The sequence below is a fragment of the Glycine max genome, chromosome 8, assembly GCF_000004515.6.
Source record: "Glycine max cultivar Williams 82 chromosome 8, Glycine_max_v4.0, whole genome shotgun sequence".
NCBI lineage: Eukaryota > Viridiplantae > Streptophyta > Magnoliopsida > Fabales > Fabaceae > Glycine > Glycine max.
In genome coordinates, this window is record NC_038244.2 from 40731936 (window position 1) to 40803490 (window position 71555).

Here is a 71555-nt window from a genome sequence, read left to right on the forward strand (position 1 = left end):
TAGTTCATAGGTAAAGTGTGTATGATTCATGGGGTGTGATAACATGTTATTTTGAGATTATAACATTGTGATTGAAATCGAGTGTATGTGATAAATTGAGTATGCACATGATTGAGATGTTGTGTGTATTGAGTTGTAAACTATAGATTGTACAATCACACGACTATAAGACCCTTTAAGGGTGACGAGTTAATGCTAAGTCCCTTTAAAGGTGACGAGTTAATGCTAAGTCCCTTTAAGGGCGATGAGTTAATGCTAAGACCCTTTAAGGGCGACGAGTTAATGTTAAGACCCTTAAAGGGCGACGAGTTAAAAATATTTGAGAACAATTGAGGAGTCGTGTGTTTTGTACAGTTCATAGATAGAGTCTGCATGCTAAAATGTTTTCTGGGCTGGACCTAAATCAGGAGGGAGAGGCCCTGACGGACTCTTCGGAGTGTAGGCCTTGGGGGTCACCCGGTTTGAGTGCTCCTTTAAGCCTATGTTGATCCCATGTGGTTGGAGCATTCTCGCAAAACACTATGACCTTGACTGGTCTCCCTACGATATTACCTAGTGAGAGTGACTTGACTTGGTAGTGTGTGGTTTGTCTTATCATGTACTCTTAGGAGCCCGACGAGGTTTTTCACTAACATGGTACCACATTGCATATAGGCTTGAGTCTTAGCATAACTGTTACATATGTTTGCTAATTGTTTATTATGAAATTGATGTGTTATTATGTCTTGATCGGAGTGTGTGATTTTTGTGTATTGTCATTGATGATTGAAAGGTATGATTGATGATTAAAAAGTGAAATTTGAATGACAAAGTGGTGAATTAATGTGAGCTATGCTAAGTAAATTGTATTTGGCTACTATATGTTGTCTTGTTTCTCTTCATTAGTTAGGAATGTGATAACTCACTCCTTGTGTGTTATTTGTGTTTGGATCCTGTGATGATCTTGAACTTTGTGTTCGGGGGAGCAGATGACTAGGTAAATTGTTGAAGAAACCTTGTGCTGAAAGACGTTGGGACACAATGCTCTGATAGGATGTGACATTGGGGCATAAGTTTATATTAATTGCATGATGTTAGTCTATTTCATTTTACCTCACTGATTTAATAAAACATTTTGTAAATCTTGACGACCTTGTTTCGAGCCGAATATATTTTTAATAAGTTTTATTTGGTAATTGTGAACATTTTGTTTACCAATATATTTTTATATATTTTATTTATTTATATATATATATATATCGGGGTAGAGTGTGTCACACGAATATTATAGGGTCTTATTATCTACAAGAACATGATCCTCAATTAATTCATATGGATCTTAAATGTAATAATATAATGGCTATCTTGGACAAGTAAAAATTGGTGATTTTTATTTTATTTCTTATTCCCTGTCAATTTAGAACACTTATGTGGTATCCTATGTCTTCTTTAGTTGCTAGAATAAAAATCGTAAGCTTCAATAGAACCATAGAATTTCATGTGTAAACAAGTCATTAGTATTTTTATGTGCTTTTATGATGTTATGCAGTATTCTATGATTTATTCTTGGTAGGAAAACACTAAAATGTGATGGATAAAAATGGTTAACTACATGTCAAAATATTCTTAATAAATTTAAGTCATTCAAATTATGATAGACTTAGCCACCTAATTCATAGAATGAATACAATTTTTCAACAATGTGCTTAAATTTAAAACAATACTAAGAGTTAACATGTGGATTATACACTTATCAAATCATTTAGGATCATTATTTTTTGTACTTTTTAATGAAAGTTTAAATGTAAAATGAAATCCAATCCAATGTAACAACTTAAGTTATTAATGTAATCTTAACTTTGCACATAACCAGTAAATGTCGTTATACCCGTGTGGTAGAGGTTGAATTATTCTTAGAATACATGACACACGCTTTCCTCATATAAGTTCAATCCTTCATGCATCAGACAAACAAATCCTTGTTCACGTTCAATAGAAAGGATTAATCGTTTTTTACTATAGACTTATCCACCTTATTTATAGCACGGATACAAATTTTCATCATATGGTGTGCCTTAAATGTAAAACAATTATAAGAGTTACCAAGTATATTATACACTTATCAAGTCATTTAGGATAACAATTTTTTGTAGTTTCTAGTGAAACTTTGGCTATAAAACAAAATTCAATCGAATGTAACCACTTGAGTTACTAAATTAACATTAACTTTGCACATAACTAACTAGTGAAAGTTTGGATGAAAAACAAAACAAAATCAAATGTAACCACTTAAGTTACTAAACCAATCTTAACTTTCAGCATAAATAACTAGTGAATGTTTGGATGTAAACCAAACAGTCGAATGTAAGCACTTAAGTTACTAAAGTAATCTTAATTTTTGGAATAACTAATAAGTGAAAGTTTGGATGTAAAACAAAATCCAATTGAATGTAACCACTTGAGTTACCAAAGTAACATTAACATTGAGCATAACTAACCACTGAAAGTTTGGATGTAAAACGAAATTAAAAAAGTGATATTAACTTTTGACATAACTAACCAATGAAAGTTTGGATGTAAAACGAAAGTCAATTGAATATAACCATTTAAGTTACTAAAGTAACCTTAACTTTTGGAATAACTAATAGTAAGATTTAACATATGCATTATACACTTATCAAATCATTTAGGATCAACATGTTTTGTAGTTTATAATGAAAGTTTTGCTTTAAAATGAAATCCAATTGAATGTAACCACTTAAGTTACTAATGTAACCTTAACTTTGCACATACCTAACCAATAAATATAACTTATATTATTCCTTTAGTATAGGTAGAATTAATCCCTTAGAGACATGACAAAGATTTATTTTGATGACAGTTATTTTGATGTTACTCTAATTTACCCATTCTATGCACACGACTATTCTCAAAATAACATTTAATTAATAAAAAATATATAATATAACACATTATTAAAGAATTTATTCTAAAATAAATAATGCTCATTATTTGTATCTTCAAAATAACATTCAATTAACTCAAAATAACATTTTAATCGAGATTCTTAATTCTATCATCAATCTCATCATCTTGAGACAGTAGGTCTTCATCTTTAGCAACTAATTTAATAGTATTAATTGATATACCAATCTGATGTTCACCATCAGCAATCTTCATTTCCCAAGTTTCATGTACAGGACATAAGTTTGCTTTAAGATTTGCAACCATGCTTTCAAGCTTTTCAACCCAGCTTATTTGAGCAAGAACCTTTCTTTCTTGAAATTAAAGATAAGCAAGAATATCAAGTTGAAGACCATCTTCACAGAGTCATACCAAACATCACCACTTCATATCATTCTAATTAAAAAACATAAAAAATGGGTGATAGCCTTCATATAACAATAATTGTACCTTTGATCTTTGCCTTATTACTGTTATGATTCATTCTTTTATTAGCAGTGAAAGTGTTAAATTCTTTCATCAACATTGAAGGTGTCCCATATGTAAATTTGATTTTTGGAAGCTTCACCAATATTAGCCTTCACTTTCAGAAGCTACATATAATTGCAATTTAATATAAAAAAATTCAAAAGGCCATAAGTTTATAAGCACTAATAGGTAAAAAGAACACATTGCTAGAATATATCATTGACTAGCATTTTTATTTACTATGTTAATATATCATCGCCCAATATTTTGATTTGTTATTTCTCCTCTTTGTTGGCCACCAATTACATTAATTCAATTAGATTTGACTAGCCTAAATATTTGTTTTCTTCAAAAGCCAAAACCACAAACAAACTTAAACAAGCTAGAATACAACGGAATTAAAAAATGAAATAGATGCAGCTAAAATTCAATATTGTACTAATAAACAGTACTAAATAAAAATTGCAAGTTAACAAAATAATATCATGACATCAGTAACCATTCTTAATAAGAGAATTTACCATGATATACACTTCAAATGCATTAGCAATAGATAGTCCAGTGGACCGCTAGGATTAATAGAGTTAACAACTTTCAAATATTGTGAAACATCTATTTATAATATATAAAAGCTGAGCTATTCCATATTACGTTGCCACATCAACAAAAATGATAAATTAAGTATGCTTAGTAGTGCCTATGCTTTTGGGCCTTCATCCTTCTCCACTTGAGCCTTATTAAGTATGCCTGCTACCATATGTTGGAGGGTATCCACTGACTGTTTGGTCCTACTCCTGGTCATAGGTCCCTATATTTGGGAAGTTTTAGGATTCTCATCATTCCTTCCTTCTCGGAAAGCATTTTCCCTCAAATGTTCAGAATCATCACCTGCAACAAATGGAGTCAAGTTAGCAACATTAAATGAAGAACTTACTCCATACTCACCTGCTCATGCAATCTTTTCATATACTCAACTTTAGCCAGTGCATCCTTATACTTAAAATAAGAAATGTTAGGCAATGGTAACAAATCAAGAGGAGTCAAGGGGTTAAAACCATACACTACTTCGAATGAAGAGTGTTGTGTAGTGCTATGTACAACCCTATCATATTTAAATTCAACATAAGGCATACATTCTTCTTAACTCTTTATATTCTTTTTAATCACGTCTCTAAGAAGAAAAGACAAAGTTCGGTTTACTACCTCAATTTAGCCATCGGTTTGAGGATGACATGTGGTGGAAAAGAGAAGCTTTGTTCCAACTTTACCCCATAGTGTTCTCCAAAAGTGACTAAGGAACTCGATGTCTCGATCTGAAATGATGCTTCTTGGTAGTTCGTGGAGACGCACTACTTCCTTAAAAAATAAATCAGCAACATCAGTCTCTTGGGGATTTCTTTTGTAAGCTGGCCTGTTAGGCAATGAAGCTCCTGGAAGGAGGTCAATTTGATGTTCTATGCCTCTTGAAGGTGGCAGTCCATGAGAAATCTCCTTGGGAAAGACATCTTTAAATTCATGCAATGAGGGTTCAACACTAGGAGAAACAAAAATAGTTAACTCATTAGAAATATCAGTAGAAATTTTAATGTCTTTGCAATGCAGTAGATAGAGTAACTCACGATCAAGTAACACTTTCCTCACTTCACTCGCCTTTGCTAAATAATTAAATTTTCTCTCATGTGTATCACTTTTTCTCTCATGTGTATCACTCTTTCTCTCAGGTGTATCACTCTTTCTATCGGGTTTATCACTCTTCTTTTTCCTATTCTTCTTTGGTGCCTCACTCTTTTCTTTCTCTTGTTCTCTCTTTTCTCTTATTCTGATTTGGTCATCACACACTTCTCTAGGGGATAAAGGTTTAAGAATAATTTTCTGGTCATGGTGATGGAAAGAAATCTTATTTCTAAAGACATCATGCACTGCTTTGATGTCCTACTGTTATGGTCTCCCTAACAGTATATGAGTCGCCTCCATTGGAACCACGTCACACAACACTCTATCATTGTATCTTCCAATGGTGAAACACACCTCAACCTACTGAGTCACTTTTACCTCTTCAATTTCACTAAGCCATTGAAGTCTGTATGGCCTAGGATGGGGCTTAGTATCCAAATTCGGTTTGGACACTAACCTGGAACTTGCAACATTGGTACAACTTCCTCCATCAACAATTAAAAAGCAAAGCTTACCATTAATTGTGCATCTGGTGTGGAAAATATTTTCTCTTTGGGTGTCGTCCAGTGGCTGCATCTGACTTCTCAAGAGCCTTCTCACCATTAGCATATCACCCTGCATAACTCCCTTCTCAAGCTTTTCTTTTTCCACCTCTTTTTCTTCACTGATTTCATAGTCACTGGTGATTTCTCCATCTGCCTTCATGATCACGGTCTTCCTGGTTGGACAGTCAGAAGCAATATGTCCTCTGCCTAAGCATTTGAAGCATTTTATGTTTCTGGTACCGGTGTTGGATAATGAGGCAGAATTATGCTTGATTTCAGCACTAGACACTGCTAACTTTCCATGTGGACTTGATGAGTTGTCTCCCTACTTCTTGGATTTGTTGGTCCAATTCTGGTTGAAATTGTTGGATGAGTTCCTTCTTGCTACAATTTTCCTCTTCAGTTGTTGTTCAACTCGAACTACCTTATGTAGTAAATCATCCAATTCCACATACTCCAGTAATTCAACAACATCTTTAATGTCAGGATTTAGGCCACTCAAAAAATAAGTCATTTTGTCCTCAGTTTCCTCTTCAATGTTGGTCATCACTAGTGTTATCTCCATCTCCTTGTAGTACTCCTCCACAGTCAAACCTCCCTACGACAGCCTCTGGAGTTTTTGTCGCATGGTTCTGCTGTAGCTAGTTGGAACATACCTCTTTCTTATAACCCTTCTCATCTCAGTCCATGTATCTATCTCTCGCCCTTCCTCTATCATCCCCTCTCTTTGATTTTTATTCCACCAAACAAGGGCATAGTCTGAAAGATGCTGCTAACTTCACCTTCTACTCTTTAGTATAATCATTGCAAGAGAATACATGCTCAATCTTCATCTCCCATTAAAGGTAGGCATCTGGGTCACTCCTGCCTTTGAAAGAGGGTACATTGAGTTTTACTCTCTCAATTTTGTTCTGCCCCTCCACTCTGCTTTGCTTGGGTCCAACATTGCCCACTCTGTTCCCACCATAATGTCTTCCAGTATTCTGATTCAGTTGGTTCTCTAGACCCTCAATTCGTCCATAGAGCTCTTCATTGTTATGGTTCAGGAATCATTGCATTTGTGTAGTCATTACGTCCAATAACAAACCTTGAGATCCATCCAATTGATGATAATCACCACCACCATCACCAGTTCCTACCATAATTAACAGAGAAGAAAATATGCAGTAATTTTCAACAAAGGTTTCAGTATCTCACCACACTCTACTCACGTGTTTCTCTCTTTGATGGTAGTACACTTATGTTTGATGCTCTCAATATAGGCTTTTGTGTGATGCTTTTTTCACTCTTGCGTTTTACCATTCACTCCCTTTTAAGTTCCTCGATGAATCAAATTAGATGCACAAGGTAATATAATAGGAAAAATAGTTTAATTATCACAAACTCAGTAACAGAATTGGATAACAAATTGGATAACACATTTGGATAACTAATTGGATAATAGATTTGATAACAAATTTGATAATAGATTGGATAATAGATTGGATAACAAATTTGATAACAGATTTGGATAACATATTCGATAATAGATATGATAACAGATTTGGAGAACAAATAGAAGAAACAAAGAAACTACTTAATCACAGAGAAAAGAGAACATAATTAACGAAGATGACATGTAAACTTCAAATGGTCATAACTTCTGCTACGGTTGTCTGTTTGAGGCTCAATATATGTCAAAACGCTCAGAATTCAGAGGAGAATCCTTAAGGAAGGGGATTTGGTCTACGATTTTTGCCAAAGATGCCTCTAACTGCCTCAAATCCGCGTTCAAAGATCAAACACCCACTTTCTTTCTTTCTTTCTTTTTTCAAACTTTCTGCAACTTTTTTTTTTATAATGTCTTCTTTTCAAATTCATCTAGGATAATTTAGGCAATTCATTCAATAGGAAATTAGGCAATTTGTTCAACTGGAAAATAGGAAAATAGATTCAAGAGCCTACTAAACCCTAAACCCCTAAATTCTTCCCGTAAGCCAAATTGTCCCCAAACAGAATTTGTAACAAAATTTGAAATAGAATTCAAATAGAATTTTTTTTACACAGAATCTGAAAGCAAGAAGAACAAGAACAAGAGCAAGAACGAGAACAAGAACGCAACAAGACACAAACAAGAACACAAATAACAGAACAAGAACATAATATGAACCTAAGATAAATTATAAAGAAAAAGAATTGGATAGGATAGAACCTGTATCAAGAGCCAAAGCTCTGATACCAAATGATGTGATCCTTACTAGGAGTGGATCGTTTGATACAGGTTACAGAGTTTTGAATGACGCCACTTCCAGAGAGGGAAGACAAGTCATGGTAGACGTCACAAGGATTACCTTGACAAGTCCGAGATTAGTTTAGCGAGGAACCCAAAGAAAAGTTCTCACAAATTTTTAATCAAATGCCAAAGTCCTTCTATTGAAAACGAAATCCATACATATAGTGTATCTGAATGAAAAAATAGAAATAGACATGGGTCTTCAAATTAGTTTGGGCTAAAAAATTACAACGAAAAAATTATAAATAAAAAATAGAACATATTTGGCATGGGCCTTCAAATTAGCCTAGGCCTTTAGCAACAATTAATATGCTTAGTTGGAGGGTATCTACTAACTGTTTGGTCCTACTCCTAGTCATAGGTCCCTGTATTTGGGCAGTTTTAGGATTTTCATCAAATACAAAAACTCTATTTAAATGAATAATTTTCAGAGTTTTATTTGCATAATTTTATATGTTTTAACATTATGATTGATTATTTTCCTTTCATTATATATATTTCACATTATGTGTTTTAACATTATGTGCTTTATTATGTCAATTTCACTTTATTCTTATATTACTCTTATAATATTTATGCATAAACTTACTTTTACCTTCTCGTTACTCAACTTTAGTTGAGTAGTCATACTCCAATTTTGAAATATTTTCTTATAAATATATGAATAAATATAAATTATCTTAATTTATACATAATTTTTTTTAACTCCTTTAACCGTCAATGATATAAAATATCATTAATATTTATAATTTTAATTTTTATTTATCAAACAAATTATTTATTTAAAATTTTTTTAATTATTTATAAACCTGTGCATCGCACGAGTCTATGTCTAGTTAAGAATTATGTCCATAACCTTCATGTTAACGATATATGGCGCATCATGTGACATAATTAAGACAATAAAGATAAAATTATGCATTATAATAATCACAGACCGTATACAAATTGTTAATCATGTACAAAACAATCTTAACCATTCTGGTTAACATAGTTAACCGAATGACAGTACTAGTCTACAAAATAATATCATAACAACAATAATCATTCATAATAAGAGAATGGGCCATGTTATATACTTCAAACATATTAGCCATATATACTATAGTTAAGCATTGAGATTAATTCCAGATAACAACTTTTAAATATTGTGAAACATTAAGCATTATGCTCATAACCTTCATATTAATGCTATAGGGTGCATGTATGACTTAAAAAGAAGTATAATTATATTTAGGAACTTGTTTGTCATACCAAAACAGAAATAACACAAACACATGAAGTAAAATTTGCAATTTCAACATGCATGGAATGAACCTAAACTATTTTTGGATTCTACAAAATAATAATTCTCAAATCCTAACTCAAGCATGGCAAAGACATTGATGGGGAATCACACTCAAACATATGGCTAAACTTTTGGATTCCTTCTCAATACAATATTATTGTTAGCTGGTTAACATTGTTGGTGAAAATGGTTAAATTTTTTTACTAATTGGTTAATATGTTTATTTGATATGCGACCTTATACCATTTGAAAGAACAAATCTTATGAGAATCAAAAGGAACAACCCACAATGGCTAAAGTTCTCATATGAAATCATAACACAAATTCATATGACAAACCCTATATCAAATTAGAGAAGAAATGCAAATATGAGAGATAGACAAACCTAACCTGAGAGAGATGAACCTTAACCAACGATAGACACAAATTAAATGTGTGAGAATCGCAACTCCCATGCTATAGAGAAACATATCAATGTGCGTGTGTGACTGAGATGAACTTCAATACAAACGTCCATGCAAGAGAGGGAGTCACTTACTAGCTATGCCATCGAGGACATTCAATGGTGATGAATGAAAACCTCCGACAACGATGGTGATGTCAGAGAACATCGACGATGGCTTCGGAGAAACATGAAAGATAATGTTGTTTTAATGTTTTAATATGTGAGAAATGGTATTTCTAATTTTTTTAAAAAAAAAACATTTTTTTTAATTTTTAAAAATGAATTGATTGATTAAAAAATGCTACATAGACAAGTGGCTCATGGGTGCACATTAATGTACAGTGATTCGTTTATCATACTTTTTTTTTTTTAAGATAAACTTTTAAATTTAAGAGACTAAAAATAAATTATTTCAAATTTAAAGGATTAGAAACATATTTAACCTTTATAATTTCATGCTAATAATTATTTTTCTTTCATAAACATAAATGAAATCAAAGGAAAAATGAAAGAAATACTTTTTTTAAAATGATACGGTCTAACTTGATGGATAAGAAGCAAATAACAAAAATAAACTTAACGTCAGGTCTAATTAAAAAAATTACAAAAAATTAAAATTGCAGATTATTATCACTTATATGTTGTACAACTTACTCATTTTTATTTATTATGGGACTTAACTCACACTTACACTCCAACAAATTATTTTGATTATTTGGTGTAGTCATTAACCTTTTCCAAACCAATGTGAAACTAATCAAAATGAAAATTAATAAAAATTGACTTAGAAATAAATTATCATCGATTTTTTTAACAAAAACAATTTGTCAGATATGTTGAGATTTATTTTTTAAGACCGCTAATATTCTTGGTAGAAAATCTTTGAAGAGTTAACTGAAGACAATTTTGAACGAGTTAGATAATTGTTCAGGCAGTGCAATAATGAAATCTAGCCTTCGATTACTCCCTGTAAAATGGAATAATTTTGCGTTGATATCATACCTGTTTTCATAGGAATTGTAAAGCTCGGCAGAGGGAATAATCTCTTTTTTTTTTTTTCTGTCTTCTTCTCTGCTACCAGGTAAAAGACCAAGTTGGTTGGAACTTCTACACAAATTGACAATTGGGCAACAAATTAAGCACTCTTTATTGACGACATTTACTAGGCCTTTTCATTTAACAACTTTCATTATTGACAAATTTTGTTCTGCACATTATATATAACACTGACAACAGAATCACTTATACATATCCCAAAAAACAAAAGCTGCAATAAAGACATTTTTAACTCGTTTTTCAGTACATGCCAAACCCATTTGTCCTATTTCTTTCTGAAAAATGTTTTGATTCGCCGGAAGTTATAATGTCATTGTATTCTCTAGATTTGTCATTTCTTAGGATGAGTTAATGCAAGCTCTTTTATTTACTTTTGGGATGAATTACATTAATGTAAGGTTTATATAGGGATCTTGTAATGTATATATGGCTCAAACATCCTTTTCAAATTTTTAGGTCTATTTTTTCTTTTCCTTAAAAATTTAAGTTTCTTTAATGAGATAACATTTGACCTAGTGGTGGCAAAACAAGCTGAGCTTTAACAAGCCGATCCATAAAAGTCTGGATTCAATTTGGACCTCTAAAACATAGTCCAAGCCCTATAAAAACCTGATTTTCCGAGCTTTTGGCGGGTTTTGTAAGTTAAGCTTGCATTGGGTCATGATCGGATTTAGCAAAAATTGCTCACGTTTAATTCGGATTCAAAATTTTAAGTTGAAGTCCTACATTTTAGTTTGGGCCAACCAACCTAGCTAGCTAAACCCATTTTGCCACCTCTTATTTGACCAAACTATTTTAGACGTGGTAACAAATAGTAAGTCGGCATGGCAATGTATGATTTATTACCTCATGATTTATATATAAATAGATAAACTAAAATGGTTACGTTTTATGTGAATGTTTTTTCTTATTTTTCAATAGAATCTTCTCCATCTGAGTATCCTCAGCATAGTCTCGTTTGGTGTCAATTCTTTAACACAAGTGAACATAACGAATATAATAAACTCTTGTAGACTTTGATAAAATCAATGTATTGTTTTGGGATTGTTATCAACTAATTAGACATCGTCTTACATTGAACCAGATAATTTTGTTTATACCTCAATAAGAGTAAGCTCATTGCTAGCTAGCTACATGTTATTGGTTTCGTGGGTTGTGAGCAAATTAAATTTGTTTTATGGTAATGTTATCATCGACAATTTTTGTCTTTGTTCCAAAATCCATTTTAAACAACAAAATGACAAGTTAAGCATGAAACAAGTTTCTTTTGTAGTATATATAGATAAGTCACAGGTTTAACCATTCCAGGTAAATTACATTGTTGTCTGCTGAAATAAAAAACAGAAGAGTGAAATGGAGCTTGCACCTGTGAAGTCTGAACTAAGTCCAAGGAGCCATAGGTTGCTCATGATAGATGGTAGTGAGGTTATTGGCACTAAGTGTGTCAAAAGGCGGCGAAGAGATTCATCTACGGCCGTGTTAGGTGGCAATGGACAACAAGGTGAACAGTTAGAAGAACAGAAGCAACTTGGTGGCCAATCAACTGCCACCACTGTGAAGAGAAGCTCAAGGTTCAGGGGTGTTAGCAGGCATGTCATCCTCATAAACATAACAACATCTTAGGCCTTATTTGTTTACTGTTTTTAAAAAACAGTTTTTTTGTTTTCTAAAATTTATTTCTCTCTTAAGCACATTTGAAAGTCTTTGTCTGGTGAGCATATTTCTGTTTCCTAAAAGTTTGTCCCAAGAGTAGTTGAGCAAAACATTTGAAAAAAAAAAAACAGAAGAGGATGAGAAAACATTTCTCAACTATTTTCTATTTTTTGGTCTTTAAAATACTTGTTTTGAAAACAGTTTTCAAAACTTAGTAGATTTTGGGTGAGATATTGATTGTTAAGTAGAGTGGAATTGTTTTAAAAAGTAGTTTTTAAAACAAAAAATCTGAGAAAAAAAGCAAACAAGCTCTTATTCTCAGTTTTTTAATTTTTTTTAATTTTTTTTTTTTTACTTTTTTCAGTGTTTTTAGTGATTGCTTTCTGATTTCAAGCTAACTATATTCTTTCTGTGGAGCAGACACAGGTGGACTGGAAGGTTTGAAGCACATCTATGGGATAAAGGGACCTGGAATCCCACTCAGAAGAAGAAAGGAAAGCAAGGTAGATGTGGAACACTTTGTTAACTTTACTTTCATTTATTTCTTGTTTTTGATTGCTCACACCTTCTCATTGCATTGTGGTTCTGTTTGTGTATGTAACTTTGTTGCTTTGTTGATGTGGAGCAGTATATTTGGGTAAGTTCTTCTTCTATTTGAATCCACCAGTGTTTTATCTGAATTAAATGATAGAGAAATTGAACTTTTGGGGCAAATTTATGCTTTAATCAGGAGCTTATAATGATGAAGAAGCTGCAGCTAGAGCTTATGATTTGGCTGCACTCAAGTACTGGGGAATATCAACTTTCACAAATTTTCCTGTATGTCTATCATATATAAACAGAATAAGTTATATTGTTGAAGAGTATCTCAGTGAGATCCATTTGTGGCATACTGATATTTTTGCAGGTATCTGATTATGAGAAAGAAATTGAGATAATGAAAACTGTAACCAAAGAAGAATATCTTGCTTCATTGAGAAGGTAATCCCATTTTTTTTAATAAATACTGCCATCAAGGCTTTCTGATTTTTTCTTTTCAAGTTTTATATCCTTTTTTGTGTTTTTATTGTAGGAGGAGCAGTGGTTTTTCCAGAGGTGTATCGAAGTATAGAGGAGTAGCAAGGTGAAACATTTTCTAAATTTTGCACTCAAACCTTATCTTTTGTTTTCAAGAAACAAATACACGGTGCTAAGATTTTAAGTCTGAAAACTAAATACAGGCATCATCACAATGGAAGATGGGAAGCAAGGATTGGGAGAGTGTTCGGTAACAAGTACCTCTACCTTGGGACTTACAGTGAGTATTCACACTCCTAACTTAATTCCCTTGTTTCTTATGAAAAACACAACTCAAACAACATTGGTTATTTCACTCTACATACATGTCTAAAATAAGATGAATTTTGGTAAACAAAGGGTCAAAAGATTAGAACTTAGGTAGTAGGCTAACTAGTAAGACTCATTATCCATAACAAGGTAGTTAATAAACGGTTGGCGACCACAATTTTGTTCAGAATGTTAAGGTTTTTGGGCTCTATGTGACCACAATTATGGCTGTATTGGTTGCAATTGTACGTAATTTCTGGTAATATCAAAGATTGTGACAAAACTGCATCCAAGACTGCAATTTAAAACCGTGGTCAATGTCTTCCTCTAAAGGTACACAAGAAGAAGCAGCTCGCGCATATGACATTGCAGCAATTGAATACAGAGGCATAAATGCAGTGACAAACTTTGACTTGAGCACCTACATAAGATGGCTAAGACCGGGAACACATCCTACTGCTTCTCATGATCAAAAGCCTAGCACTGATGCTCAACCTTTTGCAACCTCTAACTCCATGCAAGCAAGAGGGAACATTGAGGTATCCAACTCCAACAAGAATTCATTCCCCTCAGGTAAATTGGACAGTACCAAGAAGCGAGACTTTTCCAAGTACATGAACCCTTTGAGTCCATGCAACAAGCCATCTTCCCCAACAGCATTAGGACTTCTCCTAAAATCCTCAGTGTTTAGAGAACTGATGCAGAGAAATCTGAACTCTTCTAGTGAAGAAGCTGAAGAAGTTGAATTGAAATATCCACATGAGGGCAATGATGGAGTTGGAGGGATTTATGATAATGAAAACACCAATAACTCTTACTTTTGCTCTTCTAATATCAGCAGATTACCTAACTTGGAGTCATCAGAAGAGAGTCCATTGCCTATGTATCATGGAACTGTGCAATCACTATGGAATAGTGCTTTCAACATGTCTAACTGATTGCTTTTGTTATTTTATTTTATTTTTCTGTTAAGAAAACTTGAGAGAAACTCTCTCCCTCCTTAGCATACTAGTGGATGTCAAATAATTGCCAAGATGTGCATATTGTCACTTCGACCTTGACTGTTCATAAATCAACAATGTCAAATAAACATTGCTGTATTGACTTCAATTTTGAAGCAAAATGTGTAAAACTTTTTCTTTAGAAATAAAATATTGTTAACTAATGACTTTAGAGCTATGGTTAAGGAATATTAAACACGTTCTAATAAATAATGACCTCTTTTGAATGATAAACCCCTCACTCCTTTTTAACTATCCTATCTTGATTGAAAAATTGATGTCCTTAGAATAATGTTGGACATTTTAGTGTAATTGATCTCTTTATTATGTTAAAATAAGAGTGCACGCTTGTTTTAATGTAATAACGAGATGTTCGGTTTAGGCAAATTTTGGAAGTTACATGGAAGTTACTAAAACTTTCATCAACGGTTGGAAGTTACATGGAAGTTACTAAAACTTCCATCAACGGCAGTTTTTAAAAAGAAATAACTTCCATCAACCGCCAAAAACCACCTGTTCTTTGATCATAAATAATCATTCTGGTTCAGAAAGCATAACGTGTGACAAAACATACAAGACCAAAACAAAACTCTTGAATTATAATCTTCTGATTTTATCCGATTGAACAATTTTGGTTGAACCCCGAAATTTGATTCAATCTGAAAGTGTTATACACGACTTCAGATTTATCCAGTATTATCTCGATTTTCAAATTAACCAACAAAAGATTGAATCAAATTTTTTGAGATGACGAACGATAGTTCGAAGATGACAAGCAAGTTTGCGAAGTTGGACAAGTTTGAAGGGCAGAATTTCAGAAGATGGCAGAAGAAGATGCACTTTCTCTTGACAATATTGAAAGTGGTGTATCTGCTGAGTACACCGATGTCGGTGTTTATGGAAGACGAAACTTTGGATCAAACAAGGAAGCGTTCGAAATGGGAGAACGACGATTACATTTTTCGTTGACACATTCTGAACGGTATGTCTGACTCTCTCTTTGATATTTATCAAAATGTTGAGTCTGCTAAGGAATTATGGGACTCTCTTGAATCCAAGTATATGGCAGAAGATGCCTCAAGTAACAAATTCTTAGTTAGTAATTTCTTTAATTACAAAATGATTTATTCGAGGCCTGTTATGGAACAATATAATGAACTGCTGCGGATTTTGGGTCAGTTTACTCAACATGATTTGAAAATGGATGAATCCATTGCAGTTTCATCTATAATTGATAAACTGCCTTCTTCTTGGAAAGACTTCAAGCATACCTTGAAACATAAGAAGGAAGAGTTGACTCTGGTTCAACTCGGTAGTCATTTCATGATTGAGGAGTCGTTGAGGGCTCAGGAAATTGACAAAGTCAATGATAAAAATGTAGCAGGTTCCTCTTTCGTTAATATGGTAGAGGAAAGTGGAACAGTTAAGCAAAATTATAATGCTAAAGGTAACAAACGCAAATTTCAAGGAAATAAGAACTAAGGTCCAAACAAACAGACAAAATTGTCATGTTGGAAGTGTGGGAAACCTGGTCATTTAAAGAGGGATTGCTGGGTGTTCAAAGGAAAGAACAACGCTGGTCCAAGTGGGTCTAATGATCCTGAAAAGCAACAAGGTCAGATTGTAGTGAATAATTTTAATTTGAATACGAATTCAAATTATGTATCACTAATATCTGATGCATACTATGTGCAGGATGATGACGTTGCTTGGTGGTTTGATTCGGGAGCAACAAGCCATCTGTGCAAAGATTGTCGTTGGTTCAAGGAATTTAGACCAATCGATGATGGCTCTATTGTGAAGATGGGCAATGTTGCAACTGAACCAATCCTAGGATTAGGTTGTGTGAATTTAGTTTTTACTTCCGGAAAAAGTTTGTATTTGGATAATGTCTTATTTGTACCTAGTATTCTTAAGAACTTATTGTCTGGTATGGTTTTAAATAATTGTGGTTTCAAGCAAGTACTTGAAAGTGACAAGTACATCTTGTCAAGACATGGTTCGTTTGTTGGATTTGGTTATCGTTGTAATGGAATGTTTAAATTAAACATTGATGTTCCTTTTGTTCATGAATCTGTTTGTATGGCCTCGTGTAGTTCTATAACTAATATGACAAAATCAGAAATTTGGCATGCTAGATTAGGACATGTTCATTACAAAAGATTAAAAGATATGTCAAAAATAAGTATGATTACTCCTTTTGATATGAACATTGAAAAATGCAAAACTTGCATGTTGACCAAGATCACTAGGAAACCTTTTAAGGATGTTAAAAGTGAGACTAAAGTCTTAGACCTTATTCATAGTGATTTGTGTGATTTGCATGCTACTCCATCATTAGGTCATAAAAAATATCTTGTTACTTTTATTGATGATGCATCAAGGTATTGTTATGTATATTTATTAAATACAAAAGATGAAGCTCTTGATAAATTTAAAATTTATAAGAAAGAGGTAGAACTTCATCAAAATGGGCTAATCAAAACTCTTCGTACGGATAAGGGAGGTGAGTATTATGATCCGGTTTATTTTCAATCTATTGGAATAATACATCAAACTACCGCTCCCTATACACCACAACAGAATGGTGTAGCCGAAAGGAAGAATAGAACCTTGAAAGAAATGGTGAATTCCATGTTATCCTATTCGGGTTTAAGTGAAGGATTTTGGGGTGAGGCTATGTTGACAGCCTGTTACTTGTTGAACCGAATTCCTAACAAAAGGAATAAGGTTACCCCATATGAACTTTGGCTAAGGCATATAGTCAAGTGTATAATGGGAAGTCTAGACACTTGGGTGTTAGACACAACATGTTTCGGGAGTTAATCATGCATTGTGTGATATCAGTGGAGTTTGTGAGAACTCAGCATAATTTGACCGATCATTTAAGCAAAAGGTTAAGTAGAGATCTCGTGAAAAGGTCGGCTGTGGGATTAGGATTAAAGTCCATCTGAAATCTCTTATGTTAAGATACCCAATTCCCATCTAATATGACATTAGGTGCTGAATTCAATGTGGAAAGCTTAACATGTAGAGATTGGAACACATCATCGAAAGTATCCCAAAAGGTATGTGTTCGGTTCTGCAAGTTAAGGAGGTTGAAATATAACTTCTCAATGGTTTTTTTGAAAAATTGCATTTGCAGGTGCAAGAAAGAAAAGAACTACCTATATAAGCATGAAGTTTAGCCGCTTCAAGAAGCTGGGACTTGGCTTTGATATGCTTATGAAGGATAGGGACACAGGCTAGTAAACTAGTGTCGAGCAAGAGTAATGTTATAAACTATTGTGCAGATTATCTTCATGTATTCATTATGAATAGAAAGGGTTCAATCCTTAGTGACACCCTGATATTCGAATATTTGAAACGTGTAATTTGCTAAGATGAAATTCAATCGTCACGATATTTCATCTATGCAGTAGTTTGTGGTATGTTATGACTTTTGTGATTTGATCGGTAATTACACTAAAATGGGGGAGGTTTGTTGGACATTTTAGTGTAATTGATCTCTTTATTATGTTAAAATAAGAGTGCACGCTTGTTTTAATGTAATAACGAGATGTTCGGTTTAGGCAAATTTTGGAAGTTACATGGAAGTTACTAAAACTTCCATCAACGGCAGTTTTTAAAAAGAAATGACTTCCATCAACCGCCAAAAACCACCTGTTCTTTGATCATAAATAATCATTCTGGTTCAGAAAGCATAACGTGTGACAAAACATACAAGACCAAAACAAAACTCTTGAATTATAATCTTCTGATTTTATCTGATTGAACAATTTTGGTTGAACCCCGAAATTTGATTCAATCTGAAAGTGTTATACACGACTTCAGATTTATCCAGTATTATCTCGATTTTCAAATTAACCAACAAATAATGAGTTAGATTGTGCCATCACTGCTTGTACTACAAGTAATTAAGAAACTAGTTTATTTTGACTTTAGCACGATACTCTTGCCAAACACCAAAGACTTGAATATTTAGCCCTTCACGATTTCCTTGCAATCAAATATCTATAAAATTTACCGTGGTGTATGTAAGAGGAATACACACACAACTTGCCCAGTGTTAAATAAACAACTTGCAAAGTGTTTGCTGCATTGAACTAATGACAATATATAAGATGGGGTATTATGAATGTGAATACTTGAAATGACAATATCGTGAAGACAACAATATAACATTGCAAAATCTCCATCCAAGGTAATATAAAAAGAGGCGACAGTGGAAATTTCCTTACATCTAAGGTATTCTTGGTATTTTCTTGCATTCCCAGTTTTTTTAAAATTTCTCTTTTCTTTTAGAAAAAAAGATGTGCCAAAATAGAATTTTAAGAAAAAAGAACTTTTTTAACAAAGAAAACATCGAAGAGCTTTTGAAAAGGTTAAATTTAGAACTTTTGATTTCTACTTCTCTTTTTCCTTTTTTATTTTAAATCTCAAGATCCAACAAAACATTTTTCAAGAAATTTAACCTTAAAAATAACATTTAAGGTTTAAAAATAAAAATTATCGAACAACTTTAAATTTAAATTTTCTATTTTTAATTTTAGCTTCAATTAGGTTGTAAAGTCTAAAAAAGTTAGGTCAAGTAGCTTAATCTTGGATGGATGGATGATCCAACAACCACCCCTAAACCTAGCTGAATTTTGTCAAAGTTGTGACCAATTGGCATTACTCAATAGGTCCAGTTGCAGATAGTTAAAGAGCAAACATAATATATAAAGCTCTTCTAGCTTCAATTACTATCCATGATAAGATTTAGGTTGAAAATTTTATGTTTGACATGAGTAGGATTATTAATCTTGAGGATTCTCAGTAACAACTGTCCTACTTGGACATGTCCTAATATTATGCCCCTCCTTCTTACACAACCTACATTTGTATGGTCTTCGAGAGGCCGCGTTCCTTCTTTTACTAGGAACAGCAAAAGGAACAGCTTGAGGGCAGGTCCTGCGGTTATGGCCGAATTGGTGACATATTTTGCACTGATGGTGTTTTATTGTTCTTCCATTGCTAAGGCTTATCTTTAACTTTCTACATGTTCTTCTGTTGTGGCCTTTCCCCCCGCAGAGCCTACACGTGAATCGCCGATCAACCAAGCTATCATTGAGTTCTGGACAGTAGTGTCTCCTATGCCCTTCACGTCCACAGTTTTGGCAGTAGAATTTCACACCTGCATTTGAGGGGGAACAAAAAGCAAATGAGTATGAAGTTCAACCATGTCTACCAGCAACGAAGTCACAGGTGCAAGGCTATGAAAATGACCCTTCATGGCCATGCTCCTTTTCTGACGGTTTACTGGATCACTAAAGTAAGCTTTCATAATTTTGGAAGTATGCTTTCTTGCTGCAACAGTTCCCTTGGCTTTCTGCATCCATTAGAGCAAATATTTTTTGTGCAGAATTTTCCGTGTGTCAAAATTCAAATGCTTCAAGTACTTGTACAATTTACTTACTGCGTGCCTATACTCAAGTAAATCATAAAACATGCAAGCAAAGAAGGTAAATGCTCGCTCGGGCTTTAAAAGATGTTTTATTCCCTACCCTAATTAAAATAGTAGAATTATAGCAATCAAAAACCATTTGAGAGCTTAATTTAGCCAGGACAAAAGAAATTTAATATTGATAATACTCAGTTCACTTCCTTATAGAGTAAAAGCTCATTTTTTGCCCTTCAAAGATATACGCAACATGACATTAGCCTTCCATTTATTCGTGACATTAAATTCGTACTTCAAATGATTAATGCCAACAGTGGTCTTTCAAGGACCAATCTGATGGCAAAAATGTGACATTTACCGACGTTTGATACTGCACATATCTTTGGAGGCCAATTTGATATATTTATAAATGGAAGATTAATATGATGCCACACATATCTTCGGATGATAAAAAATGAGTGTTTACTCCTTTACTACATATATCACAGAAAAAATAAAAACAGAAAAATTCTTTTTGAAGCCATATTTTATTTTGTGGATATTCCTCAAAACCGGTGAATCCTAAATGTCAAGGCATGAAATATTATTAACTTGTAAACAAGAATGCAACAAAAATTACTATGAAGGATGCAATCATTTTGTAAAATAAGAGAAATGATGATATCAATGAAATACAAATCCTGGCATTTTAAACCTTGATAGCAGCCACACGCTGTGCCTGAAGCTTGGGATCCTGGTGGATAATCTTCATTCTGTTGCTAAATAGACCAGTTTTGGCATTGAGACTCTGCAATCATTCAACTAAACAAAGACATTTAAATTTGCAACCTAAACAACATCTATAAATTCTTTTTCTCAGTTTATCATATTAATACAGCAGTAAACACAAGGAGAAAACAGTGCATGGAATCTAAATCACTAGTTCACTATATAATTATAATTTATAACTGCCCTCTATCATAAATATACTTGTGCATATATGTCCATGTAATTCTCAAGTCTTTTACCCAGAAATAGGTTAATGCTTCTGCAAGATAAGATGTGTTCTTATCAATTGTATGAGACACCAAAAATTGACATTCAATTCTTTGCATAGATGTATTCTATCTGTGTGTGTGTGCGTGGAGTGTGCATGTATGTCTATATCAAATATCAAACAATGAAGGTAACAAGCTAATGGGCTCAACATCTGTGACTCATGTAAAATGTATGCATTATAACAATTTGTATCCAAAACATGCTTATTAAGTAAGGTTAAGCAACCAACTAACTTTTAATGAACGACTGATCTTTAATCCAACTTCTGGAGGTGGAGACTGGTAAACACGCTTGGATTTTTTCTTCACATCTAGCTTTATGTCTAATTTGTCAACTTCATCATCTTCCTTCACTTTAAGTGGGGAGCTGAAAAAGTAAAATCCATAAAGAAGCATTATGTATGACCATAAAAACAAAAACATTTTGCATAATTAAAAAATTTAGAAGCAAATTAAACAAAATTTAGAAGCAAAACAAGCAACACATTAAACTTTTATGTTTACCGAGTATGTAAAAAAAATATACCACCATCATGTTGGAATTTTATGACATCACAATGCTAAGAAGTTCACAATACAGTATTACAAGAATAAAAGCAAAAAAAATAACAACCAGAAGCTCCCTACCCAGGTGCATGCACCTCCACTGCAACAAAATGATAGTGACAAATATAAAAACCACAAGTGTTGGTTTGAATACCATAACTAAAACCGATATATTATTACCTAAATCCATATGCTCAACCAATTTCCTTCTGAAAGAACATATACAACATTGATTATAGAAAGAATGTTTGACAACTTATACTTATAGATCATGATTGTCTATTATCATAAAAATGCCGCACCAAATTTCAAAATCCAATATAACTAGTGCAGGGATGCAGAATAGCAATGCCAGATTATAGCAGTTCAGCAGTATATTTTGATATAATCTCCTATTTCTGAGATTTAAAAAAATCACACTTGGGAAAAAGAAAGAAAATCATAATAGTTTTTATTTTTAATATAGAAACAACCAGATGAGCAGATTAAGTTCATATTCAAGAAATAAGGAATGATAATTGATTTCTTTTGATAAATCTAAAATGAATATTACACACCAGTATTTGGCCTTTTATGAACCAGTTTTGCAAACAATGTGGTTTGGAAGAGGGGAAAAACTAAAGCTAAGTACCATGGACATTGACATGGAGGAGGATATTTTGACTAAAAAATTCAAGGTGTCATATTAAGATGCGAAATGTCATGTCAAACAAGTATATGGCATGTGTTGATAGTTGATACAACTATTAAATTTGTCCAACAAAGAGACTGTTCCTCTTTTGAAGTGTCTATGCTAGTGATTACTAAAGTTGGAGAATGTACAAGTGTGTATTTACATTAACATGCACAGGACCATGTAAAGTGTATATCAACATTGCAAGGAGCTAACAAAAGATAAGATCGGTAAAGAAAGGCAAAATTTTATGTCTCAGAAGTTACATAGAACGGGCCCTCTCCCATGGTTGTTCATCAATTGATTCCTCCCATATAACACGATCTCCAGAGCACTGGTGGCAAGTCAGTATACCCTGTTTACATGAAGATCAAATGGGAAAAAAGGTAATTAAAGTAACTACTGTGCGCATTGCACTGATGATGTTCAATATCTTAGTGTTTCACAATTGCTATGAATATTAGGAAAATAACAAGCAAGAATCTGTAAATAACAATATATAAAGTCATAAACCAATAGGATGCAAATTTAACTAGTAACTTTTGTGTCTAATACATGAATACATGGCATCAAGCTATGTTGAAGTATGAGGATTTGTATAAATGTAAGTTTCTAAGCATATTGGTCATTTTAGGTAAAATCTAATTTTCCCCTTGTGAGTGTACAAAGAAGAGAAATAAAATCTCATTTGCCCCATCCTCAAGTGAACTTCAAAATTTCAGAATTTTTCATTCAAATCAGAAATGACTTAATTCCAAGCTGTCTTAGATGGAAATACAATATGTATGCCAGCACATTCATAGAAACTCGATGATCCTTGCTTTTCAGAGGCAATTTAGGTATTTATGGAATAAATTATCCAAGTAATTAAACTCTCCTAAGAGCAAGAAGAGATTCTGCTTTACTTAGTAGCAAACTACAATTCCAAAAAGAAAGTACCTTTCCATAACATTTTGGACAGTCTGGCCTTGATCTTTCTATTCCACACTCTGTACCTGTACAAGGGGTATAACCCCTTCCCCGGCAACTTGGACAAGGTAGCTCTCTGATATACTGTCCATTTGGACCAAACCAGGACCTTGGTTCTGGTGTATGAGAATTAGCCGTGCTGAAATTATAGAAAAAATTGTTAAAAGTCACTCCGCCAAAGGACTTTTTCATAAAATATCAAATATGGAGATAACCATACCAACATTCAAATCATAATATGTATTTTGTACGATTGAAACGATGAGTATTATCGTACGAAAATAACCAATACAGTTTGCAATTAACCACACAATATAGCATAATTTTTTTATCTGAGAATATCTAAACCCAGGAAAAAAGAGAGAATGATTTTGCAAGGTGAATGAGAATTGGATAGATGTAACAAATTGAAATAGCAGCACTGGCAGCAACTTCCAGCTGTACAAGAATATTTTTTTTTCTTTTCTTTTTGGTGAAATGTACAAGAATATTGCTGATGTGGTCCTGTATAATCTAATTCAATCATGGTAAGAACTTCAATACCCTTGTTTATGCTTAAAGCTAGATATTGTTTATTCAAAATCCTAGACCCGAAAGTAATAAAAGTTTTTCTATGCTGAGTGAACTGAACAAAAGATGCAGCTAAACCTTAATAGAAATCATATTTTCACCACAAAGCAACTACAAACACAAAGAACCCAAAGTCCACACTCCTAAATAAAAAAGAGGAATGCCAGCCAAGCTAGCAACAGTTGAATAAAAAATACAATTCAATGATGTAAAAAATGTGTTAGAGAATACATTGCTAGAATTTTTTAAACTAAATAATTAAATTTTTATGACAAAGTAAGAGAAAATTAAATAAAATAAAAGGAAAAGGTTGAGACCTTGGCTTGAGTTCCTCCAGACCAAACAGTTCCTCTGAAGGATTGTAACCCAACTGTCACAAAAACATAATCACATTATCCAGATATAATTTTTTTTTAAAAAAAAAAAGAACTCCAAGTTATGGTTTTGTTTGTGTTTTTTAAGTTTTAAAAAACATGAAGAACAGAAAAAAATGTAAGAGAAAAGAAAAAAAAAAAGTGTGTGCCTGGTTTGGTTTTGGGGTGGAAAAGGAGTCATCACTGAGTGATGAACAGAGGAAGGTTGGTGATGTGCCAGCGTTTGTGTTGTTGTTGTTGTTGGCATGAAGCAGAAGAAGGAAGAGACGCGTGTTGGGTGGGGTTTTCGTGCGTGGATATTTCAGAACGCGAAATGGAGAGCGGAACACGTGAACCTGGTTGGAAAACATGAACAAAGAAAGAAAGAAAAAGATTTTGTTGTTCGGTGGAGCTTGTTCAAACTTCAAACTGTATTGTGTGTTTTTTCCGAGATGGTGATTATTTTCTGTTCTTCGTGTGTTTGTGTTGATGTGTTTGAAACGTGCGGCTACCAAGACAAGGTAGTGAGGTGGATGGATAAGTCGAAGAAAAATGCTTGAGCGTCCGAAAGAAAGAGTTCGAATGATGTTACGACTAAATTAAAATTTGACATATGTTAATATTAAAAAATTGATTTTCGGGTAAATACTTATTAGGGTTTATGAAAGTGTGAGAAATTGGTTATGAAAAAACAAGAATTTAAATTTAGTCGTACACAAAATAAAACAAATTGATCATGCTGTTAAATCTGAATGTGACGGTAAGATATTATTATTTTTGTTCATGATGTCAAAGTGACGAAGATAAAGATGGAGATTATGTTTCTTGTTTTATGTCTAACTATGTGGATGAAGACTCACTTGATTTTTGTGTATGCTCGCATGTCTTTGGTGTTATGAGCTGTGATTTGTTAAGTGGTGATAAGGATTATTTGTTTGCACATGAAATGTTTAACATGCAGTTTTTTCGTTGTCACCTTGGCGGCATAACTTTGTGTTTATGATTGTCTAATGTGTTGTCTACCTTGTAAATGATATTTATGTGGTTAGTTAAACTTGTTTAGTGGATATTGTTTTCTCAAGATATGATACATACAATAAAAATAAACGAAAAATGTTACAAAAACAAAATTAATAAAACATAAACTTAAAGAAATTAAAATTAATATATATTTATATATATATATATATATATATATATATATATATATATATAAAGACCAAAATTGAAAAAGATCAGCTATCATATACCAAAAATATGAATATCATGCATATTACATTCAATAACTATTAATTCAAAGGACAGAGTGTAATAAGTGTATATATTCACCCAACTTTTAATGCATATTTTAATTTTCTTTACAACATACATTTTTTTAGGAGCCAACATACATTTCTTAAACCTTTAAATCTTTTTTCAATCACCACTTAACTTTTCACTTCTTAATCCAAAATTATTTTTGAAACGTAACTTTTACTAAATTTACTTTGCATTTGGGTATATTGTTTGTTTTTCAAAATAATTGAAATAATGATTACTATTTGGATAAGTGCACACATTGTCATTCCTCAAGTTGTAAATGCAATTAGTTGCTTGTTGAAATAAAAAATAATTCACATTGTTTTGTAAATATTTGTTTGTTGATTAGAATTATTATAGAAAATTTATTTGTTATCTAATAACAAATTTTCACCGTCTGCAGGATTAAAAGGAAATGTTTTTAAATATATAGAGAAGGTAAAATAGAAGGTTTTTATAGTTATAAAAACCAAATTAAACTAATTCTAAATATAAATTTTTCCTAAAATAAAAATAAACTAAACTAAACGCACTCTAACAAAGACCGGGAAAGGCACAGGGAAAGCAGCAGCAGAAGCAGAAAAAGATAGAGTGAGGTGAAGAAAGATGTCGAATTTGCAGTTACAGCTTCACTCTCCTCCACCATCATCCCTCTTATCATCTTCATCATCACCATCATCACTATACTCTTCTTCTTCTCTTAAGCTATTCCCAAACCACCCTTTTTCCACAAAGTCCCTTCCTTTCAACAATCATAAACATTTCTCCCTAAGATGCCGCCACACTGACCTCTTCGACCAGAACACCATAGCCTCCACACCACGACCAACGAGACCCTCTGCTTCAGGTACACCCCCTTTTTTCTCTCTTTTTTCCTCAACCCCTTTTGCTTTTTTGGTTTCTGAATGACACCTTGGAAAAAAAAAACATTTGGGGTTCTGAGAAACCTAATGGAGGCTTGGTTTTCCAATTTAAAATTTTCATTTTTAGTAGTTGGAAGATGAAAATAACATATTTTTGTGCTATGTCTTTTATAGAATGGTGGGTTAGTTAGAAAATTTGCAAAGGGTTTGTGTTGTGATGTTTTCTTGTGTAATGTAGTACTTATTTGGTTTTCTGGTTCCTAATGGAGTCTTGGTTTTCCAATTTTAAAAACAAAAATATTTTTAATAGTTGGAAGATAAAAAGAACATATTTTTGTGCTATTTCTTTTGTGGACACTGGACAGTCACTAATGGATGGTGGGTTAGTTTTGTGTTATGTGTTTTTGTTGTGTGATACTGTGATGTACTTATTTGGTTTTCTGGTTTAATGTGTGTTCAGTTGGAGCTTTGCCGCCTAGGGTTTATGTTGGTTACTCCATTTACAAAGGGAAGGCTGCGCTTACATTGACTCCTAGGCCCCCGGAATTCATGCCGCTCGATGTATGTTTGTTTTGGTTTTGGTGGTGGTTGTGGTTGGATGTGCCATGATCTTTATGGACTTGTGAATTGAGCATTTAACTGTGAAGGTTTTGGTGTGTTTTGTAGTCAGGAGCATACAAAATATCCAAGGAAGGTTATGTGCTGCTTCAGTTTGCACCGGCGGTTGGTACGCGCCAATATGATTGGAATAGGAAGCAGGTGCGTTGTAATGATTCTTCTGGTGATTTAAGGGTAATATCTATGCTGGTGTTATTTGTCAAAACCGAGAAGGTTGTGCTTGGTTTTCAGTTGGGAGGTATCCAACGTCCGTTGGAAAAGTAAAACTGAAAAATTCTCTTGTTTGGTTTTCAGTTAGGACCAATAGTAAACCAAGTTTTGCTTCAGTTTTGCCTTGAAACTCAGTTTGAAAAGGAGGGGTTGCTTTTGCACAGCCTTGAAGTTGTTGTGTGCTCTTATTAGTTTTTCCATGAAGTTGTGTGCTGAGAGTATTGCATCAGTCAGCTAATAATATAGCACAATTAAGACAGGGTACAACATAACCATACATGCCATTTGTTCTTGAATTGAAGTATTATATATGGAAGTTTAGATTGAATATGAACTGTTGAAAGCATTGCTCTTTGAGTATATGAATATTTTTAGACAAAATCTGACTTACTTCCGTGTTTTGATAAATTTGGATGTTTTTGTATGATTCTGTTGGATTCAGTCTGTTGGTCTTCTCTTATGGTTTAGGAGTGCGAATTTTTATAGTACAATTTACTTGAATGCAGGTGTTTTCCTTATCAGTGAGTGAAATGGGAAGTGTGATTAGCCTTGGTGCAAGGGACTCTTATGAACTTTTTCATGATCCTTTTAAGGGCAAAAGGTAGTTTCTATGACGCACCCTTATAGTTGTTGTAAAATGTAAATTTGTAATGGGATTGACAATTTGACATATTATGATTTGATCAGTGAATATTGCTTGATGCCTTGATTATCTTGCAATAAGAATTGCATTTTTTTCTGTTTGGGTCTTAGTCTCTTTGAATATAAGTAATTGATCTATGATGTCATAAGTTGAATATATTTTGCATTTTCCTTTTGCTATGTGGGTAGATGCTGGGGAGTGGGGCTCAGGTTTTGATGTCATAAGTCGTGGCTGTTGTGCTTGTACACCTTTAAAGCATTTCTATAATTGTCTTGAAATGCAGTGATGAAGGTAAAGTCAGAAAAATTTTGAAGGTGGAGCCTCTTCCAGATGGTTCTGGACACTTCTTTAACCTAAGTAATACTCTTTCTTCATGAACATATTTTATTATTATCATATCATTTTTATTTTATTTCCTTCCCATATTGATGTTGCTGGGGCACTATGAAATGTTGGGTTGATTGGGTCCATCACATATTGTGGGGAACTGAAACAAGCTCCCACAGTGATGCACTATTTCAAAATTGATCAGTCTTAATGTCATCATTTAAAAAAATAACTTATGTGACCCTTTTTATGCCAATACATGCAATATAAATGAAGGAAGTTAAACGTCTTTATATATGCTCCAGTTCTAACTCTGTTATGGAATTTCCCAAGGTGTTCAAAACAACCTTGTGAATGTGGATGAAAGCATCTATATCCCTGTTACAAAAGCAGAGTTGGCAGTTTTGACCTCAACTTTCAATGTATAACTTCCTCTCTCTCTCTCTCCCTTCTAATATAAATTGCCAGCATCTGCATTTTCATGTTTCTCTTATAGTTCTATGAAAAGATGTTGTAGCAGAAATGACTGATCATCATTATAGAGTATTAACATTAAAATCTGACTACTGTAAACTTTGTAGTAATAGCTTAACATTATTCATCAAAATTCTGTTGCCTAGCCAGACTAGGAACATATCTTCACACTGTAAGATGCCATGAAGTCTTTAAAAGGTTTATAAATTTTCTGCATGTCTGTTTGAAAGAGAATTTAGAACTTGGAATAGCTCCACAGGTCATTGGAAAAATGGCTTGTTTATGTTTAATGTTAATGTACCATTTCAACAAGAGTTTTTCTAGTTGAACAGTACATTTCATGCTTTGGTAAATGTAACTTTCCTTTATGCATGGTTGCATACAATCTGATTAATATCTTGTTCATATTGGATGTACTTTTGATACTTTTTTCTTTTTCTTTTTGTAGTTTATCATGCCATACCTTCTGGGTTGGCACACCTTTGCAAACTCCATAAAGCCAGAAGATAATGGAGTGAATAATGCCAACCCAAGATATGGAGGAGACTATGAATGGAACAGATAGAGATCACTTTTTGCTTGTATTTCACCAATCACCCTGTGAAGTTCTCAACTTCCAAATTTGTTAAATCACTGCATTTTGTTAGCTAGAATTGTTTTAGAAATTGTGACTTTTGAGATGGTAATGTCTAATTGAGTTATTCCTCTCATTTTTTTCTTGCTACTAGTGTTAGTGCTTGCTCAAGAATGGATGATATTACGGATGAAAAAGTTCAAATAATTAAAGAACTGAAAAAAGTATATAATTTAAACTACCACGAGAGAAATTTGGTGTATTTTTTTTAATGTAAAATGATATTTGTGGTAAGTATTCCCCTACTCATTCGATTGTCTCGTTATTAACAATTGGGCTGGCAAGAGCAAATATATTTAGTACCAAATAAAAATTTGGATAAATTTTCTATAGGCATTTAAAAAAAAAAATAGAATAAGTTAAAGATAAAATTAGTTTATTTATAAGTTAATTTGTAAAAGTTTCTTATGTTAACTTTTTTAAAAGATGATTTTTTAACTTATGTTCAATTTAATTGTAGTTAAAAAAAACTTTTTTCATTTTTGGCTTAATTGTATTTTCGGTCACTTAAGTATAATAATTGTGTGATTTTAGTCTTTCAAGTATGCTAATTGAAGCTCTTAGGAATTGCATGGTGTGATTTTAGTCTTCTATTTTACTTATGTTAATTGAATGCTCTAAGTGTCACAGTTGTATGATTTTTGTTGAGAAAAATGAGTTTCAATTGCACAATTAGTCCTCCTTATGTAGTGTGATTCATGCCAAAACTTTTGTACTATCTAGCTTTTCGGCTTTTCAGGGTTGGACATAGTGTTAATAGAATCAGACTAGTCATTAACTTGAATGACATATTAGGTTAATAAATCATTGGTTGAACCACTAAATCATTAACTAAACAATATTAATTAGTTTATAATAAATTTATAGATTTAATATTATTATTATTATTATTATTATTATTATTATTATTATTATTTCACTATTATATTAATCATGATTGATCCCATCATGCACGTTTCACCATCTATTGAATTATTTTTATGCTTAAACTTTCTAATTTCTAATGTTTATTAAACAAATGTGTATATGGCTGTTGACCAAACAAATGCGTATTTGATTTTCCAAACCAAGCATAAAAAGATGCGATTTTTTATGCTTTCGGTGTTTAAGGATTTTGGTGTAGTCAGTTTTTTATTTTTATCAGTTTAGAGGTTTAAAGCAGGTTGATTTTGAACACCCTTAGTTACCTTACACACATTGTTAAATTAAAAATTTGGTCCCACACTTGACATCTTCATTTTGTTTAGTTCCTAAGCAAAAATATATACAAATTAATTCTTGTTATTCGTCAAATTTGTAATGATATTTGATTTGGTCCCTTGTAGACTTTAATAATCATATGTAATTACAATATAAAATAGTTTTATATTATTGTTTAATTATGAATTATTATTGATATCACTTATAAAGTAGTTATTGTAGGAGTTAAAATCTTATCATACATGTGATTCGTGATTGGATGACAATGCAATTACATAACCATGTTTATCATAAATTAAAGTATAAAATTTAAATAAATTATATTACCTTTTTTTTATTTTAAAAAAAGTGTTATTAAATGGTACAAAAACTTAAAATACAAAATGCACAAATCACTCAAAATAGATGATATGTAATTGTTTTATAAAATAATAAATTAAAAAATGTTAAAAGAAAAATAAATGAAACTAAAAAAGATAAATATTTTATAATCGTACTTACCAAAATTCAAAGCAGGCACACATTAGGGTGGGTGTGGCTAAAGTGTACTCCCGAACTTCACACGTCAGCTTTATAAGTAACCTTTGTTAAGAGGGCAAGAGGGGAGACCTACAAAATAAAAAATTTCGACGCTCAAGTAAGTATATAAGTTAGGAGAATAAGAAAGAGAAAGTATAAGAGTGTATGCATAGGCGTGTTAGCTCGTGTGCTAGTGTGTGTAGGATGGGTTAAGGGTTCGATGAAACCTGATATTTATAGGAGTGGAGTGGAAATGCAGGTCTTTGTTTGTAAGGGCTGTTATGATCCTTGCAGATAATTATCGACTTATAGATAATAACTGGTAGCTTATAGATAATGTTAAAAATAATACACAACTTAAAGATAAAAACTAGTAGATAATTGTACCTTATAAATAATGTGTAGTTTGTAGATAATTAAATATTTGTCAAGAGATAAGGAGATTCAAATATATTCAAATATTAAGATATTAGAGATAACATGTCAGTTAGGGAGCTTGGCTGCTAAGGGTCGAACGCTCATGCTCTTGTCCTAGGACAGACATTGAGGGTTAACACGTGTCTCAGAGTGCTACGTATGATATCACGTGTATTTTGTGGACCCTAGACAATGCAATAGTAAAATTCTGTTGATCTTGAAAATTATTCCCAAAAATTCAAATAAACAAATCAAATAATATAATTGCTCTCGGAAAATTCTAAGTTTCTAAATTCTACTTGTGGACATCTTGCATAGCAAATTAGCAAATACTACAAGGCTCACATGTTGCTTAAGAGTTTGAACGTGTTGCATGTTAACACCAATAAGCAATTGAGAACTCTTGCTATTACTTATGAGTTGAACAAAAACGCTTCACCAAACATTGAAAAACACATGTTTATCTTCCATTTGGATCGTGGCACCTTCAATATTTCCATATTAACAATCGAGGAGGAGATTTGACGGTTGTCATTGTCACAACCAATACATGTAAAATTCCTCTTTTGCCCACTCAATTGGTAGTGTTACTAGCCTTTCCTTCCTCTCAAATTTATCCCTCATGCCACCCCACCCTCTCCCCCTCTCCTTCTTGCTACGTTGCGACCACCCACCCCAACCAAATCCAAGTTGTGGTCCAAGTCGCAACGCACCATCACGTCAAGATCGAACAAGCATCGCTAGTGCCAAGAGCATCATCGACAATGATCCAACCCCTCCTTCTCGACCCCTTCACTTCTCCCTCCCTCATTGGCGACAATGGCCCTTTACTCCTATTATCTGGGTTTGGGGGGTGATGTTGAATTTGTGTTGTCATTGTCAACGAATTTGGGATGATGAGAGTTTGATGTCGGAGATGGTGAGCAAACAACAGAAATGTGATTTAATTGTTGTATAGTGCACAACGGAGTTACGAAATCATATTTTTGTTGCACACGTGGGGTACAACATAATAGTATTTTTGTTATTTTTTTCTTACAACCCCACTCAACAGTGGAAACATAATTTTTGTAGCACACTTGTACAGCGAAATTATGTTTGTGTTGGATTTTGTTTTTTCACCCCATTTAGGCATAAGCAACAAAAATATATTTTCATTGTGTTTCTGTCGAAGGAACAATTTCAAAATATGTCAAAAAGACACACACACATGGGTAGTGCCATTAGCAAAAATGGTATGCCAATAACAACTCCCAAGGATTTTTGAAGTGGGTCTTAGTTTCAAAGTTTTTCATATTAAAGATTTTTGAAAAGGATTCATTTATAATTAAAATTGAAAAAAAATACAATCATTGGTGTGTTTAGTATGAATTTTCATTCGTGCTCAACAACATTTTCCTTTTAATCTATCCCCTTTCTTTCCTAAAAAATAAAATTGAATTATACTTCATTTTTTTTAAGAAAGGAAAGCAAGCATCCAAATTATTTAAAACATCTCAATTATGCAAACACTCTAAGAGAAACCCATCACCCACCCAAAGACCTTAAATTTATTAATGATAAATGGAGAAACAAAAAAAACATGGGGGGACCAAACCCTCATGTTTAAAAAATAATTATAACAATAAAACTTTATCTCAATAGATGAGTTCAATTTCATAAATCATATGACATCATTTGATTTAGTTAAATATTTAAAAGAGAATAATAAGAACTTTTAATAAAAAACAATTAAATATAAGAAAAATTAAACTATACATAAACGATATAAAATAATTTTATACTATTATTCAATCATAAATAAATAATCATATATAATAAATTTATTTACTTTAACAACTAACTTCTATCTTAAAAGTCATATAGCTGGTAATTAGTAATGTCTAATGCTTATAAAAAATAATGTCTAATAAATTTACAATATAAAAGTAATTTTCACATTCATAATACATATCTTTTGAACTAAAGATATATTATTACATCTATAATGTTACTTTTTGACAATACATATGTAATGTTCTTAAGCACAAACCTTTTTAATTAATTCATATCCTTTAACAAAATTATTTAATTTAGTTAATAATATTAATTTTTTTAATATTTGAAAACAAAAAATATATATATATTTTCTTATATTTAAGACTAGAAAAAGTATATTGATAGATAATTAATTAAAAAAGAGAGAAGAATTCATATAAAAGAAAAGAAGAGAAAGAATAATATTAATGACATGAATAAGTTTAAAAAAATATAAATTTAGGATAAATTTATTACTATTTAATTATTTTTTAATCTTAAAAAATTAATTAATTAATTGTTATAAATAAAAAATGAATGCAATAATTTAAGTCAGTTAGTGTGTATATGTAATAAAGTCTCATGGGTTGTTGGGGGTTTGTAGCAAGTTGCCAAGAAAAGGAGAGACACAGCTGACTCGACCATTCTATAAAATCAAAATAATTGAAACCAAAGATTCTTTCTTTCATTCTCTCTCATGATCCCTGAGCCATGGTACCATTTCCCTCATAAAATTCTCTCTTCCTTTTTGGGTTCTCCTATTCCAAGCTTCAATCTTTTCTCTCTTCTCACAGCCTTCTTCACTCACAGGTCAGAAGCCCTCTCTCTTTCTCTTTCTGTCTTCCGATTTCGCTTAAAAATCCGTTTTTTATTTCCCGTGCATGGCTTTTTCTGAAATTAATTCTTACCCAGATGAATAAGTGCTTTGGAATTTGTTTCTAAGAACCCCTTGTTTTGTGGGTAGCTTCCTACTTTGTGGTGGAATTGGAGTAATCGATCTGGGGTATCTGCTATGAATCCCAGCTTTGTGATTGTGTGAAGAAAGTTTTAATGGGTGTTTGGAAACTCTCGATTCTTCTTTTTTCTTGTTTTGGGCTTTTAAAAGGCTTGAATTAGCGTATGCACACTTTGTTGTTTCAGTTTCTGAGTGAAATGAATCTTTTTTTTACTCACTGGTGCTTATTAGGTTGTTCAGTTTTGATTGGTAATGGAAAATTCTGAAGTTTGTTCATAAAGTATTAGTGGCGTGATAATTGTTAAGCTCTCAGAATGTAAATTTAGCTCTATTGTCTTGTGTTTGCGTTCTTTGAACCTTTTGATGTATTCTCTGATATTTTATCAAAGGTTTTCTTGTTTACTCACTCACTCTCCCTTTCTATCTCAATTTTTTTTATCCGTGCACATGAGCTGATTACTATTGTTTGAATTGTACTTGATTGGGATAAAGGAGGTGAAGATGTCGACTCCGGCTAGGAAGAGACTGATGAGGGATTTTAAAAGATTGCAACAAGATCCTCCTGCTGGCATCAGTGGGGCTCCCCAAGACAATAATATTATGCTTTGGAATGCTGTTATCTTTGGGTGTGTAGGAGTTTACAAATCCTGTATTTTTTGTTTTCTTAAGTGTGTGTTTCTCTTTACTTTGTGGTTGTGGATGGTTTAATGTATAGTAACAATCTAATTGTGCCTTTTCTTGGTGCTTTTTTCCAGCCCAGATGACACCCCTTGGGATGGAGGTACAATTATATCTATCTTCTACCTTATATATAACTGAGACTTTGTTTCTTATTCAATGGTTCCACATGTTATAATTGTTTGAGTTTCTAGTGTTCTTTAACAATGTGGAGCTAGCAATAGCATCTGTCCCATTAAGCATTTTATGAATTATGATCAACATTGATATGTAGAGGATGAAAAGATTTTTGATAAAAAATATTTGATAAAGTTGAAGTGGCCAACTGCACATCCATTTGTCTATTATGTACATTTATATTTCTGGTGCTGTAATATCATTAAGTTTTTTCTTATTGATTTAAAAGTTTGTCTTTCTTGTGTTCTAATTTGTTTTAGAAAGTAGAACAATTCATGGTGTCTATTGGAAGTGTCTAATATGGTGTTATTCTTTTATTTAATTCATAAAAACATGATTTCAACTTGTAGGTGTTTCACACAAGGTTTAGTATTTGATGTATTTTAGGTACTGAAAGATAAAGGTTTAAATTGACCCGTGCCATGCTAGTTTAATTGAGCCTAGTTACAGAATTTTCTAATTCATGGATTTTTATATGACTGGTATCCTTTTCTTTCAGGTACGTTTAAGTTGACACTTCAGTTTACAGAGGATTATCCTAATAAACCACCTACTGTGCGCTTTGTTTCTCGAATGTTTCATCCTAACAGTGAGTACAAAACTACCCTGCTATTCCACTTTGGAGCTAACAATCATGTGAAATATTTGTACAATCATTTTTTTTGTACAATCAATACCTGAGGGTTATCATTACTTTTAAATTAAAAGCTTCAAACAGAATTGGAAAGTTGTATTTTACATCTACAACATTCATTTAGCTTTTGGAAGTTATTGTTGAAACAGCTTCTGTAGGGATTTTTTCTTCTGGAAGCTTTCTTTAAGAATAATAAATCTAATATAAAACATACTTTATTTTATACTTCAGTTCAGGTTTGGTACTTTGGTTCTGTAGAGTGTAGACAGTTTGCATACATTTTTTGCCCTTAATATAGTTAGTCTTTTTGGTCATCGCATCCTATAATGTTGTTCTAGATTTATTATATTTGGTTGAAAAGAAAACATTTATATTTTGGATATTTAAATGCATGCTAAACTTTTGTAAGTAAAGGAAAGTTAAAATTCATGCGTAGTGGATGAGTGCTGTTTTCTCATATATCTATATGTTTCCCACTGAAGCTAGATTTGGGTAGTGATTTGATTAAAACAGGAAAATTGAAAATTCTTAGATAAACATTAATTTCAAAGGATAGTTTAAAACACCTCTGTAAGGATCTTGTACCATGTAATAACTTCATGTAGAAAATTGTTTTAAGCAATATGACTATTGAATTGTACGTAGTTAACAATTTAATGTGTTGATCTTACACAATAAATTTATGAAAGTTTCAACAATTACAGGAATGTGATCAAGTGGTGAATATCTTCATTTGTTTCAAAAGCATTTCCTGTGTTAATTTAAATTGGAGTACAAAACAATTTTGTATCTTTGCACGCTAGTAACTTTGAATCTAGTTCTAAGCCCCTCTTTACTTGGCAATTATAGTTTATGCGGATGGCAGTATATGCTTGGACATTTTACAAAATCAGTGGAGCCCTATATATGATGTAGCTGCAATTCTTACCTCAATCCAGGTAATTGTGATTCACTTAATATTTCAGAATTGCATTAAGACCATACTTATGCTAAAAATGATTTTATTGTATTCTGTCCACAGTTTATTAAAATACAATTTGGAATCAGTGTTTAAGGTAGAGGAGAAGGGTTGTTTTATGCCCTCAATATCCAATGCAAAATTTATTGAAACCCCAAACATGGATCATTCGTGGCAGATTTTGTGTGCCAATGCTAGGTCATTATTTGGAAGTAATGTGTTGTGTGACTAAGGTACAATTTTAAATGAGCTAGAGCCATTACATTGGCTCCCATATGTAGTGTTAAATGAGCAAGGATCTTCACATTTTTCTAGACGCATGTGGGTAAAGAAGCTAGCCTACAATTGCCTGTGATTAGGTTTAGTGTTTGAAATATTAGTACTTTGACATTAGGTTTGGTGTTTGAACTTTGAATATTATTACTTTGACATGTAAGTATTTGGAGGTAGTGGGCACCATGTGTCCTGAAGACACAATTTTTTTTTTTTTTTAAAGCTAAGGGGCTAGAGGTTAGGTGTGACACTCTCTACTCCGACATACATGTACTTAAGAAAAACATATAAAAATTCAAAATTTAATTAAATTAATTTTATTCAAATCACTTAAACAAATTCACGTAGGTAAAAAAGTCACATTCACTTCAATGTTATCAAATAAAATTTATTAAAAACATCTCTGACTCAAAACAAGATCATCCAAAACTCCAAAGAATGAACTAAAAACTCAGTATGTAAAACAAAATGATAAAAATTACATGTCCAAAACTTCATGCATTTAATATAGAACCCCATGTTCCAATGTCATATCCTATTAGAGCATTGTGTTCTAGCGTCCTTTAGCATGAGATTCTTTATAGTCATCCACCTAATCATCTGCTTCCACGAACATAAAGTTCGAGATCATCACATAATGCAAATACAAACAACACACAGGAAGTGAGCTACCACATTCCTAACTAATAGAGAGAAACGAGACAACATAGATATAAATATCATATAAATGAAATACAACTTATTTTAACACAACTCATGTCATTCCACCACTTATTCAAGGATCAAAACACAATATCACTCAACCAATCAATATCGATTAATACACAAACGTTATGTAACAAATATACTAAGACTCAATCCTATATGCAATGTGATAATCAGTGAAAAATCTCGTCGGACGCTCAAGAGTACATGACAAGACAAACTACACACTAGTAAGTCAGGTCACTTTCACTAGGTAAAATCATAAGGAGACCAGTCAGGGTCACTTTGTTTTGCGAGAACGCTCCAACCATATGGGATCAGCAAAGGTTTCAAGGAACATTCAAACTGAGTGTATTTACCTCTAAGGTCTACATTCCGAAGAGTCCATTAGGGCCTCTCCCTCTTGATTCAGGTCCAATCCAAAAAATATTTTAGCATTGAGTCTATCTATGAACTGTACAAAACACACGGCTCCTCAATTGTTTTCAAAATAATTTTAACTCATCGTATCTCAAAGTAATTAAACTCGTTGGATTCCCACAGTGAATCCTATCATAATACTTGTCACGCATTAACTCGTCGCTCTTAAAGGATCTTACAGTTGTGTGATTATACGATTTATAGCTCACAACTCAATGCACACAACATCTCAATACACATGTGATCTCACAATTTAACACATACTCAACTTGTCACTTACACATAATTCATCACACTTCCATAATCCCAAGACAATACGTTATCATGCTTTCATGCATTATATACATGTCACGCAATAATAATATTAATATGTTATGTTCATATAATTAAAACCTCTTAAACAATTTCACATAATCATATCAAAATCAAAGGAATCAAAATCATAGGTAAAAAACATGAAAACACCAAGAGCATCCAATTTTATCAACCAATTCGCATCAGGACATCAATTGGTCCGTCAAATACAACAATCTCATAATTATAATCATAAAAGAAGAATCACAATACAGTAAATATTCCAAAATAAATTTCAATTTGATCATCTAAAGATCCCTACACATGTTCATTCTAACCTCAATTGCTATAAACTCATCTCTTACCTTTAAGTGGGTTCATGTGTGTAGTCTGGTAGTGATAGCGGCGTCTCTAGCGGTTTCATAAGATTCTTCAAGTTTTTCATCTGGTTGTTCTGCTAGAATTTTCAAGCGTTAGAGGGAAGGAGAAGGGATTGAAGCCTCCATTTCAATGTCTCTGTGTGAGAGACATTTCTCTCACCACAAACATTATTTCGCAAATCCCAACGATGGAGATGTGCGATAATGAGTTTCGGTCCTGGTATTCAAATTTCACGACGATCCAACGACTAATGAGTCCAGGATCTTAGTTTTACTAAAACAGGTTTGGGTGTATGCGAGAAAAAGAGAGTTGGGTGTGAGGGACATTTCTCTCACCACAAACATTATTTCGCAAATTTCAACGGTGGGGATGTGCGAAAATGAGTTTCGAACCTGATATTCAAATTTTAAGATGATCCAACGGTTAACGAGTTCGAGATCATTGTTTTACTGGAACAAGTTTGAGTGTATATGAAAAAAAAGAGGATTTTGAGAGGAGGGAAAGGAAAAACGAATTTGAGAGAAGAGAAAACGTATAAATGTATCGTTAATGTAAAAATTGACCTAATATGTCTTTATTTATAGATAAGGTATTCTCAACCTATTATTTACTTTATTTTTCTTTATTATATTATTTTATAAAAAGGAATTTTATTTTACTTTCTATAATAAATAAAACATCCTTTTTATTTTCTAATAACATATATTTATTTTATTTACCTAAAAATCATTATTTTAATTAATAAAATTATTTCTCCTTATTTATTTAATTACAAAAATCTCTTTATTTTTCTAAAACTCTATTTATTTTACGAAAAATGGAATGTTACACTAAGTTAGATGAAAGAACTAAGTGGGTGTTATCGTGGGAAAGAATTGAAAAAAGAATTTGGTGGGTGTAAAAAGGTTTGCAAACAAAATCCAATGTTTAAAATTAATGGTTGCACAGGCAACTATAAATATCATTAATGTTTATGCGCCACAAGTAGGATCAGAAAGTACTTTTGTAAGAAAAGTTTTTAAAAGATTGGTTCAAGGCTTTCCACAAAAAGAAAAGATTTCATAGGTGGGGATCTAAATTGGTATGTTGAGCCTTAGAGATGAACTTTGAAATCAAAGAATTTTTGCTTGAGTAGGAGCAATACATTGCTGTTTTAACAAGAAACAAGGAAAATGATTTGGAGGTAAAAATGAGAGATGTACATCAAGTTTCTAAATTTAAGTATCTGGGAGGTTAAAATATATTTTTCGTCCTCGTCAATATGACAATATTCGGAATCCGTCCCTCCAAAATTTTTAGTAATTTTTTCGTCCTTGCAAAATTGAAATTTGTTACTTTTGGGCTCGGACATTGGTTCGGGTAAATCTGAACATACGTGGCATTCTTTTTACTTTAAAATTTTTAAAAAGTAATTTCTAGCGGTTCAAAACCGTTACAAATCGCCCAAAAAAAATAAAAAAAAATTGCGAGAATCAACACCGGGCCATCCATGACCTATAGACACCACAACTGCTTCAATTGTTCTAAATCAAGCATCTTCAATCCAGAATTTCCACTACCCACATTTAACCATACAAACCTAAATTCAAATTACACATTGACTGATGCTCCAAAAACTTAAATAACCACTTAACATACATCACAAAATTTCAAATCAAGCCCTAACAATGGTAAATTTCGAACAAAAAAGCAAAGTCCCTTTGTTCAATTGCACATTAAGCTTAATAAATCCAACAAATGAAAAAAAACAATATAATAGGAGGTTACTGTTTGAGTTCTTTGAAGAATGACACCTTTATCGCTGAACTCGTGAGAAACCAATATATCGTCTTGTAGATAGGTGTGTCAGCAAGGAGAGATTGGAGGTCAGAGATGGAGAGGTAGGGGGTGCATCGGAGCTTGTGGAGGGTGGCAGATTAGATCTGCTCAGAGGTCGGAGTTTCCGTGCTGCATATAGGGAGGGGGCACGATGGAGTTTGTGGAGGGTGTTCGCTCAGAGCTTGCGGAGGTCGGAGTTTCTGTGTTTAACCACAGCTGCAATGTCTCTTAGATCCACTCAAATCCTTTCCTTGTCAGATCCACTCTTCCTCTCTCGCGCACAACCACATGGAAATCCTTAGATCCACTCGCTCTCGCTCTCTCTCACCCACTTAGATTTGCTCCCTCTCATTCAATCTTTGGTATTTTTTATTTGGGTGGAGGAGAGGGAGGAACCTTGGGATTGGGAGACTTTGAGTTTGAGTGGGAGAGAAGAGGGAATGGGTAGAGGGAAGGAAGAGGTTGCAGTGGTGGCAACAGTAAGGAAACAAGGTGACCGAGAGGGTGACTGCCTAGGTCCATGAAGGGATGCAAAAGGGGCAGAGGAAGAATCTATTACGTTTTTACTGTGTACCCCCATTACAGTCAATCAACTTAACATGTGTTTGCTTATGTGTGCAATCACTAGTCACATAGGTTTGGATTACTCGAACCTATGTCTTGACAAAAAATAACAGATTTCAATTTTGTGAAGACAAAAAAATTACTAAAACTTTTATAGGGATGGAGTCCGAATATATTTATATTTACGAGGACGAAAAACATATTTTAGCCCATCTAAGATCAATAGTATATAAATTGATGGAAAAATTAATAAAGATATTACACACAGGATAGGATACAAGTTGAGTGGCTAAAATGAAGAAAGGTGTTGAAGGGATATTAGTGATAGTAAAGTACCTACCAAGTGCAACGGAGAGTTTTATTGTACTTGTTATACAATCAACTATACTTTGTGATAGTGAACGTTGGAATTTAAATGGACAAAATCATAAATAAGTGGAAGTAGCAAAAATGACAATGTTAGGATGGATGTGTCTACACAAGAAGAAACATGATACGAAATGATTACATACAAGGATATATTGATGTGACATCGATTGTGAAAAAGATGACTAAAAATTGGTGAAGGTGGTTTAGACATTTGCAAAGAAGGCCACTAGAGACATCAGTGAGGAGAGTAGATGGCATGGTTTCTAACCATGTAAAAGGGATAGGAGACTAAGAAGGACATTGGAGGAAATTATTAAAAGGGATCTCATGGTGAATATCCTTGAAAATTTAGTGTATAGACTATTGTTATACAATTGATATCAATGTTGGAAATAGTTCACTCAGCCAAGTAAAAAAGAGGAAAAATCAGCCATGCAGATAATTTGTCTTGCATATTACTTGAATTACTCTAGTTTATGTATGTTGTTAAGATTCTGTATTTGCTAGCAATATCACCGAAGTACTCCTTACAAGACTTGGACAATCATCCCCTCTTAAGCTAACTTTTTGTATTAAGTTAGGCCTAATCCATTTCTAATATGGTATTAGAGCTTATCCTCCAATCTTCATGTTGGGTCACCTACAAATGTCTAGTCTTACAAATATCAAGCTCTAGATGTTCAGTCCTTAGTGGGAGCGGGTGGTATTAAGATCTCACATTGACTTGGAATATCCCCAAAGAACTTTATAAGCTTGGCAATCCTTGTCTCTTGTGTTACCTACTAAGGATGAGTTAACCCAATTCATTATAATAGATTTGTGTGTTCTTTTACCTGCATTGAATTCTGAAATTATGATAAAACTCATAAAAGAAACACTACCTTTCAGTTAGTATCACATACCCCCAGTAGGTGTCATGTGTAGATTCATGTAAAGTGGTCTGTTTTTTGATACTGTATGATCCTACAAATTGAGCCAACCCTCATTCAACCCCGTTACCTTTAATGTTAATTTACATCACTCCAAAAAGTACAAAATCCAAACACATCTAAGAATTTGTGTAATGTGTATCTCAATATGTTAGGTATACACCTTTTAGCATTTTCTTGTGTTAGGTGGAATTCATGTAGATCTCACTGAATATGTGAGTCTCGCTCCCAAATTAGCAACACATGAATTTCAACCAATTAGAGTGTGTTGTTTTACTCTTCCTCAATAGAATAGTGTTAGTTGATTTGTACATTGCTCTGGATTCTTGTTATTTATCACTAAATTGGCTGCTTTCTTGTTGCAGTCATTGTTGTGTGATCCAAACCCAAATTCACCAGCAAATTCTGAAGCTGCTCGGATGTTCAGCGAAAACAAGCGCGAATACAACAGAAAAGTACGCGAGATTGTTGAGCAAAGTTGGACTGCTGATTAATCATTATAGATAAGATAGGGCTTGTGTGGCAATCAAAAGGTTGTCAAAAGGATATGGTTGAATAACCACCAGACTTCAAAAAGGACCATTATGATTTTCTTGTCATCCCTGACAATGTGTTTGCTCACACTTTACGTGTTAATGTTCCACCTTATTTTCTCCATGTTGTGTGGTTCATTTGTCTTTGGTTACAACTTTATCATTATAACATAGGATGGCGTATCAAACCGGCGATTTTTTTAGCAATATAAACAAAATGGTCCTTATTACCCTTGGAAAGGTAGAAAGGGACTCGAGAGCATAGCATGTGTACATGCTAACATGCTACTAAAAGTAGGATGCCAACTTGTTTTTCTTTTATGAGTGGAGTATTATTTGAGGACCATTATTTTACAAGGATGAACTCTTTCATTATTAGTTAAATGTATTTAATTTTATTAGAAATTAGTTAATGATAAATCATTAACAGACAAAAATATTTAATTTGGCCTAGAAAATTTATAATATGAACAAAACACATGGGACAAATGACCATTATTTAAACGGATCAATATTATCAAAATTCTTTTTTAATCAAATAGTGTTTAACAAGACTAGCAAATGAGTTAGTGGAAATTTAAAACGTTAGTTGCTAGCTGAAAATTGACTAGTTAACTAATGAGTGTAAAATGGTATACAGAATGAACTATTATTATAAGATAATGTAGATAAAAATGGGAAAGAAGGTTATAAATGTTATAAATTAGTAAAATATGTTCTTTTACCAAATAAGTTTCATTTGATTAATTTTAGTCAGATTAACTTACAGTTTAGTTAGACACTAGTCGAGGTTCTAAATTAATTATATAGTAGCACTAAAGTTTTTCTTATTAATGTTTTAAAGTTTTATTTTATCAATCTCAATTTTTTCATATGGATTGATGGACACAGATATTCCAGCTTAATTAGTGGTCTTAAAATTGAATTAGTATATAATTGTGTTAAACGGTTAAAAGGATAACTATGGTATTTACCAAAAAAGAATCTTATAATTCTGCCTATGAGAATTTACGATTAAAGACTAAGAGAAAAGATTAATTCTAAGGTGAAATGAATTAGAGAGCCTTTGGGTATAATACAACATGTATACGCAAGAATCTCACTTCGATTAGAGTTCTATTAATGATGTTAATGCTAACTTGTCATTAATGATGTTAATGTCAAACTCAAAGAATTGACATAGTGGTGTACAGTTTCATTGTGTTAATTGGGAATGATTTATTTAATGAGAGAATTCGTATTCGATTTTTATTATGTGTAAAATTTTCTTGAACCGACGGTAATTACGGACTACGAACTAAATTAGTCTCTGACTAACCCTTTAAAATTTTTTTGGTTCCAACTAACCCTTTAAATTTGTATGGCTTATTGGTACAATATGATTTGTTGCAACCATCGAAGTCAAAAGGAGCAAGGAATTGATACTTTGATAGGAACCTAATTCAAATATTATAAAACCTTAATAACAATAATGATATGGAAAAATGCGAACCAAATTGTGTTTTGGGGCCTTATGAAAGAAATTACATATGTACATCAACATTTTATTCATTATGATAATGAACATATGGAAATATAAGCAAGCATTTTTTTTATTGACAAGTGTGGTTTACAATTTTGTGCTGAGGTTTCCACTGCTGGTCCAGGACTCTTGAACTTGCATTGCATACTGCAAATTCCAAAGAACATCCTCTATTGAAGGGCGCTGGCTAGAAACCTTGGAGAGACAGTTTATGGTGATCTGAACTGCAGTCTTCATTGATTCATATGCATAAGTTCCCCTCAGTGTAGGGTCAATGGCACTTCTGATTACTGATGTTGCTTCTGGTGAACCATTCTCCAGCTGAGCATGATATAGAGAGAATTAAAGATAAGAAAAAATATACTACCTGGTTTGGTTACCATAATCTTTTTGGCACTCAGAGTAAGCACTTTTGATTTTTCAGTGAGGATTTGAACAATTTTTATGTAAGATGAGCAAACTCTGTAAGTAGTGAGCATTTTATTGCTCCCTTGGTCTCATTTTATTTTGTCTCGAAGATAATGTACATATCTTAAAGAACACAATTGATTATACCATCAATTTTTATGACAATAACTTTGTGTATGTTTGGTTTTAAGGTGAAAAAGTACTTTTGAGGCAAAAGTAATTTAGGCAAAGGATCATGATCCTTGCTTTTGCTTTCATTTTACTTTTACCCGTTGAATTTGTATTGGAACACATGCACAATATTTCTAACTTCAATCCAAACATGCACTATATCTGACTAAAATGCTTTTATTAACTACTTCATATAGGTACAGCTATACACCTACCGGCTTATTTATTTCTTGAAGGTATTGTTGAAAAAGAAGTAATTAATACATTCTTGACATTCTAATGCGACAAATAATTTGAGATAAAAAAATATTTCAAAAAGGACGAATAAAATGAGACAAAGGGAGTAAGTATCTGACTAAGAACAAAAAGTTTTAACAGATACCTCTTCCTTCAGCTCCTCTATTTCACTCGAGGATGTAATTTGTTTTCCAGTAATAACTTCAAGTAGAATAACACCCAACTGATAGATATCTTCCTTTTCTGTATTGTTTGTGCTGCATATAGGTTTCACAATAAATTATACTTTGGATACAACAATGGAATATTTGAGAAGAAAAAGGTAGTAAGAGAAATACCTGCTAATGTGATTGGTGGCATTTTGTTCATTATGTGCACTCTGAAAATTGATGAATGCAAGTTAGAGTTATGGATGCAATTGTGCAAATACTAATGAGAGAATGATCAAATTATGTAGTCTGTCCAAACCTTGGATGGTAATGGAATGTTGTATCTACTGACTTTTGCATTGAGACTATCATCCAACAGAATGTTCTCAATCTTTAAGTTGTTGCCATATATTCCAGGAGCAACTCCTGTGTGTAAGAATTGAACTCCTCTTGCAATGCCTATGCTCATTGCCATTCTTTGTGGCCATTTCAGCATTTCCCTCTTCCTCCCATCTGTTGAATGAAGACTCATCACTCATGTCATGTTACATCTTTTGGGGCATTCATGTTCTTTGCTATAGCATTTCATTTTATATGATTGTTTACCTGAAAGTTGATCCCTCAATGACACATTTGAGATGTACTCAAACACAATGAAGACTGTGCTTGTTGTTTGTGGATGCTCCTGTTCAGTAATGACACAGTGTCCTAGAACACTCACCATATGCCTGTGCCTCAAATTGTGTAATACCTCTACTTGCTGCATGATGCTGTGGGGCAAACCTTTCTGCTTTATTTTTACACAATTAACAAGGACCACTGAACCATCTCTGAGCCAACCTTTATATAGCTGTATAAATATATGATAGTAAATGCCATTAAGACTTGGACTTGTGGGTTCCATCTCATTACAAAGCACTAGTTATGAATAATCCATAAACATCATAAAAAAAAAAATCTTTTACCTGTCCCTGTGATCCCTCTTCTATTAAATTTGATGGGTCAAAGTTGTTAGTTGCATCTTCAATTTCCTCTGATGTGAAGATACGGTATGGTGGCAGTCCAACTGCAGCTTGCTTCATTGCCTGAGGAATATGTCCTACTCCCACAGAAGAAACCAGATTAATGCATCACTTAAATGAAGGAACATGAATTTAAAATAAGATCTAAGATATGTATGATTTATCATATAACATCAATTAAGAATAATTAGAAAAGAGCATAATAGTGGCCTTACTTGTACCAATTGGTCTAGGAGATACACTGGTAGAATATTTATTAGCAACAGATTTGTCCATTTTATGAGGTGATCTTTCTGCTTTGGACTTCCTAATGATGCACACAACGAGTAGAACCAGAAGTCCTCCAATTACTACAATTCCTACAATTATTCCAAGCATTAGCCCTAGTTTTGTACCCAAATTTGATTCCTTCTTCAGGTTTTTAGCTGGAGGCTTAACAGCCAAAGCCCCCTCTCTCTTGCAAAAAGAAAATGGATGTTGTTGATCATTCAACCTATTTTTGGTTGACAAACAGTTCCCAGAATATAGCACTTTGGCCTTTGAAGACATTGAACCAAAGCAGGATGGCAATTTTCCAACCAGAAGGTTGTGTGAGATATCCACAAATGTTAGTGAAGAACTACATGCCATATTCACTGATAGGTTACCACTTAGATGGTTTGAGGCCAAGTTTAGGTACTGAAGGGAAGGCAAAGAGATTATAAATGATGGGATGTTTCCAAAAAAATCGTTGGAAGACACATCAAATACCTGCAGTTTGTCAAAGTGCACAAGCTGTGGAGGGATATGAGATCTCAGTGAATTATTTCTCAAGACAATAGTAACAAGATTCTTTCCCAATGAAGGGAATCCAGGACCCAAATTATTACCTTCCAAGTTGAGTTCTTCAAGAGAACTTAGGCTTTGGAGGTCAGGAATACTTCCATTGAAGAGATTATCAACCAAAACAAGACTCTTTAGATTCCTCATAGAGGATATAGATTGTGGAATTCCCCCATAAATGAAATTTGAGCTAATGTTCAGCACTTCCAAGGACCAAAACCTGTTGATCTTGGCTGGTAAAGGACCCCACAAACCCAAAGACACCAAGGACAACATCTTCAAATTTGAAAGCTTTGTCATAACAGTGAAGAAAGAATCAATGGAGAATCTTCCAGACAGTGTTTGAAGGGAAGTCCAAGCACTTTCTTTGGGATTGTGTAAAGATGGAGAGGTCTTGTTTCCAATGATTGTAAGTTCCGTGACATGACCATTGGAGCAAACTATCTTGAGGGAAGGTGAGGAAGGGAGGAAGCACAAGTTGGTCCATCTATTCCACCCTTGAAGGGCTTGAGGGTACTCAAGAAGCTTCTGAACTTGGAATAGAATTCTACCCTCACTTGGTGATAGCTGTGCAACTGAGGAAGGAGTAAGCAGAACAAGAATGATTGCTGCAGGAAACAAGTAACTGAAACAAAGCCACAAGTTCTTCATGTTGTGATGAAGCTAAAATACTTGTACTAAGATAGGGATTTTTGGTTTGGTTTGGTTAGTCACACAACACAACATACTCTACTGCAGAGTTCAGAGTTGAAACAAATGAAATGACAAACAACAGTTAAATTGCTCAAAAGATGGTATTGGCAATGGTATGGTATGAGTTTCACTGACTAGAGCTATACAAAACAGAATAATCCATATTCCATGGTCTTTCTTGGCTTTGCTTTTTCTTTTTTAAAAAAAATTATTTCCAGTTGTACAGAATCTAATAATTTGCAAAGAAAAGCTTTTAAACAAAAAAGCTATTTGTCATGGCATAATGATTGCAAGAAAAGATTTTTTGATGGGAATTATGATGAGAATAAAGAATTTCAGTAATGTGGAGCAGGTGTGGTAGGACAATGGGGGAGAGGACCCAAAAGTTTGTAAAATAAAAATGGATCTGAGATGTGATCTGAAAAGAAAAAGACTGAGAATTCAAAATTCTCAGTGAAGCCACTAAGAAAGTACTTCGAGTTTAGTAGTAAAAGCAACTTTAGTTAGAGATGTCACATGGAAGAGTGCAAAGACATTATTAAAACGGGAATTCTGATCAGAGGGTATTGTATTGAAGGCATCGTATTAAATAGCCACTTGGTTTGTAATGCTAGCTAGCTAGCAGCTACTACATTGCCCGAGAAATATCCAAGTTTAATCCAAAGTCAACACAATGCTGAAATCAAAGTTGCAAAGTGCAGGAACTTTGGTGGTGAGTGAGTGACCATTTTATTTTTATTATGGACCTAAATGTATGTTAAGTTGTTAACACTACATTTCCTGAAGAATTGTTCATGTAAATGTAACCCACACGCCATGGCACGTGATTGCAGTGAAGGGTAGGCTCTTTTATCCAAAGTTAACTAAAAATGTTTTGGTATTATCCAATTATGAATGGTATAGGAAAATTGTTAACTTTTTGTAATATAACTTAATAAGAGTTTATTTTGTAAAAGATTTTTTAATTAGTGCGTCATTTTGTATGATAAACTTGTCGAGATTTATAATATTTATTTTAAAATATCTATAATAATTACTTTAAAAATACTATTAAGCCTGCAGATTAACTGATTTGAAATTATTTCAGTTTAAATAGTAATTTTGAGTTTAAACTCTAAAAATACAACTTTGTTAAATACTTATAAAAATAATTTTATCATTTTATAATAATATTATCTGAATTAAATTGTATCGTTTAAAGAATATTTACATTCTGTACTTTAAAAAAATTATATCATTGTAATTGATACTAATGTAAACTTTTTTGTTAATAATGCATCATAATTAAGCTCTTTATATCCTCAATAATTCAGCTTTCATTGTCAATACTAATGCCATAACTGCCCAATTGTTGGGGTGAGGTTAGCTTGGATTTTGGAGCTTTATGATGGTAGGTGGTACTCTGTGTCGGTGAGGTGTTCCCTCTAAAGTGAGGGCAAAGTGAAGACTAAAGACCGAGGTTGGCACACACATTCTTGGTAAAAATGCCTGACACTGAACATATTTTAATCTACTGTGAATTATTTTCACCTAATTCTTTATTTAATCTTGTTAATTAATATCTTTAGGACATAAAATAAGGAATTAGGAATAGAGAGTATTTATTATAAAGATTATATGTGAGTGTAAAAAAAAAATAATATAACTTTGGCACATTTCATTAAAATTATTTTTCCTTTTAATTCTAATATCCTAAAAACACCGATTAATATTTTGTCTTTTGTTTATTATCCTTGCATTATGAAGTAGTGTTGGACAACCTGTCATGAAGATTAAAATGGAATAAAGGACAAGATCTGAACAAACGTTTTAGCATTGGTTTTCCCTTGTGTACATTGCTGGTACTGATCCAGGGCTTTCTGAAAAAGTATTATGGAGCATTTGGATTGTCGTTTTGTCACAACTTGATCACTATAATAATTTTGGTATAATCAAAAGTCTAATCACTTTGCTTTTGTTTGAGTGTATGATGATGGAGAAGTCAATTTTGCTAACTCCTAAGTGAAGAGAAGAATTTTGACTTTGAAGTCTTGAGTTGATAATTTATTGAAACTGAGAATTGAAGAGTCCGTGGAGAAAGATTTTGCTGAGTAGATAATGCATTTGTACAGATTTTACAGAATCTTTCTACGTAGTTTTATGAAGTTTGTTTATTATTTTTTTGATGAAAAAAAATTGAAATAGCGATGGAAGTGTTCAGATTGTACTTAATCTTATTTAGAAAATAGATAAATGTGTTAAATAAAACTTGAATTTGGCATGGGCTTTTCATATTAGTATATGTAGTGTTTAGGCTTCACAAAATATATGTGGCATTTTAATTGGCATTTCGAGACCAAGCACTACCAGAGCAAACCTGCTCTTCAAGCACTATCACTTTGATAAAACTCTCATCAATAATTTTGAAATGTACTACATATCCAGGGAGAGCAACACCAGAGTAGATCTGCTCTCCAAGCTAGTCAACACTAAAAAGACTGGGTACCTTAAAACTATCATCTAGGAGACGCTCCAAACTCCTACCATAGACACTGAAGAAGTTATGGCAGAAGAATAGGAGGAACCAAAACGAATGACCCTTTACAGGAATTTCCTAATTCGGAGGGTGTTGCCATAAGATGAGAATGAAGCCCGACACCTAAAACGGAAGACAAGCTACTATGTCATCCTTGATGGCAAGCTATTCAAAAGAGAGTTAACAACACCCTTACTAAAGTGCCCTAACAGCTAAAAGGCATATTATGTCATGAGAGAACTCCATGAAGGAATCTACGATCTCCACACCGGAGGACGCTTCCTTGCAACCAAGGTGGTGTGTGCTGGCTACTACTAGCCAACACTCAGGGCAGACGCCTTTGACTTCACAAAGAGATGCAGACAATGTCAAGAGTTTTGCAGATATTCCATGCACCCCTCCTAACAATCTCCACAGTCTAAGCTCCCCTTGACTCTTTGCTATATGGGGGATGAACATACTAGGACCACTACCAAAGGCCCCAAGAGCAGTCAAATATTTACTAGTTGTCATAGACTACTTCACCAAGTGGATAGAAGCAAAACCACTGTGAGAAATTATGGCTAATGCAGTAGAAAAATTCACTTGGAAACACCTCATTTGCAAGTACAACCTCCCATACGCCATTGTCACGAACAACACCACTTAATTCAAAGCTCAGACTTACGAAGACTTCTTGACGAGACTAAGCGTCAAGCACCTTGTCACCTATGTCGAACATCCTCATACCAACGACCAAGTAGAGGCATCTAACGAAGTCATCCTCAGGGCCCTGTGCATTAGACTCAACAAGTCTAAGGGTTTATGGAAATAGGAGCTCCTTAGTATACTCTAGGCCGACCATTGTTCACCCCAGACAACAACTAAAGAAACTTCTTACTAACTTACATATGGCACAAAAGTCATGATCCCTGTTGAAGTTGGGGAACCATTAACAAGGAGACTATTGTTCCAGCAACAACAAAGTGAAGAAAACATGAGGGTAGAACTCGAAACAACAGACAAAGTCCAAGACACGGCCAAGATCAGGGAAAAAGCTACCAAATTCCAAGCAGCGAGGAGATACAATACAAAGGTCCAACCACAAGCCTTTCAACCTGGTGACCTCGTGTGGCGAGTCTGAGGTGAAGCCAATAAAGATCCCTGAGCGGGAAAGCTTGGTCCAAATTGGGAAGGCCCATTCAAGGTCATAGCAATCCTAGATAACATAGCATACAAACTACAAGAACTGAATGGCAAAGCAATTCCAAGAACATGGAACACCATCCACTTGAAGTTTTACTTCAGTTGACCTAATGCAAACCCAAATGTTGTACTCTTTTTCCTACTCAAGTCTTTTGTCCCAAAAAGAGAAAAATCAGGGTTTTGGCTTAAAAGGATTTAACGAAGCACATCTGGGATAGCGAAGGGAATTTGTACTCAATAAATACATTGAATAAAAATCTACATCCTTTCTTCCCTTTCATAATTTTCTTTTCAAGATAGGTACATCCATAGTCGCAGCTCCAAGGCTCTTCAAACCTAAGGACCGCCCTTGGTGAGCTCTCATTCTAGCACTAAGTCTCCAGTACGTGCCACTTCACAAGTGATATGTATGCAAAAGTACCAAGTTTCTAGTATATGTCACTTCACAAGTGACATGTATGTAGATCACCAAGTCTCTAGTACGTGTCACTTCACAAGTGACATGTATGCAAGAGCACCACATCTTCAGTACGTGCCACTTCACAACTGACATGTATTCAAGAGCACCACGTCTCCAGTACATGCCACTTCACAAGTGACATGTATGCAAGAGCACCAAGTCTCCAGTATATGTCACTTCACACGTGACATGTATGCAAGAGCACCATGTCTCTAGTATATATCACTTCACAAATGCCATGTATGCAAGAGCACGCCACCATGTCTCCAGTACGTACCACTCCATGAGTGACAAAGAGAACACCACCACATCTCCAGTACATGCCACGTATGCAAGAGCATGCCACCAAGTCTCCAGTACGTACCACTCCATGAGTGACACATATGCAAGAGCACGCCAGTGCGACTCCAGTACATGTCACTTCACAAGTGACATGTTTGTAAGAGCACGACACTACAACTCCAGTACATGCCACTCCCTGAATGACATGTATGCAAGAGCACGACACACACGCTACACACACCGGGGTTGTTAAACCAAGGTCCTCCCTTGGTGAGTCTTGCCAAAATCCAGGATGGACGCGCCTCTAGTCGATTCTCCAAAGGCTCGCCAAATCCCCCTTGGCGAGTTTCACAGATTCACAAAACCCAAGGCCCATCCTTGGTAAGTCTCAACGCAACTCTACAGGCTTGTTAGAACCCAAAGCAAACATGTCCTTGGTCCAAGGTTCATTAAACCCAAGGTTCACCCTTGGTGAGCCTTCCTTTTGCCGAGTTCCATCTCTATAAGAACTCAAGGCACGCAAGGTTCTCCCTTGACAATCTTTCCTATTCTTAACTCTTACCTATATAGGGAAACTAGACTACAGGTGTATTAGAAACCCAAGGTTCGCCCCTGGTACAAAAACCCAAGGTCTATCCTTGGTACAACAACCCAAGGCACCCCCCCTTTGCTTAGCTTACTCCTTAAGAATCACAATGATCACAGTCAGAGGAAAATCTCCACGAAGCGAAAGGAAGCACCACTACATGAGTGACAAAACCTTTAATCAGGTTAAAATCAAACTTGACATAATTTCACATCACCTACTTTTCTATTTTACAAGACCACCAAGGTCTTCCTTCCCACATCACCAAGGTCTTGCTTCCTATGCCTTCAAAGACATCACACTCATCATGACGACCTATTCATACTACCACAACTAATGGAGCATTGCATAGACAAAAGCAAACACACAAGACATACAAAACATACACGTGGAAAAATTCGTCAACAAAGGAAAAACATGCGCATTGAAGAAAAATAAAAATTGTCATAATTACAAAGCCTATACGGCCAAAATCCAATAGTTAGGAAAATAATAGAATAAATAGAAGGCAGCCTAAACTTGGGCATCATCGCCTCGCTCCTCAGCACCCTGCTCCTCATCAACAACCTCCTCTTCCACAACAATTTCTTCTTCATCAAGCAGAACACCGTCTTTCACATCCTTGAAAGGTTCAAAAGGACCAAGTCAAGATCCTTGGTGAAGAACCCGACCTGACTGACGGCCTTTTGAAAGCACTTCTCATGTTGTTCCACAACCTTCTTCTTATATATTATTAGTTCCTCTTCAAGCTTCTTGTTGGCCTCCCTCACCTTGACTACTCGCAGCTTGGACTCCTCGAGCCTGGACTCTGATTCCATCAGCCGGGCCTCTAAGTCAGCAACCACCTTGGCAAGCTCGTCCCTCTTTACTAGAATGCCTTCCACCTTGCCAACCAAGTTCTTTTTCTATTCCTGCAAACCCTTGCAGTGAGCGGATAGTTCATCACCGTCCAACCTGGTGCGCAACAACTTGGCCAAGACACTGCCAACCTTGGAAGACAGTTGGTGGTTTGACCTTACAGCTTCAGCGAAGGCGACAATGGCATTAGTTATCTTAGGGCACTCTTGTCTCCAAACCGTGCCAGTAGTAACCCTTCATTTGGCAACCTCCATCTCCAAGGACGACACCTTGCGTAGAGCCTCTTGGTGCCGTTATCCATTCTCCTCCAGAATCGCCAAACTTCTCTGAAGAAAGACTTTGGTGGAGTCCATAGAGTTTTGCTCCCCAACTGACCGAATAAGGTTTCTATCAAAGGTTGACACAAAGCCAGATGGGTCTTCTGCTCCTGTTTGTAATTCGCACCCCATAGTGAATCAACATCGTTGCAAGTGTATAGGTGATCCAAAGAAACATGGGGACGAGAAGAGGAGGAAGACGACGCCGCTGACAACACAATAGAGGGTGGAACTGGTGAAGATGAAGAATGAGGTGGCAACATCACATGAGCACTATTGGTCGCCACACCAGCACTGAGCAAGGGTGTGGCAACGATGGATGAAGACGCTGTAACAGTACTAGCCGAAATAGCTAGCACATCAACTCCAACAACAGAAGTAACCTCCCGAACAAGTACAACAGTAGGAGGTGGAGGAGCAGGAGCCTCGTCGGCCGACGGAGCTAGAGGCAGATCGTGCAAACTCGAAGGGCGACCCAAACCAAGCTCCAACCTTGTAACTTGCCTCAACACACAAAGGCTCATAAGGGCCTTCGACTTCTCACAGGATAACCCCCCAACGTTGTCATCTCGCTTCCTCTTAGCCAAAACAAAGGAATGGGCACTCAGGGTAACCTCAGCAACAAAGCAATAGGGTCAACCTCACCAGCAGGTTGACCCCCTTCTCTAGAAGAAGGGGGGACAACAGATGGTGGCATGATACCACCAATAGGACTGATTTGCTTCACTAGTGGCCTCCAAGTGAAGTCGCCCATCATTCATGCAAAACAAGCAAAAATAGCACAATAGATGTCAATTCAAATCACAATGCAGCTCGGACACAAAGAAGGAAGACAAGATAAGATAAAATGTTTACTATCCAAGGAAGCGAGAGGATCACTCACCGAGGGAAGAGACAAGATGGCCCGCACATCCAGCGAGGTTGACAGCTATCCCAATATAGCTTTGTTGAATCTCTTCATAAGGGTCAACAGGTCCTCGTCAAATGACTTGAACCTGGCGGGGTCACACTGCCAATAGAACGGAAGCGGGGCTCCCCGTCCCTGTTGAACATAAGTGGCAAACTATCAGCCACAACATTAGTAGTCAAGACCTTGAAGAAACGATCCTTGAAGCGGCGAAAGACTATTGAGTCAAACTCAAACAGCTTCTTGAACACGCTGCTCAAGGAGGTCCATCCAATCTTGCCAGTTATCTTCATTTGGAAGAAAAACAAAAAGATCGGAACACTAGGTCGGATGTTGAAGTAGGGGCACAAAATCTCAAAGGCCCTCACCATGGCCCAACTGTTCGGGTGAAGTTGGGAAGGGGCCACGTTCAAGTGCTCAAGAAGAGCACATTGAAAAGCGGTCAAGGGAAGAGCGAGACCCAAGACCTCAAATAGACATATGTACATGAAGAAAAATGGCAGACTTCCTGATGTCGTCCCAAGAAAGGGAAGTCATCACTCCCACAAGTCTGGAAGGCCATCTTGTAGGAGTCCTCAAGGTTCACCAGTTTCACTTGGCGTTATAGAGGAGCGACACTTGTTGTATAGGTGAAGGAGGAATTATACTTTAGAACATCATCCCTTACCTACTCATAGCCAACAACGGCAGGTGAGGACGATGGAGACCCAACACTATGGCTACGTCGCACGCGGGGAGACACCCTAATGTCCCCACTACTTCTTCTTGCTCCCCTAGAAGCAAAAAGGGGGAGAGCCACTGTGACTGGGATAGGTTCCCTGGCCGGGGAAGTAGCGAAAGGTTGCGCCTTCTTACTGAGGCGGGAGGTGCCTCTACCAGTATGACGCAAATCCCTCAACTTCTCCAAGGAAGATGATTCGTTGTTGGAGGCACCACAAAGAGTATCCTCCAAGGATGAATCGCCAATGGAAATAACCTCCAGGTCCATCAGGGGTTGCTGAATCGAACCCTTGGAATCACTGGCACTCATGTCGATGGCGGAGTCATACAAAAATGAAGATGTGATCAGAAAGAGAATACCTCAAAGGATCAAAGAAGGTGAATGAAGAAGGAAAAGAATCGTAAGCACGAAAGAAAAAAAGATTTAGAAGGTAGGAAATCAAAGTGTCGATGACTTGAAATCAAATGTCCCCTCTATTTAAAGAGGAGACAAACTCTTCGATAAATGGCGGGAACTGAAGTGATGCCCTAAAATTTAGCACCATGACACAACCCCACTCACCCACACACGACTTCAGTACGTTCCCCCTCCATGAGTGACACGTATGCAATAGTACTGTGCGTGCACCATATATGCCTGCAATAACAGATAGAATGTAACGCTTGTCTTCAATGCACCCTCCAACGGTCATAAAAGGGCAGAGGTTTCAAATCCATAGGCTTCCCTCACCTGAAATGTTAGACCTTGCTGTAAAACCAAAAACATGTCTACCCCGAGCAACTTGACATAAGTAGCTTGGATAACACTTGTCCAGGCTCGGGAGCTTGACAAGTTTCACAGACCTCCAACTCTCACACCTGTCGAGGTTACCACTCTCGACACTAGACAACACTTGTACATGCTTAGGGGCTTAACAAACTCGTCACCCTCCTACTTGTCAAGGCTACTACCCCGGACATCAGACAATCTTCAACACTGGACAACCTCTTTTGCCCGTAAGCCGGCTTAGAGCTTGGGGGGCTTATGTACTGTCCAGGGTCCACAAAATACATGTGGCATTTTACGTGGCACTTTGAGACATATGTCAACCCTCTATGTCAACCCCAGCACAGGAACATGGACATCTCACCCTTAGCAGTCGGACTCCCTAATTGATAGATTATCTCTAACCTCCTATTATTCGAATATATTGTCATCTTTTATCTCTTGGTAGGTACTCAATTACCTACAAAGTCACACATTATCTATAAGGTACAAATTAACTACAAGCTTTTATCTGTAGGCTATATATTATCTCTAACTTTATCTATAAGCTATCGACTATTATCTACAAGCAGATAATTATCTTTAAGGGCTATACAAGTTCCTACAAACAAGGACCTGCAACTCCATTTCACTCCTATAAGTACCAGGTTCTTTCGAACCCTCAACACATCTCGAACACACATGCACATTCGCTTGCATACTTGTGTATTCATACTCTATCTCTTATTCTCCTAACTAATATACTTACTTGAGCGTCATAGTTCTTTGTTTTGCAGGCTCCCTTCTTGTCCTCTTAACAAAGGTCACTCTCAGCCAATGTGCTCCAACTCTGGTTTTTGGTAAGTACAATACACATACTCTTCTAAAGAGATTAGTGAACATTATAAAAAAATATTTAATTTATTATTTATATAAAATTATTGAACATTATAAATTATAATATATTTTAATTGAAATTAATAGTATATAGTATATAGTCATCTGTATTTATTGATTTTTTACACAACACATGGAATTAATTCAGACTCTCTACATACATAAAAAAAAGGTAAATTACATTTCACTATGATATTTGATAAATTATGCTTGTACATGTTTTAAAAATAAGACAGATAATTAAAGACAAGAGGAAACATGAAATAAAATTAGTGATGCGATGATTGTTGAATACATATAATAAAAATAAATAAATTATAAAAAAGTATTATAAGAATAAAATATCTTATAATATTTAGTGAGTAAACTTACAATATATATATATATATATATATATATATATATATATATATATATATATATATATATATATATTTATAAACATGGTATTAGTATAAAATAGTTTCCATCGAAAGTGATGATTAATCTTTGTTGAGAATCTCAAACGCACACATGATGGATATTTTCCTCCCAATGCAACACGATTTTTTTCATATCCAAAAATCAATCAGGATTCAAACCTAGCTTGAATCACTTGTTTAAAAGATACAAGTCACTACCACTTGTATCAACCATTGTTAATACATGTATGATTGTTCACTAGAGTTTTCCTTAAACCTTTGCGACAAATAAATTGAATAATTATAATATTGACTTCTCTTAAAGTTAGTAATAATTATATTTAAATCATAGTCTCTTACCTCTATAATAACAACATAAATAGAAATTTGATTTCCTTTATAAGAATCAATTTAAAATATTTTTTGTAATAATTAATTTTCATAAAAAATACTCTTAATCATTAGTCGTTTTTCTAAGTTTAATAAATAGTAAGTAAAATATATTTGTTTTAAACTCTTTAACTATTTAGCTTCCTCTTATATAAAGAATATTTTTTGGAATCTTACTTAATTTGACTATTTTCATGCATAACTAGGGAAGTAAGTGAGTTGCGATCAACACTCGAACTCGATCAATCCAACCCAACCCAACTACGGGTTGTTGGGTTGCATGGGATCATTTTGGCTAACCCAAATAATAATTATTATAATTCGTTCAGTATGTTATGCGTGTCATAACCCTAATAAAGAGGAGGGACATAACAAAATTCTAGTCATGTTGTTAACTAATGCTTAAATGCATGCACCTAGAAGGAATCGATACATTGTAAGTGACACAAAGCTTATTACTAACGAAATACTAATATAGCGGAATAATTGAGCTCTTTAGCAACAATTGTCAATTGATGTTCAATTGTTTATTCATAATCCTTTGACACCACACATGCAAGCAAAATAGTGTTTTAGTATGTAATTATATGTATGAAACATTAAGAAGTTGGCCATGTAAACCATTCTATCTTAAGGTCTTATGCAAACCATATAGTCCTATGATTATGGGAAGGATTAAACCGCCAATGTCTAAAGGTGGTTAGTCATAAAAGCAAGATTTTGTCCCTTCTTGAGTACAAGTAGGTGATTCAGGAGTTCCACGGAGAGGTTAGGATGATTGTCTCTGTTTTTTTTATAACCATGGTATTGGTATGAAATTGCTTCCACCGAAAGCAATGAACAATCTTCGTCAGAGATTTTGAGAGAGTATAAGGTAGTATTCCCCTCCCAACATGATTTATGTCATACCCAATGACCAATCAAGATTCAAATCCTAAAATACTTAGTTAAGGAACACAAACCATTACCACTTATGTCAATCATTGTTAGTGAGGGTGAGTGCCTCTTATACAAGAAAGCTATCACATAATGGATATGTGCATCTTGTTTTTTGTTGAGAGGTGATAGAAAGACACCATCTCCTTCCACCTTTAAGTAAGGGAGATGATTGAATATCACTCTAAATGATGTGTCATATTTGCTACATCTGCATATTGTTGGACCCTATATGTTCTTAAGAGTGTTAAGCTATGATAAGCACCCAACTATTTGATGGCCATGCTCATGATGAGTTTTAACTAGGCATATGATGGGACTACATGAGGAGTGCACATGCATTTAACTAGCTAAAATGGGGTATCATATATGCACACATCTGAGTCAAACACGTTGTCTTTGTAGTCAAAGCTTATTTACTACATTTTCTTGTTGCATGATATTTGTTGACAAGAGTTCCATGTGCATGGACATGGCCTACTTAGACCTTCTTGACGCTCTTGAGAGATGCAACGATTATACTCCCTCCATATCTCTATATAAGATTCAATTGTCTAATTCATTAAGATTAAGGAAAGTGATTAATTTAGTTGATAACAATAAATTTGTCTTAAATTTATAACTTTTTTCAAAACTATCCTTGTTGTTAATACTTCTATTTCTTTTAATGGTTTATCAATATATTATCTTTCTTCTTTTAATGAGGAATATTTCTAGTCTAAAAATGATTAATGATAAAATATTATAAATTAGGTCTTATGAAAAGAAACACACATCATTTTAAACTTAAATCTTATATATAGGAATGAAGGAAGTATATAAGTTGTCACTGCCTCGTGTTACCTATAAGGTTAGCTTAACATGGCCAACATGCATCAGACATAATAGACTTGAGGATGCATATGACCCTATTTCAAGTGCAAAATTTGTTTTATTTTATTTGGCTTGTGCTTTTTTTTTTTTATGACAATTAATTATGTTAATGGATTTGATTGAGGGGGCATTGGTGATGTGTTCACGATAAAGTCAACTTAACGATAAGCGAGACCTAAAATAAATTTTAAAAGAAAGTTACTTTATATATGTTGAACATTTTTGCTAACATATATGACTTTTTTTTTATCAATATTTGAGACATTTTTGTACTTTAATGACAAATACTTTTGTGTTGGTGAACCTAAAATGTAAGTTTTAATTGTTTTATCTTTGAGTCAATCCTGGTTTACGATGTGAATAGTACTAGATGTGTTGTAGGTAGAGGAGGTCATTTGAACACCCTATCAATTGTACAAAGAGGTTTAGTTCCATGACATATCTTTTTTCTATGGATTTCTCAAGTTAGCTCCCATGTTGCATGTCTCTCAATCTATCCACGTGAGAGGGTGCTACGACAGTTTTAGCATGTATAAGGGATTCCTTACTCACCACACTTTATGTACCTTTTGTTGAGGAATGTTATGCGAGGTTTATTCAAATATCTCGTTCTCATCCTTGATTATGAAACCAAAGGAGTGCCTATGCTTAAGGTTTTTCCATCGATGTGCATGCTTGAATAATTCCATACATTCTCTCATACAAACATTAGGCATTAGTAAACGGACATCCTCTGAGAGGCTCCTCCAGAGTACTTGTGCAGCCGCTACTTGGATGTAGTAAGCTAGAGACCAATTTGAGCGAGTCTCATGATTTTCCTATAAGTGTAATTAAATATCATATCATCCCTATGTATTGAATGACAATGAAACCTTCATAATACTTATTTATCTTATTTATATTCGTTTTTGTAGGCTTTACTTGAGAGGATTGCTCAAGAGTTTAAGGCTATGCATGATCTAAGAATACCCTTAGCACTAATGTTTATACCTCCACACAATGCATATTAACACTCGCAACATTAGGCATTGCACTGGGATGTTCATATCATGGGAGGAAGCTAGACCCACCAATGATGTTTTGGTGTTACTATTTTAACTTCTTTGTATTACTATTTTGTATCTGATGTTCACTTATTTTGTAATATTTCTTCGTATGCTGACTTACTTGTTTGCTGAGTATATTGACTTATTTTGATTTATTTTGTATTTTCTCCTTATTTTTTAATTTTTCATGTTAATTTAATTATTAAGATAATTTTAAAAAAATAAAAATTAAGTGTCAAAATTTAATTTAATTAATTAATATTTTATTTAATGAGTTATTCAACTTGTTAAAGTTATTAAACTTTTTAATAAAAAACATTGTGCATAAATAAAACAAATTGACTACATGAAAAAATTAGTTTCCATTTGGTGTTTTGGCTTGCCAAGACAATTCAGAAAAATAAAATAGTTTTCTTTGTGTATTTAATATCTATATAAAATGGGAACCAGTATAGTTATACATGACAAAAACTAATTTCTATATAAAAAAAATATTTTTATATAAGAAAATGGAGATGTGAAGATAAAACGAGGGGTATCAATATCATGGGCCATAGCGGATACGAAATCAAGGTAAATCATTAAGCAGACCCATGGACTTTTCTCAGCCCGTATATTTTGAAGCATTGTTTTTCAAGAATATGAAACATCACTTTAGTTTACTCTTGAATTAGTTTCAATAATTTAATAAAATTTAAGTTTAGAATATGCGTACCTTTAGGTCGATATTGTATAAGTTACTAATGTAAGATATTGTATAAGTTACTAATGTAAAACTTTAATTTAAATTCTGTAAAAAAAGTTTAATTTAAATTAAAAAAATAATTAGTCATTGAAATGTCTCACCTTAACATTTAAATTTGAAACCCCAATTTTTAGTTTTAATGGCCGCAATTTGATTTTCTTTTATATTTTTTCATCAGCCATTAAGATTTATTTCAAGAAATTAAATATAAAATATTTTAGAGTTCAACAGTCTAAAACAATTTTATACATCACATAATCAAGATCATCCTTATTATGACTTTAAAAAGAAGTTATTATAAAATTTATAAACTTATAATACATGATTAGATGATAGTATCAAATTATTATGTATTTTTAATGCATATTTTTTAATTTATTATTTGAAAAGAAAGATGAATTGCATAAATATATAAAAGTATATTTTTCTATTACTCTTTCTCTCTTTTTTCTTATATAAGAAGTAGGGTAGTTTTGTTAACAAATATTTCGAATCTTCTTTGAGAACGTTTTATTTTTCAAATTCACATTGAAGAACAACATCTGTATATCTCAAATGATCAATTTAAAACTTAATACAATTATATATATATATATATATATATATATATATATATATATATATATATATATATATATATATATATATATATATATATATAATATTTTAGGATACAATATATTTTTAGTCTTCAAACTTTTATATCACGCAATTTAATCTTTAAAATTAAAAAAATATGTTTTTATATCTGATATTACTTCCTAATTTCTTTATTTTTTTTAAACTTAAGTTGTGAGGAGGGATTAATTTTTTTTAAAAAAAAAAATTTAAGAACTAAATTACATAATATAAAGGTTCAGAAACTAAAAATAAAATTTAACGAAATTATTAAATAGAATCATTTTAATTTAAGGAATAAATACGTAATATTTAAGTATCCAATTAAGGAATAAATACGTAATATCTAAGTATCCAATTATTTTTGCAGTTTAAATACTTAAAAATAAAATATTTAAATTTAAATTTATTTTAATTATTAAGTTTATATTGAAAAGTTATACCACATAAATATATGTATATGTTTATCAACACATATAGAGAATTTAAAATGTCTTGTATTGAAAATTCAAAACCTGCCATAATTTTGGTCTCCGATATATAAAATATCACCCATCCCGTGCAAATAATTTTAAAATATAATTAAATTTTACGTAATTTTTTTTCTTTTTTACTTATTTTCGTAAAAAAAAATCCTAAAATCAAAATATCGAGTTGAAAAATGGATTCATTTGCAACGGGCGGTGCAGTGGCTGTGGCTTCTTTTATACAAATCTACTAAATTATTAATATCGTATGTATCCATCATTGCAACATGACGACAAAAGACACCTCACTTTTGAAATGACAAATGATTAGATGGATTTCAATTACCATAAGCAGTCATCTTTTATATGGATAATGTATTATTGAGTTTTTACACTCTTATCTAAGTATAAATTATCAATTTGTTAATTTTTATATCAATTGTTTTATTTGAATTTTTTATAATTTCTGATCTATTAATAATATAAAATTTATTTATATTAAAGGCACATAAAATTTAGACTCTATATAAATAGAAAAATTATATTTATACAATGAAGAGAGAAAAAGAAAAAAAATTTAAATTTAAAACGTAATAAATGATATAATAGGAAAGATGATATAAAATATAATATTATATAAATTATTGTATGTGTATGACTTTTGGTATAAATATACTAAACACAAAATTTTGAACACTCCTTTTGACATTATTAGTTATTAGATTAGTTTTTCTATTTGATAAAAAAATAAAAATATAATTTTCAAATATGAAACATAATTTTAACTATAAAAAGAATTGATGCTTTTCTGTTTAAAATACAGAATATAAATACCAAAGTTTATGATAGTCAGGTAACTATGTCTTTTCAATATGTATTCAGAAATATAATTTCTAAATGTATCTATTAAAAAAACAAAACCCAACCACTTAAATATATATATATATATGTTAAATTATATAAGAGATGTTCTGTTCACATAGTAATTTCCACAACAATATGAATTCAACCTTATAAATACCAAAACATTATTTTCTACATTTATTTCTCTATCCGGGACCACAAAAATATAGAATATAGAATAAGAATAATGATAAAAAAAAACGTGGATCTATTTGCTTCAGATTTGAAACATGAAACCTCGAGGGAGGTATCTTTTCAGTTGTATTCCAGAGTCTCTTGAATTCCATAGTACACTGTCACTTCTGTCGGTTCCTTAATGACCTGCCACGTTGTTTAATTTATTTATCTCTTTAATTTCCTTCTAAGTTCTAAAGTTTTCTTCTCGCACATCATTCCTTCCTCAAATGTTATGACAGTTATTATGTTTATGTATGTTCATGCATTCCACTTCATAACTTTTTTCTCACTCACTTATTCTCTAATCTCTGGACATGTTCCTTTCCTTCTTGTTGGCATCAAATATTTGTGTTTTTCCTAGTTTCACTGTTCTCTTATAGGAAAGCGTGCACCTTGAAGGTGACTTTTGTTTGGCATTGTGCACAAGAAGAACCATTTCTGCTTCTCTTTGACTTCTACTTCTTGTCCTTATTAGTAGAAAATATGAACTGAAGAGTGAAGACTTCTTTTTATTTTTATTTTAAACTCCTTGTGGTAAATTTTCTGTGCAGAACTGATATATTGTTTAAATTGGAGATAATGATAATAATGTTACCTTATGTGTGAGAAGAAATTACAATGTGCTGGTGCTAGTGTAATTATTATTTTTTAATTCTGATTTTATGTTTCTGGTTCTTGGTCTTTGCAAGGTCGAATTAAATGTCTAACTGTTTTTTTTTTCCTGAAAATTTCCTAATTAAGATTTAATTGGGTTTCTGTTGTATATGATTCTTGCAGGTTTTGATATTTGAGTTCTGTGCTTTCTGACATTTATATTTGGCGAGATGGGAAGACAAAGTCCTGGAAAATGGATCAGAAACTTACTTCTGGGGAAGAAATCATCATCGAAGTCCAAGTCTTCTAGAGAGAAAGATATTAATGTAAGTTTTTTTTTTTTTTTTTGGGGGGGGGGGGGGGGGGGGGGGGGAATTGCAACCCCTTTCGGGGTAGAAACACTTATACTCATTGTCTGTATTATATAGAAAAGAGTGTGAAGGACAGAATCTTTAACTGGTGAAAATTTACCTGCAGCATTAAAGTGCATAATACATTTGTTATTTAATCCACATTATGGATCATATGTCCAAATGCCTAAACCTAAAGTGAATTTTTTTTCTGAAATATGTGTAGATGTAGTGTGTTGTTTGTTGGCTGTAACTGTAAGTTGTAATTCTGATCTCAATTCTGTTGTAAAGAAACCTTCAAGTTACAAGGATGTTCTGGTGGCGTCTTCCGAGGCATCAATGTCTGCTCCAACATCCGGAGCTAATGCTACTAAAGGAGTGCTATCAGAAAAGGAAGTAGTAAGCATATCATCAAATGATGGTGTAAATCTTTCAATTAGAGACAAACAGGACAATGCACAATCACTTGCTAATATTGGTTCTGGGGACCATCATGAGAAAATCAGGCAAATAGAAGCAGCTATAATAGTTCAGGCTGCTATTAGAGGCTATCAGGTGGTATTCACATCTTATATTTATACAATATCCTTTGGAAGTTATGTTCACTATCAAATTTCTAAATACTCCTTTGAGTTATTTTCTATTTGTACAAATTATTAGGGAAACCCTTTTATTTTAGTAACATGTTGTGACCACTTTCTTCTGGACCATGTCTTGGGTGATTAATGTTTATTAGTTTGTCATTCCTGTACTTGAACCTCTTCTCTCAGATATTTCATCATAAATGAAAATGATCACTGCTTAACAATCTTCTGTTCTGTAACTTTTTTTCAATAGAATTTTAGAATTGGGTTTGAATTCTGGAGTTCATTCTGTTGTTCTGGAGTACATCTACAACTTGGTTTACTTCTTGAAATAGAAGACCTTTGAGAAATAAAACGCAGCCTTTGTTAATATTTTTTTGGAGGTATCTGAATCCAGTACTGATTTGTATTTAATGCTTCAGATTAATTATCCTGACTCCTGAGAGTATTCTTTCAAAAAAATAAGTATAGATATGAGTTGCATCCTTTTTCTTGAGTTGGGATTGTTATGACTTTGATCGGACTTCCTGCTTGTGATTTGTTTGTATGAAATTGAATAAACTAACAATGTTGAACTTTTTTTAATTTGTGCTAGCATATCCAGCCGCATCATATCCTTTACTTTTATAGAATTTCCTGTATATATTCAGTTGTACTTGTATCATATATTGTAGCTGTGTTTCACAGGTATAGAGAATATGGTAAAAAAAATAATCAACATACGTTTTGGGATTTTTTAATTTTTTTTGTAATTCTTAATCTTTTAATCTTAGATACTAAACCAAATTTAATGTAGCCTTATAGCTGATACTTGTTGAATAGAATTAGCTGATGCATCTCAGTTATGATTATTTAGAGGACCTTGGGAGCGTTTCATGTGTTAGAAATGTTGACAGATATCAACACAACTGCAGTGATTTCAGTTTTAAAAGTTTAAGTTCTCAGTTGAAAAATATATTTGTTTCCTTTATGGCCTTTTTCTGTTCAACATATCATTAATACATTATTATTTGGAATTCTTCCTAAATATATTTGGCCATACAATTGCAATGTGCTTTGATCTTTAATTTATAAACTGTCACTGCAAAGTGCAATTTTCACAAACACTGATTCCTCATACGGAAGTTTGCAAGTCTATGGTTCATGAATACATAAAGTGATTCCTATATTACTGAATTGAAGGCGCGTGGGACATTTAAAACTCTCAAAGGTATCATACCTCTGCAATCTTATATTCGTGGCCAGTTGGTTCGACGACAAGCTATTTCTGCTTTATATTGTGTGAAGTCAATAGTTAAATTTCAAGCATTGGCTCGTGGTTACAAGGTTAGGCACTCAGATATTGGCCTTGCAGTCCAGAAATTTTTTAAGGTAAAAGTACTTTAACTATTGGTGTCAACACAATTTTTTAATAGACATGTTAGAGGTTTTTCATTTAATTAATATTGAAAGATGCTATAACACAATGAGCGGGTTCTAGGGATTTATGCTTCACATCACATAGCATTTATGACAAGCTGAATTTCATCAGTTACCTTCCTCTTTTCCTTCTATGCAAAAGCTAACTACTTCTGCAATATCTTTTTGTTCAGGATACTAAATTTCCGAATTCTGTTGGAGTAGATGCAACCACACAGGCAGCGAAGCTCTCAGATAATATCTTTGTTAACAAGGTAGGAAGTATTTTTGTCTAATATAAAAAGTGTAACTTTGTTCTTATAGCTTTGAATTTATTAAAATGAATTATATTGATTGCAATAAAAGAAAGAATTTGGTGCCTGATTGATTGTAAGTTGTTAACCCCATTTCATAGGTCATTCACCAAACTCATTTACTGATATGGTTTATGAATTATGAATATGAATTGTATAACTAAGGTTGGGAGAAGGATGTTTTCTTACTCTTGTCCCTTTTTCCACTTCTTGTTTTCAAACTTACCTTGTTTTAGATCATAACTTATAGTATATGTTATCCCTTTCAGCTTCTGGCTTCATCATCCTCTGCTGTTTCTCCAAATCTCAAATATAATGCTGGTGAACCTAACTTGGCTTGGGAGTGGCTCGAACGTTGGACAAAATCACACTTTTGGGTACCTCTTCGAGAAGTGCTGAAACCTGATTCAATATCTGATAAGAAAAATGGAAGTTGTCAAACAGTTGAAACTAGCAAGCGACAAGTTAAAAGAAATGCCAGGAAAGCACCTGCTGTGAGGGCTGGTGATGATTCAGTTTCAGATTCTAACAAACATAAACGGTATCCCAAAAAGGATTCAAACCTCCCATTGCATTCAGCTAAGGAACACCCACAAAAGGAAATTGAGAAAAAGAGTCCTAGAAAAACTCAAATTCAGAATGTTTTTGATAAATCTGAGGTTGCTCATGAGAAAAGAACTAACATCACAAGAATAGTTTCTGATCATGCAACAGTGAATGATGTTCAAGAGGAAGATGCTGATGCTCCTTCAAAGAAGTTGGAAGACTCGGCAGTGTCAGAGTCAAAACAGTTTGATGTTGAGAAAAGTCTAGGACAGCAAGCTGAAGAGAATGAAAATAATGAGTCATGTAATGATACTAATGCTCCCTTGCAATCTAGCTTGATGAATGGTAAAGATGGAGAATTCATTGAGGACTTGAATGATATAAATTCTAAGAATTTCCAGAGAAGAGCTTCCCTGCCTGCTAATTTTACAGATCATGAAAATCTGTTGCATAGTAACACTCCAAGACGGCCTAGTTATATGGCTCCAACTGAATCTACAAAAGCTAAGCTAAGAGGACATGGACAAGGCTCTCCAAGGTCTGTTAGCGATTTGGCAGATGTAAGTAGTGTCACCCGGCGGCTTTCACTTTCGTCTTCGCTTAATGGCAAGTATGGTTCATTCTCTCCGCGGTCAGATAGATTGTCTGCCTTGAGCAACAAGATAAGGACTGACAGATCTCTATCATCTTCAAGGGATGGCACAGGTAAGAATTTAGGATTTTGCACCTTTTTCTCCATACTTTTTCATCTATTGATGAGATACACATTTGGTTTTACTGGTCTTTATTTATCTTTTCAATTGATTGTTAATTTGTAACAAATGCTTTTGCAAATACAAATACAATGACTTGCATAGACATATACATTCATCTACAGAAACAAATGCTCAATATACATATGCTTATAATTGGTCTTCACATGCATGCTTATTTCTAGTGTGTTTCAGGATTGGGAAACTTGTTTCAAAATGATAACTTTTTTAGTGCATGACCAAGCATTACATGAATGGTCTAAGATTATGTACTATTTAATGGTCACATGACCTCTTGAAAAGTCACATTTAATCTTTTAATCTTGATCATTCAAATAATATTCAATGGTCTATATTTATATTTCTCATTTCGCACAATAAGAAATATTTTTTGTTTGATATGCAATATATATAAGGGGGCTATCAAGTGTTTTTATTTTCTCTTTATCCAAGAATGATGGACTCCTTACAATAGTATTGAACTCTTTTGAAGCTTTACTTTTTCCATTCATCACTCTGTTATGTGGATATTATCAATTTCAGATAAGTTGATGCAACCTAAGTGGAGAAGGTGACGATGCATAATCTTTCAGTTCAAAGATGGTGCAAGGAGGTACAACTAATAGAGTGAAATATTTGCTGAATTCGCCTTTCTTTACTCATCGTTCTTATTTATGGTCATAAATATGGATGGATATATCGTGTAATCAGAATCATTATGTATGAAATATATTTTACGTAATGTGTTGGTAGGGTACATATGAAAGGATCTCAGCTCTTGCATTTGGTTTCTCTGCTTTGTGTTATTGTACTCCTCAAATAATAATTTCAAGGGAATGCGAAAATTTCAAATTTTGATAAAACTTTCGGATCAAACATGTAATATGTAATGTCAAAGCAATATGGTGTATCAGAGATGAATTCTAAATGTGGCGTGAGACCGATCTCTCAATATGCTGATATTTTCTTTCTAATATACTAGTATACTACCCTTTTCTCTTTGTTATACACTGATTTTGGATATATTTTTTTTCTTAATTATATTAATTAAGAAAATTAGTTAATATTATTTAATTTTTCTTCTTCTTCTAAAGTACTGTTTATTGAAAATTGAATTAAGAATAAAAAAGAAGTAATACAAATAATTCTCAATTAAATTAAGAATATTTTAAGAATGATTTCATTGAATAAGAATAATTAAGATGAAAATACTCGTGCACATAAAATCTGCAAACACATAAAATAAGAACAAAATTAAGAATATGCACTTTAAGTTTCAGATTGCCCGTTTGATAAATCAAGAATCTGACCATAAACCATCACATATGAGACCTTCTTACTATGAATCAACCACATCAAACATATAAAGTTTTCTCCCATCTGTAGTAACATTGTTCCTGATAGAATTTCAGTCTTTGTTTGAAAATTGATCGTACAGCATAATTCTGTGACAGAACAACCATGGTTGAAAAGACAAAGTTAAGTTCATTCAACCCAATATTAGGTCTTGAAGCTTCGCAAAGATTGACGCAGCGCAAAGTGGACGTAGTAAAGAGACTAGAGTGAGAACGGGTTGTCAGGGGTATTTTAGGAAATAAAAATTAGAAGGAGAGTGTATTAGCAAAGAGAGAAAATGCATATAACTATTTCCAATAAAAATCTAATTTTTGATTTTTTGTTAGACAGAGGATTAAATTGATGATTTTTTTTTTTCATTCCTTCTTTCTTAACCATTCAATCCACAACCTTAATGAATTCAAATATACAAATATAAATTTCGTTATAACCAATTTAAACTCTCTATTTCCTCATACAAACTTTAAGCGTTATATCCAAACTACATTCTATGACACCCTCTACCCCATACATATGTACTAATAATAAAAGAAATAAGAAATCAAACTTAATTAAAAAAATTTTAAAACACATTTAAATACAAGTTTTTCAAAAGGGTAAAAGGCTCACATTCACCTTTCTAACATCATAATAAAACTTATCAAAATAAATAATAAATTCACTTCGGCTCAAAACCAGGCCGTATAAAACTTCATACAATTAATATAGAACCTATACCTTAATATCACATCCTATCAGAGTATTGTGTTCCTGTGTCCTCTAGCATCAGGTTCTTCATAGTCATTCACCTATTCATCTGTTCCCACGAACATAAGGTTCGAGATCATCACAGGATCCAAACACAAATAACATACCGGGAGTGAGTTATCACATTCCTAACTAATGAAGAATAACAAGGTAACATATAGGTATAAATATCATAAAAATAAAATTAAACTTACTTAAACATAGCTCACATTATTTCACCACTTTGTCACCCAACATCACATCATAACACCACATGTCTAATTAAGTTTCATAACATTCACGTACTCAAGGATCAACACACAATATCACCAAGCCAATCAATATCGATCAATACACAAACGTTATGCAACATATACACTCAATATCGATCAATACACAAGCGTTATGCAACATATACACTAAGACTTAATCCTATATGCAATGTGATACCATGTCATTGAAAAACCTCGTCGGGCGCCTAGGAGTACATGACAAGACAAACCACACACTAGCAAGTCAGGTCACTCTCACTAGGTAAGATCACAGGGAGACCAGTAAGGATCACAGTGTTTTACGAGAGTGCTCTAACCGTATGGGATCAACACAGGCTTAAATGAGGACTCAAACCGGGTGACCCCCAAGCCATACACTCCGAAGAGTCTATCAGGGTCTCTCCCTCCTAATTCAGGTCCAACCCAGAAAATATTTTAGCACACAAACTCTATCTATGAACTGTACAAAACACACGACTCTTCAATTGTTTTCGAAATAGTTTATCTCGTCGCCCTTAAAGGGTCTTAGCATTAACTCGTCACCCTTAAAGGGACTTAGCATTAACTCGTCGCCCTTAAAGGGTCTTATGGTCGTGTGATTGTACAATTCATAGTTCACAACTCAATGCACATATATATCTCAATCATATACATACTCAA

At 33.5% G+C, this 71555-nt stretch overlaps 6 protein-coding genes across 14 annotated transcripts; 4 read left to right on the top strand and 2 right to left on the bottom strand.

Annotated features, from left to right (window-relative positions):
- Positions 1–11942: 11942 nt before the first annotated feature.
- Positions 11943–14832, top strand: LOC100799621 (AP2-like ethylene-responsive transcription factor At1g79700). The gene is made up of 8 exons (XM_003530638.5): positions 11943–12280; positions 12765–12847; positions 12973–12981; positions 13075–13163; positions 13252–13325; positions 13417–13467; positions 13565–13641; positions 14004–14832. The coding sequence occupies exons 1-8, from the start codon at positions 12045–12047 to the stop codon at positions 14606–14608; spliced, it is 1224 nt and encodes a 407-aa protein (XP_003530686.1). The 5' UTR covers positions 11943–12044; the 3' UTR covers positions 14609–14832.
- Positions 14833–19404: 4572 nt separating this feature from the next.
- Positions 19405–24843, bottom strand: LOC100800156 (uncharacterized). The gene is made up of 8 exons (XM_003530639.5): positions 24433–24843; positions 24227–24279; positions 23310–23478; positions 22637–22725; positions 21386–21518; positions 20809–20901; positions 19940–20042; positions 19405–19847 (listed from the first exon to the last, which is right to left on the bottom strand). Exons 1-8 carry the CDS (start codon positions 24631–24633, stop codon positions 19471–19473), a joined length of 1218 nt encoding a protein of 405 aa, XP_003530687.1. The 5' UTR covers positions 24634–24843; the 3' UTR covers positions 19405–19470.
- A 1204-nt stretch (positions 24844–26047) lies between these two features.
- Positions 26048–29406, top strand: LOC100789252 (single-stranded DNA-binding protein WHY1, chloroplastic). 2 transcript variants are annotated; one of them, XM_014779345.3, is made up of 7 exons: positions 26048–26408; positions 26885–26985; positions 27091–27183; positions 27759–27853; positions 28179–28252; positions 28556–28644; positions 29145–29406. In XM_014779345.3, exons 1-7 carry the CDS (start codon positions 26168–26170, stop codon positions 29259–29261), a joined length of 810 nt encoding a protein of 269 aa, XP_014634831.1. In that variant the 5' UTR covers positions 26048–26167; the 3' UTR covers positions 29262–29406. The 2 variants fall into 2 exon arrangements, with proteins under 2 accessions (XP_014634831.1, XP_014634832.1); XM_014779346.3 differs by lacking the exon at positions 28556–28644 and having other exon boundaries at positions 26081–26408.
- A 4539-nt stretch (positions 29407–33945) lies between these two features.
- LOC100306222 (ubiquitin-conjugating enzyme E2) lies at positions 33946–43297 on the top strand. Its single transcript, NM_001248692.3, has 6 exons — positions 33946–34073; positions 34711–34844; positions 34974–34999; positions 35573–35662; positions 36557–36645; positions 42784–43297. The coding sequence occupies exons 2-6, from the start codon at positions 34720–34722 to the stop codon at positions 42910–42912; spliced, it is 459 nt and encodes a 152-aa protein (NP_001235621.2). The 5' UTR covers positions 33946–34073; positions 34711–34719; the 3' UTR covers positions 42913–43297.
- A 1086-nt stretch (positions 43298–44383) lies between these two features.
- On the bottom strand, positions 44384–48955 carry LOC100789785 (probable LRR receptor-like serine/threonine-protein kinase At1g14390). The gene is made up of 7 exons (XM_014779347.3): positions 46676–48955; positions 46404–46537; positions 46045–46288; positions 45758–45951; positions 45628–45668; positions 45435–45546; positions 44384–44794 (listed from the first exon to the last, which is right to left on the bottom strand). Exons 1-7 carry the CDS (start codon positions 47931–47933, stop codon positions 44561–44563), a joined length of 2217 nt encoding a protein of 738 aa, XP_014634833.1. The 5' UTR covers positions 47934–48955; the 3' UTR covers positions 44384–44560.
- A 15073-nt stretch (positions 48956–64028) lies between these two features.
- IQD30 (protein IQ-DOMAIN 30) lies at positions 64029–69283 on the top strand. 8 transcript variants are annotated; one of them, XM_006585949.4, is made up of 7 exons: positions 64029–64073; positions 64781–64923; positions 65239–65502; positions 66714–66902; positions 67124–67204; positions 67513–68494; positions 69085–69283. In XM_006585949.4, the coding sequence occupies exons 2-7, from the start codon at positions 64828–64830 to the stop codon at positions 69114–69116; spliced, it is 1644 nt and encodes a 547-aa protein (XP_006586012.1). In that variant the 5' UTR covers positions 64029–64073; positions 64781–64827; the 3' UTR covers positions 69117–69283. The 8 variants fall into 8 exon arrangements, with proteins under 8 accessions (XP_006586012.1, XP_006586010.1, XP_006586013.1 ...); XM_006585947.4 differs by lacking the exon at positions 64029–64073 and adding an exon at positions 64080–64255; XM_006585950.3 differs by lacking the exon at positions 64029–64073 and adding an exon at positions 64086–64537.
- The last annotated feature ends 2272 nt before the right edge of the window (positions 69284–71555 follow it).

What these genes read in the sequence shown, in the direction of transcription:
- LOC100799621 (XM_003530638.5), top strand. Translation starts at nt 12,045, where the DNA reads ATGGAGCTTGCACCTGTGAAGTCTGAACTAAGTCCAAGGAGCCATAGG. An exon ending in CAACTTTCACAAATTTTCCT is followed by an intron (nt 13,164 to 13,251) that starts GTATGTCTATCA and finishes ATATTTTTGCAG; the next exon opens with GTATCTGATTATGAGAAAGA. An exon ending in TATCTTGCTTCATTGAGAAG is followed by an intron (nt 13,326 to 13,416) that starts GTAATCCCATTT and finishes TTTTTATTGTAG; the next exon opens with GAGGAGCAGTGGTTTTTCCA.
- LOC100800156 (XM_003530639.5), bottom strand. Translation starts at nt 24,633, where the DNA reads ATGTTTTCCAACCAGGTTCACGTGTTCCGCTCTCCATTTCGCGTTCTG. An exon ending in CCACCCCAAAACCAAACCAG is followed by an intron (nt 24,280 to 24,432) that starts GCACACACTTTT and finishes TTTTTGTGACAG; the next exon opens with TTGGGTTACAATCCTTCAGA. An exon ending in AGCGTGTGGCTGCTATCAAG is followed by an intron (nt 20,043 to 20,808) that starts GTTTAAAATGCC and finishes TAATGGATGCAG; the next exon opens with AAAGCCAAGGGAACTGTTGC.
- LOC100789252 (XM_014779345.3), top strand. Translation starts at nt 26,168, where the DNA reads ATGTCGAATTTGCAGTTACAGCTTCACTCTCCTCCACCATCATCCCTC. An exon ending in CGGAATTCATGCCGCTCGAT is followed by an intron (nt 26,986 to 27,090) that starts GTATGTTTGTTT and finishes TGTGTTTTGTAG; the next exon opens with TCAGGAGCATACAAAATATC. An exon ending in TGGACACTTCTTTAACCTAA is followed by an intron (nt 28,253 to 28,555) that starts GTAATACTCTTT and finishes GAATTTCCCAAG; the next exon opens with GTGTTCAAAACAACCTTGTG.
- LOC100306222 (NM_001248692.3), top strand. Translation starts at nt 34,720, where the DNA reads ATGTCGACTCCGGCTAGGAAGAGACTGATGAGGGATTTTAAAAGATTG. An exon ending in TGGAATGCTGTTATCTTTGG is followed by an intron (nt 34,845 to 34,973) that starts GTGTGTAGGAGT and finishes GCTTTTTTCCAG; the next exon opens with CCCAGATGACACCCCTTGGG. An exon ending in CAATTCTTACCTCAATCCAG is followed by an intron (nt 36,646 to 42,783) that starts GTAATTGTGATT and finishes TTCTTGTTGCAG; the next exon opens with TCATTGTTGTGTGATCCAAA.
- LOC100789785 (XM_014779347.3), bottom strand. Translation starts at nt 47,933, where the DNA reads ATGAAGAACTTGTGGCTTTGTTTCAGTTACTTGTTTCCTGCAGCAATC. An exon ending in TCCTAGACCAATTGGTACAA is followed by an intron (nt 46,538 to 46,675) that starts GTAAGGCCACTA and finishes CTGTGGGAGTAG; the next exon opens with GACATATTCCTCAGGCAATG. An exon ending in AAGAGGGATCACAGGGACAG is followed by an intron (nt 46,289 to 46,403) that starts GTAAAAGATTTT and finishes ATATTTATACAG; the next exon opens with CTATATAAAGGTTGGCTCAG.
- IQD30 (XM_006585949.4), top strand. Translation starts at nt 64,828, where the DNA reads ATGGGAAGACAAAGTCCTGGAAAATGGATCAGAAACTTACTTCTGGGG. An exon ending in CTAGAGAGAAAGATATTAAT is followed by an intron (nt 64,924 to 65,238) that starts GTAAGTTTTTTT and finishes TCTGTTGTAAAG; the next exon opens with AAACCTTCAAGTTACAAGGA. An exon ending in ATAATATCTTTGTTAACAAG is followed by an intron (nt 67,205 to 67,512) that starts GTAGGAAGTATT and finishes TATCCCTTTCAG; the next exon opens with CTTCTGGCTTCATCATCCTC.